Source organism: Tamandua tetradactyla, unplaced genomic scaffold (genome assembly GCF_023851605.1).
Source record: "Tamandua tetradactyla isolate mTamTet1 unplaced genomic scaffold, mTamTet1.pri scaffold_109_ctg1, whole genome shotgun sequence".
NCBI classification, from domain to species: Eukaryota; Metazoa; Chordata; class Mammalia; order Pilosa; family Myrmecophagidae; genus Tamandua; species Tamandua tetradactyla.
In genome coordinates, this window is record NW_027518262.1 from 309,639 (window position 1) to 381,727 (window position 72,089).

Below are 72,089 nucleotides of genomic sequence, written 5' to 3' on the forward strand. Positions count from 1 at the left end.
TCTTGTCTTAAAGCTGCATAATATTCCATCGTATGTATATACCACAGTTTGTTTAGCCACTCTTCTGTTGATGGAGATTTTGGCTGTTTCCATCTCTTTGCAATTGTAAATAATGCTGCTATAAACATTGGTGTGCAAATGTCCGTTTGTGTCTTTGCCCTTAAGTCGTTTGAGTAGATACCTAGCAATGGTATTGCTGGGTCGTATGGCAATTCTATATTCAGCTTTTTGAGGAACCGCCAAACTGCCTTCCACAGTGGTTGCACCCTTTGACATTCCCACCAACAGTGGATAAGTGTGCCTCTTTCTCCGCATCCTCTCCAGCACTTGTCATTTTCTGTTTTGTTGATAATGGCCATTCTGGTGGGTGTGAGATGATATCTCATTGTGGTTTTGATTTGCATTTCTCTAATGGCCAGGGACATTGAGCATCTCTTCATGTGCCTCTTGGCCATCCGTATTTCCTCTTCTGAGAGGTGTCTGTTCAAGTCTTTTTCCCATTTTGTAATTGGGTTGGCTGTCTTTTTGTTGTTGAGATGAACAATCTCTTTATAAATTCTGGATACTAGACCTTTATCTGATATATCATTTCCAAATATTGTCTCCCATTGTGAAGGCTGTCTTTCTACTTTCTTGATGAAGTTCTTTGATGCACAAAAGTGTTTAATTTTGAGGAGTTCCCATTTATTTAATTCCTTCTTCAGTGCTCTTGCTTTAGGTTTAAGGTCCATAAAACCGCCTCCAGTTGTAAGATCCATAAGATATCTCCCAACATTTTCCTCTAACTGTTTTATGGTCTTAGACCTAATGTTTAGATCTTTGATCCATTTTGAGTTAACTTTTGTATAGGGTGTGAGAGATGGGTCTTCTTTCATTCTTTTGCATATGGATATCCAGTTCTCTAGGCACCATTTATTGAAGAGACTGCTCTGTCCCAGGTGAGTTGGCTTGACTGCCTTATCAAAGATCAAATGTCCATAGATGAGAGGGTCTATATCTGAGCCCTCTATTCGATTCCATTGGTCGATATATCTATCTTTATGCCAATACCATGCTGTTTTGACCACTGTGGCTTCATAATATGCCTTAAAGTCAGGCAGCGCGAGACCTCCAGCTTCGTTTTTTTTTCCTCAAGATGTTTTTAGCAATTCGGGGCACCCTGCCCTTCCAGATAAATTTGCTTATTGGTTTTTCTATTTCTGAAAAATAAGTTGTTGGGATTTTGCTTGGTATTGCATTGAATCTGTAAATCAATTTAGGTAGGATTGACATCTTAACTATATTTAGTCTTCCAATCCATGAACACGGTATGCCCTTCCATCTATTTAGGTCTTCTGTGATTTCTTTTAGCAGTTTTTTGTAGTTTTCTTTATATAGGTTTTTTGTCTCTTTAGTTAAATTTATTCCTAGGTATTTTATTCTTTTAGTTGCAATTGTAAATGGGATTCGTTTCTTGATTTCCCCCTCAGCTTGTTCATTACTAGTGTATAGAAATGCTACAGATTTTTGAATGTTGATCTTGTAGCCTGCTACTTTGCTGTACTCATTTATTAGCTCTAGTAGTTTAGTTGTGGATTTTTCCGGGTTTTCGACGTATAGTATCATATCGTCTGCAAACAGTGATAGTTTTACTTCTTCCTTTCCAATTTTGATGCCTTGTATTTCTTTTTATTGTCTAATTGCTCTGGCTAGAACCTCCAACACAATGTTGAATAATAGTGGTGATAGTGGACATCCTTGTCTTGTTCCTGATCTTAGGGGGAAAGTTTTCAATTTTTCCCCATTGAGGATGATATTAGCTGTGGGTTTTTCATATATTCCCTCTATCATTTTAAGGAAGTTCCCTTGTATTCCTATCTTTTGAAGTGTTTTCAACAGGAAAGGATGTTGAATCTTGTCGAATGCCTTCTCTGCATCAATTGAGATGATCATGTGATTTTTCTGCTTTGATTTGTTGATATGGTGTATTACATTAATTGATTTTCTTATGTTGAACCATCCTTGCATACCTGGGATGAATCCTACTTGGTCATGATGTATAATTCTTTTAATGTGTTGTTGGATACGATTTGCTAGAATTTTATTGAGGATTTTTGCATCTGTATTCATTAGAGAGATTGGTCTGTAGTTTTCTTTTTTTGTAATATCTTTGCCTGGTTTTGGTATGAGGGTGATGTTGGCTTCATAGAATGAATTAAGTAGTTTTCCCTCCACTTCGATTTTTTTGAAGAGTTTGAAGAGAATTGGTACTAATTCTTTCTGGAACGTTTGGTAGAATTCACATGTGAAGCCATCTGGTCCTGGACTTTTCTTTTTAGGAAGCTTTTGAATGACTAATTCAATTTCTTTACTTGTGATTGGTTTGTTGAGGTCATCTATGTCTTCTTGAGTCAAAGTTGGTTGTTCATGTCTTTCCAGGAACCCGTCCATTTCCTCTAAATTGTTGTATTTATTAGCGTAAAGTTGTTCATAGTATCCTGTTATTACCTCCTTTATTTCTGTGAGGTCAGTCGTTATGTCTCCTCTTCCATTTCTGATCTTATTTATTTGCATCCTCTCTCTTCTTCTTTTTGTCAATCTTGCTAAGGGCCCATCAATCTTATTGATTTTCTCATAGAACCAACTTCTGGCCTTATTGATTTTCTCTATTGTTTTCATGTTTTCAATTTCATTTATTTCTGCTCTAATCTTTGTTATTTCTTTCCTTTTGCTTGCTTTGGGGTTAGCTTGCTGTTCTTTCTCCAGTTCTTCCAAATGGATAGTTAATTCCTGAATTTTTGCCTTTTCTTCTTTTCTGATATAGGCATTTAGAGCAATAAATTTCCCTCTTAGCACTGCCTTTGCTGCATCCCATAAGTTTTGATATGTTGTGTTTTCATTTTCATTCGCCTCGAGGTATTTGCTAATTTCTCTTGCAATTTCTTCTTTGACCCAGTCGTTGTTTAGGAGTGTGTTGTTGAGCCTCCACGTATTTGTGAATTTTCTGGCACTCTGCCTATTATTGATTTCCAACATCATTCCTTTATGGTCCGAGAAAGTGTTGTGTAAGATTTCAATCTTTTTAAATTTGTTAAGACTTGCTTTGTGACCCAGCATATGGTCTATCTTTGAGAATGATCCATGAGCACTTGAGAAAAATGTGTATCCTGCTGTTGTGGGATGTAATGTCCTATAAATGTCTATTAAGTCTAGTTCATTTATAGTAATATTCAGATTCTCTATTTCTTTGTTGATCCTCTGTCTAGATGTTCTGTCCCTTGATGAGAGTGGTGAGTTGAAGTCTCCAACTATTATGGTATATGAGTCTATTTCCCTTTTCAGTGTTTGCAGTATATTCCTCATGTATTTTGGGGCATTCTGATTCGGTGCGTAAATATTTATGATTGTTATGTCTTCTTGTTTAATTGTTCCTTTTATTAGTAGATAGTGTCCTTCTTTGTCTCTTTTAACTGTTTTACATTTGAAGTCTAATTTGTTGGATATTAGTATAGCCACTCCTGCTCTTTTCTGGTTGTTATTTGCATGAAATATCTTTTCCCAACCTTTCACTTTCAACCTATGTTTATCTTTGGGTCTAAGATGTGTTTCCTGTAGACAGCATATAGAAGGATCCTGTTTTTTAATCCATTCTGCCAATCTATGTCTTTTGATTGGGGAATTCAGTCCATTGACATTTAGTGTTATTACTGTTTGGATAATATTTTCCTCTAACATTTTGCCTTTTGTATTATATATATCATATCTGATTTTCCTTCTTTCTACACTCTTTTCCATATCTCTCTCTTCTGTCTTTTTGTATCTGACTCTAGTGCTCCCTTTAGTATTTCTTGCAGAGCTGGTCTCTTGGTCACAAATTCTTTCAGTGACTTTTTGTCTGAGAATGTTTTAATTTCTCCCTCATTTTTGAAGGATAATTTTGCTGGATATAGGAGTCTTGGTTGGCAGTTTTTCTCTTTTAGTATTTTAAATATATCATCCCACTGTCTTCTAGCTTCCATGGTTTCTGCTGAGAAATCTACACAAAGTCTTATTGGGTTTCCCTTGTATGTAATGGATTGTTTTTCTCTTGCTGCTTTCAAGATCTTCTCTTTCTCTTTCACCTCTGACATTCTAACTAGTAAGTGTCTTGGAGAACGCCTATTTGGGTCTAATCTCTTTGGGGTGCGCTGCACTTCTTAGATCTGTAATTTTAGGTCTTTCACAAGAGTTGCGAAATTTTCAGTGATAATTTCTTCCATTAGTTTTTCTCCTCCTTTTCCCTTCTCTTCTCCTTCTGGGACACCCACAACACGTATATTTGTGCGGTTCATATTGTCCTTGAGTTCCCTGATACCCTATTCAAATTTTTCCATTCTTTTCCCTATAGTTTCTGTTTCTTTTTGGAATTCAGATGTTCCATCCTCCAAATCACTAATTCTATCTTCTGTCTCTTTAAATCTATCATTGTAGCTATCCATTATTTTTTCTATGTTTGCTACTTTATCCTTCACTTCCATAAGTTCTGCGATTTGTTTTTTCAGTTTTTCTATTTCTTCTTTATGTTCAGCCCATGTCCTCTTCATGTCCTCCCTCAATTTATCGATTTCATTTTTGAAGAGGTTTTCCATTTCTGTTCGTATATTCAGCATTAGTTGTCTCAGCTCTTGTGTCTCCTTTGAGCTATTGGTTTGTTCCTTTGACTGAGCCATATTCTCAATCTTTTGAGCGTGGACAGTTATCTTCTGCTGCTGGCATCTGGGCATTTATTCAGATTTCTCTTGGTGTTGGACCCAGCAAGGTTGTAATATTTTTCTGTGAAATCTCTGGGTTCTGTTTTTCTTATCCTGCCCAGTAGGTGGCGCTCGTGGCACACGTTTGTCTGCGGGTCCCACCAGTAAAAGGTGCTGTGGGACCTTAAACTTTGGAAAACTCTTGCCGTCCTGGGGGTTCGCTAGCCGAAGCGGCTTGAGCCGGCCCGGGGTCCGAACCCAGGGAGGGTTGCTGGTCGCCGCAGCCAGGGAAAGAGCCCATCCGAATTTCCTAGTCGGCCCTGGGCAACATGTGTGGCAGGAGGGCGCCAGCGGCAGTGGCCCGCCCGAGAGAGTGCACGTTCCCCGGGAGTCACGGGGTCACCGTTCTCCGCGGCCTGGGGGTTTCCGATCCAATTCTCTCAGTTGGTCCGGGGGCTGCGCGTGGTGTGGGCGCCAGTCGCCTTGGTTTCAGGGGACCACCTCTCCAATTCTCCCAGCCGGCCCAGGAAGGGGGAAGGGAGTAACTCTGGCCGCTTGCCACCCCGCCCGGTAAGGCCCGCGCGCCTCGGCGATCTCACCCAAGCTGCTTCTCTCAGCCAGCCAGCCGTTCCAGGATGGGGTACGCTGTCTTTTTTATCTCTGTTGTGGCTTTGGGCGCTTTCTGTATCGTTTCTACTCCCCTAGTAGGTGTCCTGGAGAAGAAACTAAGATCCGCGCGTCTTACTAAGCCGCCATCTTCCAGCTCTTAAAAATTTTTTGACACTCTTTTCTTAAGATGTGCTAAGATTATCTCATCATAGTGTTCAAGTGAGTCACTCCTGACTACTCGATCACTTGCCTCCATGTCCAATTTATCAGTAAGAATGAGAATCCTTCCACTTATCTCTCTCTATGAGTACTTTTCCTAGATAACTATCACCTCCTGTTAGCATTTGGTAATGTCCAAATAGCTAATTTTCATGTTTCTAGTATTGCCCACACAGGAACCATTCACCTAGCAGGAATAAGAGTGACCCCACAAGGCAAATCAGATAAGGTCACTTTCTGCTTTCCTTACCTTCATTGGGTTTCCACAATATTTTAATAACAGGGGGTGGAGGAGATCTTCCCTGGCCTAACTATGAGGTCCTACATGATGGGCTCCAAGTCTCTTTCTTCAACAGCATTTGCTATGTTTCCTCCCTTGTTTATTTTGCTGCTGACTTTTTTTATTCTGTTCTGTTGTATTCTGATTGTTTATGGAATATGTTAAGCTTTTTCCCACTTGAGAGGAATTATACTTGCCATTCCTTCTGCCTATAACTCTTTATTTCCTTACTCTTTATAGAGCTTATTCCTTTTTTATTGTAAGTTCTAGCTCAAATGTTACTGCCAAAGTGTCCCTCCTAGACTGCTCGATTTAAAGTACTCCTCATCCTGCTAGCCCATACCTGCATCCACTCCTGCTCTTCTTCTCTTACTCTAATCAGTAATTAAAACTAATGTATGCTTTCTTTATGTTATAGATGGAGATATAAAGAGAGGGGGAGGGAATAGGAGGTGAGGGGGAGAAAGAAGAAGAAGAAGGTGGAAGAAGAGGAGGAGAGGAAGAGGAAGAGAAAGAACAATGGGGAGGAGGGAGAAGAGGAAAGAAGGAAGAAAGGAGGGAGGAAGAGAGCCTCCATCTTGAAGATAAGGATGTTTGGGAAAGGAGATATGACATGACTCTTCCATGGCAGACAAGATGAATAGTTTTTCTCCATTGCTGTCTCCTGAATACTTGAGGCAGGAAATCTTCAGATAGCATATCTGATTATAACATGCCTACTTCACTCACATAATAGGATGGGCACCTCTCTTTAACACTGGGATACACTTACAGAAACCTCTCTTTGCCCTTAAATTACTTCATGCCATAACATAACAAGTGGGAGAACTCAAGCCTACTCCAAAAACATATCCTTTCTCTTGGCATCTGTCTTTCCTTCTCGTGACATCTCCACCATCAGTGGAAGAAGTCAGTGCCAAAGTCTGTGTTGTAGGTTAAATTGTGTCCTCCAAAAAGACATGCTCAAGGTCTAACCCCTGGTACCTTGGAATGTGACCTTACTTGGGAATAGGGTCTTTGCAGATGTCATTAGTTAAGATGAGGGCATATTAAATCAGTGTGGGCCTAACCCAATATGACTGGTGTCCTTGTAAGAAGGCAGACATCTGGACATGAGGTACAGATATACAGATACAATGGGAAGATGGCCATGTGAAGAAGGATGCAGAGGTTGGAGAAGTGCTGCCAGGAGCCAGAGAACACTGGGTTGACCAGAAGCTGAACGAGACAAGAAAGGAATCTTCCCTGGAGGTGCCAAAGGAGAATGACACTGCCAACATCTTGAGTTTGGAGTTCTAGCTTCCATCCATGTGAGAAGACATTTCTGTTGTTTTCAGTCACTCTGTGTGGTACTTTGTTGTAATCCTAAGAAACTTGCCTCAGTGCCACTGTTCTCATCCAAGGTTCTACTTGTAAAACAACTTGCTTCTCCTCTTCCATCCACATTTCCTCCCATGAAATAATCTATTGCCTGATTTCCTTCTTTTCTAATTTTTGTCAGCATGAGGTAAAACCATGAACATAGCTCAGGCTGCATATGTGCCTATGATTAGCACATCATCCTAGCAGTTTTCTAGAAGCTGGGATATAAAGCCAAGGCAGCAGGATCTCTTCCCTCAGTATGTTCTCACTTTCTACCCTCACCTCCCAGGATGGAGACTGGGAATATCCTCTTTTTATAGAACACTGGACTTTCATTTTGAAAATGAATCCAAGTAAGCTGCTCACTGCCTTATGAAATTAGCTCTCTTAGCTATTAGTCTCACCATATGTCAAGCACAGGATTGTTTGTAAAGGATTGCTGTTGAGTTCACTGTCACTGGAATAAATCACTATTGACCTTTCCACTTTTAAGAGTTTAATCAGCACTGGAATGGAAATTATCCACAGCAATAACAACTGTAATCTTGGCTTCTGTAATCAAAACCCATCATCATTAGTGCTCACTGCTTGACATGCCAAGGTTCACGGCTATTAACACTAAAGAATCAGCCCAAGGTAGAAAAACTGGTGGCCAAATATCTAAATGTCCCCAGATTCAAAGTCAACCAAGAAATTCTAAATGAAAATTCCTTGTAGATAGGGCAGACAGACAGAATGCCAGCATTATAATGGGCTGGTGGGCAGTGAGTTAACACTTATTAAGCAACCACTGTTTTCAGTGGTTAGATTTGGAACTTAATGTATGTCTTAGTATCCAATGACTACTGTTACAAAGCATCATAAACTATGCTTAAAACAGCACAAATGAGTCACGCCACTGCTCAGGATTTTGAGATCAGTGTGTCAGCAGGTCATGCTCCTTCTGAAACTTGTAGTGGCCTCTTCCAGCTTCCAGAGTTTGCTGGCCATCATGGTCTTCCTTGTCTTGGAGATGCATCATGCCAGTCTCTGCCTCTGTTTTCAGATTGCTAAAACAAATGCCATCCAGTGGGTTGGCTTAAACAATGAGAATTTATTAGCTCAGGGTTTTGCACCTAGGGGAAGTCCAAATTCAGAGTACCAGCCAAGTCATGGTGTTCTGGAAACTGGCTGCAGGAGAGCCTTGGCTGTCGGCTTTTCCATCACAGGCCATGTGTGGAGGCATTTCTGCCTTTCTCTTCCTGGTTCTGTTGACTTCAGCTTCTAGGTGCTCCCAGTGGCTTCTCTGTCCATCTGACTTCACTGCTTACAGTGGAGTCCAGTGGTCCAGGGTAAAGCTGTTCCTGCTTCATTTGGGTCACACCTTGACTAATATCTTGAAGGGATCTAATTTACATCAGGTCCACACCCACCAGAAAGTCAGCAAGACCAAGAGCATGTTGAAACTCAGGTGCACAATTAAGTTTACCACAGATGGCAACATCAAGTGCTCAGAGTACATTGTTAACTGACCAAAGGGAAAGAAGTGGTAAGTAGAAGGTGGTCTCAATGTTGTGGAAAATGCATGTGCCTGTCTTCTAGAAGCAGATATACCAAAGTGTGAACTGTTTACTTCTCTGCACTGTAAACATTACATAAAAGAGGAGGAGACAACTGTAAGTGTTTTTGGTTCAGAAGAAAGGAATTTGGAGAAGGTAATAAAAGGTGTTCAATTCTAGTTGGGCTTGGAAGGTAAGCAGGACCAAAGACTGAGAAAACTGCTCCCACCTTCCAATATTGCATTCCAAAATGTTCAGTTGCCTTTAGATCACAGCCTTGGAATCAACCAAAACTAAGTTTTAATCCTAAATGTTGCCTTTAGTTACTGTGTAACTTGAACAAGTTATTTAAACTCTTTGACCCTTAAAATTAGAGGTGTGATATTTATCTCATAAATTTGGAGATCAAATGTCAGTGTATATAAAGAACCTCACACAGTTCCTGGCATCAAGGAGCTAGTTATTGAGCCATAGTAGTTGTTATTAGATTGCAGCAGACAGGAGAGCATGCTCTGGGTGCAGTTCCCAACCTCTCTGTGAAGGGCAAACTCACCAGCAATGAGGCAGGGACAAGTGAGTTCAGGCAAAGGTTTTATTTCAGGAAGAAACTGAACCACTCAAGCACTGTTTCAAGGGAGGAACAACTGCAGTGGAGATGGGCTTTATGATTTGGGGTAGGGATTTGGGAGCAGGAGTTAGGTAAGTTTCATTGACTGGTTTTTAGAAGCACGGGGCTAAGTTGGGCATTGGCAGCCTTCCATTGGTGAAGGTTAAAATGTAAATGCTGCCTTAGTTATGTAGGGTTGTAACTGGTGGAGGGCAGATATTGAGTAAGTGGAGTTTATCACAGGAGTGCAGCTGCCAAAGGGTAAAGGTTGAGTAATGGAAATTTATCACAACAAGGCAGCTGCTGGAGGTAGAAAAGGCTTGGGCTGGACTAGGGAAAACTGTTTGAAATGTTTGCCAGGAGTAAATCACATCACAAGGCCAGGGGTCCTGTCCTCTAGGCCTAACATTCTGGTCTCTTTGGTGATAAGAGGAAATAGGGATGATGGTCAGTTTTCTGTAACTGGTTTCCTGCTGAAATGAGGCATAGTTGTCTTGAGGGAAAAAAAAATAGGGGGGTGACCAGAGGTGCTGTGGGACAAAAGAAAAAGCTGTTTCTGCTTCTTCTCATGTTGGGAGACATTGTTCATGTAGTCTTGAGTTATCGACCTGATTACTCCATGTGTGAACTGGGAGAGGAGCTGTAAGAGACAAGGGCTAAAGGCAAGAACCAATAATAACAACAGTAGTGGTGTTATAAGGGATACAAGGAATGATTACAGAGGTGAGGTGAATGAAGTAGGGGGAAAATGAAGATGGTCATGACTGGGTCCCATGGCTAGCATCCCAGGCATTTTGAATGATTTCTGTGTTTTAAGATTTTAAGATTTTCTTCTACATGTCCAGTTTTGCTAACATAAAAACAACAGGTTTCAGTTATGATTGATTGCACAGGTGCTTCCTGTGACAGTGGTGAGAGCATCTAATGCTCTCCTATTTTGTATAACAACTAAAGTGAGGCTATTTATCTCCTGCTGTTGGTTATCAATGGCCTATGTGGTTGCATTCCAGGATATTGTAGTGTGAGGGAGATATTCAAAACTGACCATTTTAATAGTGGGATTCCTGCAAGCCAAAACAGGCTGTGAGAAGGGTATGTCTTATACCAGGTTTTTCCAGGATAGGATTGTAGTGTCTTTTTTTTTCCACTTGTAGAGTCCTAATTTGGTTGCATAAGGCCATGAGGATAGATGCTTAAAGATCTTTCTACAGGTTGAGAGTTTTCCATTTTGTCTACAGTTTTAATGTGAAGAAAAGGGAGAGAGTAAGATATAGATTGTTTGTTGTTAAGTGTTAATCAGTAAAGAAAAGAAAGAAGATGGAAAAAAAGAAGGAAAGGATGGTTTAGGTAGATAAAGCAGTAGAATAAGGACCAGATGTGTTGCCATGGCAAATCCTGGAAGGTGCCTTGGAGGAATTCATCTGGCAGGAATGGTAGGAGATGTCGCTTTAGGGGTTCTAGAAGGTGAGGAGGTAGCATGACGATTTCAGTGAGGAGCTGGAGGGGAGCTGGGAATGAAGGTCATTGCTGGTGGTTTGGCTCTTCTTCAGGAGATTGGTCCCATGGGGTAGATTGTTGGGCTGAATTAGGAGGTGATAAAGCTTTATTCTGCTTAGCTGTGCCAGGCTGTGGGCTTATTGGTATTAGGACTACTGTGTAGGGTCCTTTCCATGTAGATTGGAGGGACTTTGTTGGTTGCATAGTTTTGACAGGATGAGATCTCCAGGGCTGAATGTGGATGTGATGGTGGTATCAGGGCTTTGGAGGAGAGTGTCACATGGTTCTTGATTGGGAGAGCCTGGGAAATTGTTCCCCATGGAGATTTGGGTGGGGGGATATTACCTAAGAGGAAGGGGTATGAGTACATGAGATCGAGGGGCTGTGAAGGGAGGTTTGTTGGGGGGGTTGCTCTGAGATGAGTGAAAGCAAGGGGTACGAGTCATGTCCAAGAAGGGTGGAGTTCTGTTGCTAGTTGGGCAAGGTGTGTTTTTAACAGGTGATTAGCTTTTCCTACTTTTCCCTAAGACTGGGGGCAGGAGCAGGTCTGTGGATTTGGTGTGCTGGCCACTAGGCTGCTTCCTTCTGAGAGGGGAGTCGGAGTGATTGGTGGGCTTTGCCCTGGATGAAAACGACTTTGGAGAGGAGAAAGGCAGCTTCAAGCAGTTTTTTTTAAATTAGGGGTCCATTGTGATGGGTGTGCCATTAGCATTGAGAAATCCCCTTTTAACCCAGATGGCAGCCTGGTGGGGTACTATATGATCATATTTGAAGTTTGTGGAAGCGTTTGTGGATAGGAGTAGATGAAAGTAGAAGGAAATTTGCTTGGAGGATGGGAGAGCAAAGCAAATGGGAGAGAGAAGTTTGGGTAAAATGTCACAGCCTGGGAGTGGGTAGGGACAGGTAGGGGTTATGAGGAATTGCTGGGAGAATGTGAGACCTTCTACTGAGCATATTATTGGCTCAGTAATAAAGGGGAAGGGAGGATGTTGCCAGCACCTATGATAGAGATTGAGAAAGTGGGTGAAGACCCTGGATATTTTAGGAGAACCAAATATGTGCCCCTGTACTGATTTGAGGAGATCGGCTCACCTCCAGCCTTGGCTCTGACTTGCTGATGGACATCTTAGGGCCATTTCGAACCAGGACTGGTCAGGATCTGTCACCAGCCTGAGGAGGTCTGGGAAGGAAGATCCGGCTCTGGATCCATAGGGTGTGCTGGAGGAACTTCCCTGGAAACAGGGTTTTCAGGACGGCTTGGCTTTCAGTGACCCATACTGGGCACAATCCTGGTGGGGGCCCAGGATCCCTGTAAGGACAGTCTGATTTCCAATGACCATCATGATGACATGCTTGGCAAGGCCCCAGTGCAAGCTTAGAAGAGCAGAGGAGGGGCTAGGTATCTGAGGTCTGGACCTGAGGGCAGTTGCTAGAAGGGAGGCTTTGGCCTGATCTCGTTAGATTTTCTGATTTGGCTTCCTCCACTCTATTGTTAAAGATCTTAAAGGCTGTTTTAATTTAGTGTTTTTGAGGGGGTTGAGGGCCATCCTCTAGTTTCTGTGACTTTTTCCTGATATTGGGGTAAGATTGTGTGATGAAGTGAGTGAATGGGTGCACTCAGCTAGAGTCTGATTCAGGGCCCAAGTTAGTATTCGAGGAGAGGCCCCATCTATCTATTGATGAACACAGCTGGGTTTTCATCAGGTTTTTGTGATTGTTGCCTCCTGGCCAGAGGGACATCTGTGCCTGGGAATAAAGTAATTCCCCTATTTCCCCTATCAGTGAGAAGTTGCAGGCATTTATGGGGTTAATGTTGGGCAAGCTCTCTTACAAGCTCCGTTAAGAGCTCTTTTACAAGCTCTGTTGAGCAAACAGCTAACAGACAATTATTTACCCTCGGGCCGGGCCGAGGGAATGGAATTTCCTGGATCATTGCATGCAGAAGTTTCTGAAAACAATACCCCCTGTAAAGGAGGGGGTAGAGAAGAAGCGGGTGTGACCTGGGGGTGGTGACCCGCTAGATAAGGGAAGCTCTGAGGATACAAAAGGGAGGCAAGAAAACATAAGATGACTACTAAGATGGGGAACTACTAAGAAAGAAATAAAAAAGAGGACTCACTCCCAAGAAGCAGGGGGCCTGAGTGATGGAACCATACTTGTCTCCTGAGTGCTGATTTCTTAAATCAACCTCGACGCCCCTCTCCTGACTCGGCTTCAAGAGCCGGATGCGGCAGTGATCATAGCTGCCTTAAGGGCAGCTCTTTCTATGCCTTCTATTAGGCAGGATAAAGAGTGGGCCTCGTGGGTAAGGTCAAAGGAGGCAGGTTGGCAAGTCCAAGGGGGAAGTGTGGCTGGCCTGGTAGATGAGGTCGCAGGACTGGGCGAGGTGTTGGAATTCTTTCATGGGTGTGTAAAAGGGAATTTTACAAAGCTTAACAGTAGCTAATTTTTCCTGCTTAATTTAGCTATTTACATATATTTTAGCTTCTGAAATATCCAGCAAAAGCATTTGTGTCATTTTATATTCACGGCTATGCATTTAGTGTGAGTTAAGAATTATAAAGAAAAGAATTATGGGCCCCATCAGGCTGAAGATAAACAATCCTGGCGCCAAGGTTACTTGTTGTAAAACTGTTAAGAAATGCTTATTGTAAAACTGTTCTTATCTGCTTTTTTGCAAAACAGCACCTGTGACCCATGCTCAACCCCCACCCCCCTCATCTTACCCTTTAAAAAGCTTTTGCAAACTTAAGTTCGGGGCTCTCTGTTCCTGCGTGTTCAGGGAGCCCTACACATGTGTGGAAAATAAACCCCTTGCATGTTGCATGAGAGAACGTCTCTTGGAGTCCTCCTTTGCGTGGCAAAACTCTCGGATTCTCAAATTCTTACATTTGGAGGTCCCACCGAGATTGGCTCTTCCTAAGGGGAGGCTCCAACAGCTCTTTCTCTCCGGGTAAGTGAGGCCTTTTTGTCTGAAGTGCGATCGCTTAGTCTGTCAGACTGGCAGTGACTGTCAGTCGCGTGAGCACTCCCCAAACGCAACCGACAGACGTGTCCGGGGTTGCAGGTCACTCTCCCGAGGGACGCCTCGGGATTGGGGGACCTCTGGGGACGCCTGGAGGCTTCCTACAGGGCCGACTCTGATTCTGTTTCCCTTCTGACGGGGGAAACTTGATCACAGTCATCAGGCCAGTCTGAGCTGTGTCTCTGAAACTGTGTAAACGTGGTGTGCCGGCTCTGTGTGTGTCTGTCTGTATTTGTGTGTTGGGAATTGTTTTTGTTTTACCGAAGATGGGTCAGGGAATGCCGACTCCACTTTCTCTGACCTTAAGACACTGGTCTGAGGTCAGGGAAAGAGGTCAGAATCTATCTCTTATTATATATATATATATATATAAAAAAGGCAAATAGCAGACGTTCTGCTCGGCCGGGTGGCCCTCTTTTAACGTGGAATGGCCTTGTGAAGGAGCTTTTTATCTACCCTTGATTCAGGCCGTCAAGTCAGTCATCTTCCGCCCTGACCCGTATGGCCACCCGGACCAGCAGCCCTACATCATGGTTTGGCAGGACCTGTGTGAAAACCCACCTCCGTGGGTAAAGCCGTTTCTTACTCCTCTTGGTCAACATGACTCTCCCTCTGTACTTCCAATCAAGGAGCCGGGTCCTTCTCAAGCTCCGAAACTCTATCCTTCCTTATCTCCTGCAGTCCTACCGGAATCCCAATCGGATCTACTCCTCTTCAACGCAGGTCCTTCTTCCCCTCCTCTCTACCCTTCAGCTCCGGTACAGGACCCGCCTTCTCTCAGCTCACCTTCTCCCTCCTCTAGTTCTCTCTCCCCACAGGTTCACCAAGAGATGATCCCAGATGAACCAGGACCGGCACACAGTACACGAAGCAGACGAGCACTAAGCCCATCTGATGTGGCGGTCACTCTCCCCCTCAGACCGTACGAGCCTCCAGTGGATGATGGACATGGGGGAGAAATGCCCGCTCTACAATACTGGCCCTTTTCCTCCTCTGACTTATATAACTGAAAAAATAATAACCCTCCTTTTTCCGAGGCTCCCACTAGGCTGACTGGATTGGTGGAGTCCCTTATGTTCTCTCACCAGCCCACTTAAGATGATTGTCAACAACTCCTGGGGACTCTCTTCACCATGGAGGAGCGAGATCGAATCCTACTGGAAACGAGGAAGCAAGTTCCTGGACAAGACGGGAGACCCACCCAACTGCAGCATGTCATCGATGATCAGTTCCCGCTGCGCCACCCTAATTGGGACCCGAACACCTCTGAAGGTAAGGAGCATCTGTCCATCTATCGCCAGACTCTAGTAGCGGGTCTCCAAGCAGCCGCACACCGGCCCACCAATTTGGCCAAGGTAAGAGAGGTTATTCAGGGAGCGGACGAATCGCCCTCAGTCTTTTTAAAAAAAAAACTAATGAAAGCATACCGTAGGTATACTCCATTTGACCCTCAATCAGAGGATCAAAGAGCCTCAGTGGCCATGGCCTTTATCGGCCAATCAGCTCCAGACATTAGACGCAAGCTGCAGCGCTTAGACGGGTTGCAGGACCTAAAAGATTTAATCAAAGAAGCTGAAAAAATGTTTTATAAGAGAGAGAGGAAAAAGAGTTGGTAAGAGAGAAAAAGAGAACGAAAGAATTAACAAAGATCCTGGCCACAGTAGTTGAAAGAAACACTGAAGGTAGAGGACAAGCTAAAAAAAATCCCTCGGGTCGGCGTTATCATACCCCTCTTAGTCCAGACCAATGCGCCTACTGCAAAGAAACTGGGCACTGGGCCAAAAACTGTCTAAAAAACAAAAAAAAAACAAAAAAACGGAGGGGTACTAGGCCCCCAAATTGGCAACAACCGGCCACGTTGGCTCTAGAAAGTGAAGACAAGGGGAGTCAGGGCTTGGCACCCCTCCCCGAGCTCAGGGTAAAATTTAATGTGGAGGGGGTACCAATTAATTTTGGAGTCAACACGGGAGCAGTAATATCGGCCCTCCAAGAACCTATAGGCCCGCTCTCTACAAAAAGGTCCTTGGTGCGGGGAGCAAATGGCAGTCGCTACTGCGCCTGGACTACCAAAAGAACCATGGACCTGGGGAAGGGGAAAGTTCAACAACACTCCTTCCTAGTCATCCCTGAGTGCCCTGCCCCGCTTATGGGAAGAGACTTGTTAACTAAACTAAGGGCGAGAATCACCTTCAATCCTAAGAGGCCAAAAGTGGAATTTTTAAACCTGCTAATAAGCCAACCTGTAATAACTGCCCTCACCTTGCCAGTCGAAAAAATATATATATATCAGCTGTACGTAAAACCAGAACAGCTCCACAGTTCTATTCCTCAGGCCTGGCTTAAAAAATTCCCTAATTCCTGGGCAGAAGTTGCCGGGTTAAGGTTGGCGGTCAATCAGCCCCCAGTAGTAGTGACCCTAAAGCCCACCGCCTCTCCAATTCGGGTAAAACAGTACTACTTAAGCAAGGAAGCCCGGGAAGGAATCAAGCCCCATATAGAGAAATTCCTTGGCTTGGGAGTACTTAAGCCCTGTCAATCAGCCTGGAACACTCCCTTATTGCCGGTCAAAAAGCCAGAGACTAGAGACTACAGACCGGTGCAAGATTTACGGGAAATAAATAGCAGAGTGCAGGATATACATCCTACGGTGCCAAATCCCTATAACCTGCTCAGCACTCTCCTTCCTGAAAAGACTTAGTATACTGTGCTTAATCTAAAAGATGCTTTCTTCTGCCTGCCCTTGCATAAAGACAGCCAACCCTTGTTCGCTTTCAAGTAGATTGATCCAGAGATGGGATCCTCAAACCAACTGACTTGGACACGCTTGCCCCAGGGGTTCAAAAACTCCCCCACCATTTGTGACGAAGCTCTTCATAAAGACTTAAGCTCCTTCAGAATTCAGCATCCCAGAGTCACATTGCTACAATATGTGGACGACTTACTGTTGGCAGCAGACACTAAGGAAGACTGTGAGTATGGGACCCGAAAACTGTTAAGTGAGCTAGTCACACTGGGGTACCGAGCCTTGGCCAAAAAGGCCCAAATCTGTAAAAGGGAAGTAATCTTCCTGGAATATACTCTTAAGAATGAAAAGCGATGGCTCACCGAGGCTAGAAAGAAAACTGTAACACAAATACCCCCGCCCACGACCCGAAAGCAGCTACGAGAGTTCTTAAGGACAGCGGGATTCTGCCGGTTGTGAATCCCAGAGTTTGCAGCCCTTGCTGCCCCATTATACCCCTTGCTCAAAGGGAGCGCTGATTTCCAGTGGGGAATAGCACAGCAGGAAGCCTTCGACAGCATTAAGAAAGCGCTCCTGTCAGCTCCAGCTTTAACCCTCCCAGACGTGAATAAACATTTCACGCTCTACATAGAAGAAAGGAAAGGTGTGGCTAGAGGGGTCCTAACACAGGCTTTAGGCCCCTGGAAGAGACCAGTGGCCTATCTGTCCAAGCGATTAAATTCAGTTGCCAGCGGATGGCCACGCTGTCTCAAGGCCATCGCGGCAGCTGCCCTCCTGGCAAAAGACGCAGACAAACTCACTCTAGGACAGAAGCTGACCATAATAGCCCCTCATGCCCTGGAGAGCATAATCCGCCATCTTCCAGATAGATGGATGTCAAATGCCAGAATTACCCACTATCAGAGCATCCTCTTAGACAAAGACAGGGTGACTTTCGGGGCCCCGTCAGCTTTAAACCCTGCTACCCTGCTCCCGGACGAGACCGCGGGACCTGTGCAGCACACTTGCCAAGAGATATTAGCTGAAGAAACCGGAATCCGCAGAGACTTAAAAATCATTGCCTAACTTGGAGGTAACCTGGTTTTCGGATGGAAGCAGCTTTCTCCAACACGGTAAGAGGCGAACGTGAGCAGCGGTAGTCAGTGGGACAAAAGTTATTTGATCTTCTAGCCTCCCGGAGGGAACATCTGCCCAAAAGGCTGAACTAATTGCCCTCACAAAAGCTCTAAAATTAGCAAAAGAAAAGCGAGCAACTATCTATACAGATAGCCGTTCTGCCTTTGCTACTGCCCACGTACATGGGGCAATTTACCAACAAAGAAGGCTATTAACCTCAGCTGGTAAAAAAATCAAACACAAAAAAGCTCTGACCCAATAACCCTAGGTAATAAGCGAGCAGATGAAGAAGCAAAAGCGGCAGCATTAAGGGACCTTATAAACTTGGTCCTAGTAACCAAAGAAAACCAGCAACCCCCTGAAACACTATCTGAAGTTGCACCCCTAGGAGAATCGGAAGCCCTAGCTTACATACAGCAGGTCCACCAGCTCACTCACCTGGGGACAGGGAAACTACAGCAGCTCCTGCAAGACCAGAGGGAATTGTACCCTCTGACAGCCTCAAAAAGGAAAAAGCTGGCAGATCGCGTAGCTAGAAAATGTCAGGCCTGTCAAATTGTGAACGCCTACCCCACCAAAGCTCCTAACGGAAAAAGACTAAGGGGAACTCGACCTAGGCAGTTCTGGGAAGTCGACTTTACTGAAATTAAACCTGCAAAATATGGACTTAAATACTTACTAGTTTTTATAAACACCTTTTCAGGATGGGTTGAAGCCTACCCAACTAAGAAAAAAACAGCCCAGGTCATAATCAAGAAAATTATGGAAGAAATTTTTCCCCGGTTCGGTCTACCAAAGGTAATAGGGTCAGATAACGGACCCGCATTTGTAGCTCAGGTAAGTCAGGGTGTGGCCAGGATATTGGGGATTAATTGGAAATTGCATTGCATATACAGACCCCAAAGCTCAGGACAGGTAAAAAAAAAAAAAAAAAAAAAAAGAGAACAGGACAATTAAAGAGACCCTAACCAAATTAGCTATAGAGACTGGCTTGAAAAATTGGACCATGCTCCTGCCTTATGCCCTGTTCAGAGCCAGAAATACCCACTCTGCTCTCTTGTGTCATCTAACCCCTTATAAAATCTTATATGGAGCGCCAACTCCAGTCAAGGACATGTCCTCCATTCTAGAGATTAATAGTTCCCTTCATACCCCCTTGCTTGACAGGCTGCGAGCCTTGGAAAAAGCCCAGCGGTTCCTGTGGCGGCAGCTCTCCACCTCCTACCAGCCAGGAGACAACAGAATTCTGCATCAATATCAGGTGGGAGACTTCATCTACGTCCGCCGCCACCAGGTACAGACTCTTAAACCTCGCTGGAAAGGACCGTATCAGGTACTCTTGACCACCCCCACCGCAGTCAAGGTCGATGGCATCGCATCCTGGATCCATGCGTCTCATCTCAAACTTGTGCCTTCGCCCTCTGAGTCCCAATGAAAACTGGAAAAGACTGACAATCCTCTCAAGCTGCGGGTTTGTAGGGTTACTACTCCTTCTCCTTCTTCCCCCACGGGAACCCAATTCCAACCCGCATAAGCCTTGGAAATGGACAATATCCAGATGGGAAAATGGGAAGACTATAAAAACTTGGGAGGAAGCAGGGGAGCCTTTGTTCCTGGTACCCCCTTGTAATCTTACCACTCTGGGGGTAACTGTCGCTGCCGGTATAGGCAAAGGGACTGCTGCCATTGTACGTAGCAATCAACAAACCAGTCAATTACAAGCCGCGATAAATCAAAACTTAAAAAAAATAGAAAAATCTGTCTCAGCCCTTCAGAACTCTCTAACCTCCCTTTCAGAAGTAATTCTGCAGAATAAGCGGGAACTTGGCTTACTTTTCCTTAAAGAGGGGAAACTATGTGCAGCTTTAAAAGAACAGTGTTGTTTCTATGCGGATCACTCTGGTATTGTTAAAAAGTCCATGACAAAACTCAGAGAGCACCTTCGTAAAAGACAAAAAAAAAAGAGGCGCAACAGGGGTGGTTTAAATCTTGGTTTACTAAGTCCCCCTGGTTAACGACGCTATTATTTGCTCTCGTTGGGCCTTTAATTGTGTTACTTTTAATAATAACTATAGGACCATGTATTCTAAATAAAATTATATAGTTTTTACAGGGGCAGATTGAAAATGTCAAATTAATGCTCATCAAACAACAGTTCTCAGTGTTAAATAATCCAGAAAATCTCTAAGATTAGAGATGTATACGAAAAGGAGTGGGGAATGTAAAAGGGAATTTTACAAAGCTTAACAGTAGCTAATTTTTCCTGCTTAATTTAGCTATTTACATATATTTTAGCTTCTGAAATATCCAGCAAAAGCATTTGTGTCATTTTATATTCACGGCTATGCATTTAGTGTGAGTTAAGAATTATAAAGAAAAGAATTATGGGCCCCATCAGGCTGAAGATAAACAATCCTGGCGCCAAGGTTACTTGTAAAACTGTTAAAAAATGCTTATTGTAAAACTGTTCTTATCTGCTTTTTTGCAAAACAGCACCTGTGACCCATGCTCAACCCCCACCCCCCTCATCTTACCCTTTAAAAAGCTTTTGCAAACTTAAGTTCGGGGCTCTCTGTTCCTGCGTGTTCAGGGAGCCCTACACATGTGTGGAAAATAAACCCCTTGCATGTTGCATGAGAGAACGTCTCTTGGAGTCCTCCTTTGCATGGCAAAACTCTCGGATTCTCAAATTCTTACAGGTGAGGCAGGGTTTTCAGAGAATGACTCTAGTCTGTTTTCCATTTGACTAAAATCTGAGAGTGAAAAAGGAACATGGACTTAAACTATTCCTTCAGCTTCTTTTAGTCCCTGGAGGGGTAAGATGGGAGCCAAGCACTGTGCAGAGTCAAGCAGTGGGGGTTTAGGAGCTGCCTTTGAGTTGCCAGGGGTGATGATGAGAAGGGGAGGATGTGGTCCTTGTGAGTGGGTGAGAGGGGGTGAAAGGTGGGCAGAAAGTGGAGCTGAGGGTGGGGGGAGCAGGTGGGGTTGAAGGGACAGTTAGGACATGATGGCAGAGGTGCAGGGGAAGTGTTCTCCCAGGGATCCAAGTCTAAATTTTCAGAAGATTTAGGTGAGTGGAGAGAGGAATAAGAAGGTTTTGGGAGGGTAAGAGAAGAATTTGGTAAGAGGAACAGGATTGGCAAAGAGAGGGACGGTTATGAGGGGTGGTTATGAAGGTAAAAGAAAGCCTGGATGTGAGGAATTTCAGACCACCTGAGGGATGAGGTCCTCTAAGTTTGGCAGAGCTGAAGGATCCAAAGAGCCATTTTCTGGCCATTGACTTTCATTCTTTAACTTGCATTGTGACCACGCAGAGGTTGAGTAGAAAACGGGCTTTTCAGGTCTGATGTGTTCCTCTGGGTACAGGGTGTGACAGTTATGGAGGAGACAATGTAAAGGTCTGGTTTCTTTTTAGGGGCCTGAAATTGCATTTCCATTTTCAGTGGTGTGGGTGAGACCAGGGAATCTTAAGATGCAGGAGATTCTTAGTGAGACAGGCAGCCCTGAATCAGTCAGGAATCACCCATGAAATGGGAGATCATGCTTGGAACTGACTTTCCTGGAGCCAAGGGGTCTTTCCCAAGAGGATGCAGGTGTCCCACCCACTGTGGCCCTCAGGGGCAGTGAGGGGAAAGGAAAGCAGAGAAAGAGAGAGAGGAAGAGCAGTTTCCTCTAGCAGAAGAATCCTTTACTCACCCCACTGTGGACTGTGTCCAGGGTTGGATGGGTGGTCGGCAGTGGCTGGGGGGAGCTTTGGGGGGTTACAGCTATGAGGATGTGGTGGGCTGAGCAGGAAATGCAGAGAGAAGGATGAGAGTGGAGAGTGATGGAGGCCTGAACACAGGGAACGTCACCCCATTTTCTGGTACATTGTATGAAATTGTCAAGGTCTCGCAATATTTTGTAAAGATTCCATTTTCTGGCCATTGTGAGTTCTTGATTAGTGTATACTGTAGCCAGGTAGTATTAAAATAGAATATGAGATGCTTAGGTCAAATTTGATCTCAGTAATGTACGGTTTTGTATTGTTTAAGCACTGTTGAAGGGAGGAAGTGCCTCGCGCCCATGTTGCCAGCATGAGAAGAGAAAAGTTCTCTTAGAGCTAGGCATCCCCTAGCTCAGATGGAACCAGACAGATGAGAGTGTCCCTCAGAGAGAAGCCGGCATCACAGGTTCAATCTGGAGGCTCACTGAACCCTTGCCTGGAGGGATTGCTGGAGCTATGTCATAGCCTGGTGCTGTGGCTTTTGGGGACAGAGAAAAGTCTGATGCATGAGGTAGGACCTCAATGGTGGCAGGTAGGTGGGTGGACTTAACAGCGTTTGGTTCTGGTGGGCTGGGGTGGGTGAAGTTCCAGCTCCTTTACGGGTGGCACGGCTGTCATCAGAGGTGGAGTTTGCAGGGTGAGTCTGGAGGGGCACTTAGGGGTCGTGTTCTGACCTGGATAGGCAGGACCACGGAGTCAGCCTAGAACAGGCTGACAGTGCCTGCTGCTTCCCACTCCACAGCGGAGAGGGCTGAGGAGTCCCTTGCCTTGTGGGCTACCAGAAGAGACTCAGAGGAGACAGTACTCAGGACACTGACCAGGATCTGGGAGCAGGCCTGGATGAGCTGTGCTACCCGCTGCTTCTTAGGTCGCAAAGTAGGGGGTTGCGGGTCACCTCGCCTCAGTTCCGGGTTTTGACACCAACTGAAAGGCAAATTCAGCAGGAATGAGGCAGGAACAAAGGACTTCAGTCAAAGGGTTCACTTCAGGAAGAAACAGAACTGCCCAGGCCATGTTTCAAGAGAGAAAAGATTCCCCAAGTGGTGGGGGGCAGGGTTTTCATGGTTTGGGGGGGTTCAGGGCAGGGGTGAGGGAGGTTTTCATTGGTCATTTTTTAGAAGCAGGGAGATAAGTAGGTGTAGGAGACTTCTGTTGGTGAAGGATAAAATTCAAAGCTGCCTTAGTCGTCAGGGTTATAACTGTTGCGGTTGGGCATCGAGTTTGGAGAGTTTACTACATGAATGCAGCTGCCAGAGGGTGGAGATTGAGTAATGGAAGTTTATCACAAGAATGCAGCTGCTGGAGGGTAAAAAGGCCTGGGCTGGGTTGTGGAAGCTGTTTGAAATATTTCCAGTGGTAAGTCACATCATGGGGGAAGGGGTCGTGTCCTCCAGGCCTAGCATTCCTGTAACTGGTTCTCTGTCCATACAATGGAGATCCCAGAGAATATCTACCTCACTCACTTGTTTGAGGAATGACTGAGATGATGCATGCAGATATCCAGGCTCTGCCATTAGTGAGAGCTTCGCCAATGCTAGTTCTGATTATTATCACTAGAAGTTTCTGTTGCCTGAGACCAGAGGAGGACACTGATAAATTATTTTTAAGGAACTCCCAAGTGGCAGGGCTTGTGGAGTGCTAGACAACTTATATGGACAGATCCAAGAGAAGTCCTAATCTTGTGGATTAATTGGGGTCTGTCCTCTTTGCCAGTCCAAACATAACCCCTTCATTCATTTAGTAAACATTTACTAGACACCAACTAATTACTGATAGGCACAGAGCTAGAATTTCTCCAGGAGCTCAGAGTACTACACATTGTCTGTACAGCCAAGGTGACTTCAGCCTTTCTGGAGATGATCTCTTATTGGAAAACACATAGTCTGTGCACTGCAGTGATACAGGAAGACACTTTGGTAGCCCAGGGAAGGGGAGATGTGCGCACCTGCAGAGCTGGGGGTGGCCGGACACAGCCAACATCCAGAGTCTGCAGGTTCTGTGAACGTTGGGATGAGAATTGGATGAGACTTCAGGGGTTTCCATAGTCAGCAACTGCTGAGAGAGTGGGAGGGAGAGCCCTTGGCTGGGCCCCTGATGCAGCTTCCTTCTAGAGTCGGGTGGAATCTCTGGAGTGGAGTCCGACTCTCACGAGTTGGTTCCTTGCTTAGAAGGATAGCTCTGACTTCAGACATTTCTTCCTTATTTCCAGGCAAAATCTGCATCTAAAGAGGGAATAGGCTTGTTTTATTCCTCTGGAACAAGACTTCTCCCTTCACCACAGAATCATCCCTCACAAGCTTCCATCATTCCCCCAGCTACACAACATTTTTCCTTTAGGCTAAAAACCTTCACCTGCCTTTATTCACTGAGTACATTTCTGGTGAGCTCTGTAGAAAAGGCTGTTTAGTGGAGCAGGTGTGGGGTCAGTCAGCCTCATGTCCAGCCCTGGCTGTGGCCCATGTGAGCTGTCCTGACCCCAATCAGTGAAAAACTGGGCAATCCACATAAAATTTCTCAAGGGTCTCATGGCATGTGATATGGATAATGGAGAGCTGCTGTTCTCACCGAGCCCTGCACAGTTGAGTGCTGGGGATGTCCAGGCAAGTGTGACTCCTGTTTCCAATGCAGAAGTGCCCCCATGTAGGGGGTGTACATGAGGAGACATCTGTGGGAGCGAGAGGTAAGCACAGTGCTCTGGATGCTTCTGAGCACCCAGAATGGGCAGCAAGGTGCTCGTGGCCCTCCCGCCCCCAAAGGCCACACAAGATAGAGCTTTCCTCAACTACCTGGTCACTGTCTTATCCTGTCCACTTTCCATGTCATCACTGGTCTGGTAAGTTTTCCTTTTAAGTTTCCCTTCTAGCACCATGTTCACAATGACCAAAATGCTCAGAATAAAAAGGGAGAACAGGCGGGCCGCGGTGGCTCAGCGGGCAAGAGTGCTTGCCTGCCATGCCGGAGGACCCCGGTTCGATTCCCGGCCCCAGCCCATGTAACAAAACAAAACAAAACAAACAAAAAATAATAAAATAAAAAAAATACTTTAAAAAAAAAAAAAAGGGAGAACAGTGGGCTTTCAGAAGATAACTGGATAACAATGTTTAAGGATATCTACCACAAAATGCCCTGGAATGACACACTGTTACCCAACCTGTATGAAGTTGATTTGCACTGCTAAGGAGTCAGCTGTAAGACCACAGTAGGAGAAGACAGTGGGCAACACACTTCTGTGCTATGTGCACCTGACTTCATTCCAATGGGGGCGCATGCATCACAGTGCATGTCACTGGGCTGCCCTACCCTCCACGCACCACCTTTGGCAGGATGTGGAAATATGCTGTGCCTGCCCATGGATAGGGGGCCCAGGAGCCAAGAACATGCATTGCCCTTCTAAGGAGGCAATGGGGAGAGAACCCCGCCAGGAGACAGCTGCCAGCACAGTGCTCTTCCTGGGAGTTCTGCCTAGAGTGAACATGGTGGCCATAAGGCCAGGGATAGGGATTTTCCAGGGCCATGAAGTCACGTCTCTCCTCAGAAGCCCTGACCCAGCAGCTGCCAGTCCACCAGCTCCTCTGATGGCTCACAGCTCTTGCTAAGATGGTTCCTGATGGGAGGTGGCTTCCCAACCAGGTCATTGCCATGGAGCCGACCCCAACACTTTGGACCTGTGCACCTTGGTCAAGTTTCTGAATTTTTTCTCTGTCAGTTTTTACATTTACAATACAAAGGGAATGACAGTAGACTAGATCAGTCCTTCTCTCCCTATTAGATCCACGGCTGATGGGCTCAGCTGCCACCTGTTTTCACCAGTTAGAATCTGTCCCTCCTCCCCTCAACTCCCATTCAGGGCTCCTCACGATCAGGGGAAAAACATGTATATCTGGAGAGCAGGACCATTGTTCGGAATTGTGGGGCTGGCAAGTCTCATTCCAGAGGGCACATCATAGGCTGGAAATCTGAGCAGGAGCTGGTGTTGAAGTCCCGAGGTGGACATCTGCTCTCTGAAGCCCTGGGCTGGTGCCGAGACCTCCAACAGCAGGGTGGGCCCTGCACTCTAGAGGGGACACCTCGACTGAAGGTCACTGGTGGTAGACAGAAATCACGACTCCAGATCACCACTGCAGCGACAACCAGGCCAGTATTCACCCAGATAGCAGGACACCCCAACCTGGCCACACGGGCATGCACCCCTCATACATGCCACATGTCTGTGCAACTGTCCATACTGTTCCTTGTGTCTGCAGCTCCATTCCCTGTTTGTTTGCAAGGCATTCTGTAAGACACAGCACAAGTTATTTTATCCTAAATCCCAGGGAAAATTATGCTTAAAGCTCAAGGAGAACTTTATGAGTGAACTCCACTAAGACACTTATCTCAGTGAATTCTACTTTTTGGCCTCTTTCTAATATTGAAATTTCAATTTATTGATGGCAGATATTTATTTATATATCCTCAGCACTTTGCCTTGCACCTAATGTAGAGTATACATCTCTTTCCTTTGCTTTTATTTGACTGATAAAAATTAGATGATGCTTATATATATATATATATATATATACTTTTTTTTGCATGGGCAGGCACTGGGAATTGAACCCAGGTCTCTGGCATGGCAGCTGAGAATTCTGCCACTGAGCCACTGTCACACCACCCCTTTGCTGCTTATACTTGAGTGGGGAAAAAAATCTAAAAAAAGATTAAGTAGAAATACTCCACAATGATAATAATTATGGTTATATTAAAATCATGGGGTAGTGAATTTTAATTTTTGACATGTTTTTTAACAGTTAGTTTTCATAATAAGAAAATAATAAAAATATTCCATGAGAGAAACCTTGCTTGTGCAAAATTCTTTAACAATCCCAAGCATACTTATTTTTTATTTTAGTTTATTTATTCATTAACTGGGCAATGTTTTGCTGAATATCTGCTATGTTCTCTTATTTAGAGTCATGGACAGAGAAGGTAAGTAACTGAATGCCATCTCAGGACACTGTCAGCACACAGAAGGGGCCAGTGAACTTTATTGGATGAATGACAAATGAATTAATGATGGGTGACTCCTTTTTTATGACTCAAGTTATCTATGATGAAATGACAAACTCAACTTCTGATTAGCAGCAGAGCTGGGTGAGATCCATGCCTCTTAATACAATTTTCTTTGCACTCCATAGTGCTGCTTGCACATTCAAGTTTAACAACTGGAGACTATAAGTATTATTCAGCAGAGCTATGAAACAAAGGGGAGGCTTTCCTGGTAGATGGTGCATTGTGGTGCAGATATTTTCATTCAGCCATTGGTGGGTTGGAATCAGTGCTGCCCAGAGGAGCACATGGAAAATAAACATGTGAACATCAGGTGCCTAGTGCAACCTTTTCTTACTGTCCAGATACCACATGAAACCATCCTGTGTTGGCTCTGAGCTCTGAGGTGAGCTGGGCTGAGCTCACTCTCTCTTCTGACTCTTCCTTTTAAGCCTCCAGCTGATCAAATTAAAATGTCACACATTGTGGAAGCCACTCCCCTTAGCTGATGGCAGGTGGAATCAGACAGATGAATTTCTCATGTTGATAAGTCTACACCAACAGGAAACTTGGGCACCTTCACCTAGCCCAGTTGACACCTACATTTAACTATGGCAGTGGGTTTAGCTGAGAGGGGGAGGGTTCACTGGGTGGTACCTGGGGAACAGATTCAGATGCATTCAAATATTGGATCTACTACTTACTAATAATTGAATTGTGGGCAAGTCTCTTACCCTTCAGGAGTCTTAAACTTTTGCTTGTTCTTCATCTAGAAAATCTATTTGGACAAATTTATAGATGCTCCTTTCCTGGAGTTTAGGAGCATCTTAAATTAGATACAGTTCACTCAGTAACTGTTTATGGACTGGCAAATCCTGTGCTAGGCATGAGGTTAAAGAGTGGATTGCCCTGTCTGCAGGGGGTTTATGCTGTTAAGCAGCAGGTGTCACTGGGTTGTCCCTTTCTAGGTGCCCTGACTTTTCCCACAGAGCTCCTCAGTTTCTAGCATGACCCATTTGCATGCTCTCCATTTTACTCACCACTTAGCTCATGGTAGAGTTTCAGTAAATATCTGTTGAATGAGTAGTTAGACATTTATCTCCACCTCAACTCTGCCTCTCAGGCTATATAGATTTAGAGGAAGAACAGAATTTGGGGTAAGATGTCTGGCATCCTTCCTGTCCTATGTAGCTGTGTGATTGCACAAATATCCCTATGGCTTGAGGGTTGAAGGCTCTCTTCTGTGAGAGAAGTTGACCACACTGACCCGACTGGCATCATGACTGCATGTAATTGAGCCTCATGGAGACCAGTGAGGACCCATCAGGACACTGATGTGGGACCTTGATCCTGAATCTTTGTTCCTTTACTAAACCTTTCCAGGACTGGTCCCTTGTACAGCACCAGTGAAGTAAGTCTGGAGGGATTTACACTCCAGGCAGGGGTATGGCAAGAGTAAAGGTCCTGGGATCAAAGTAACATATTTATGTGACCAACTCCAAGATATTGGCACTAGTGTATCTGGAGTGTGAAATATAAGGCAGAGAGAGGTGAGAGTGAGCACAAGTGTGCCCAGATCAGAGACAGACATGTTGGTAAAGGGGCTTGAATTTATCCTGCAGGCAACTGGGCCTTTGAAGCTATTACATTTCATGCACCACCAGCAGACAGTTCACTTAATTACACATGGATCACATCTGGGGCTGGTGTAGTTGTGGGTACTTGCTACTCATAACTCTCCCAACATCTGACATCTACAATAACCTTTGCAGGTTATGAAGTACTTTGAGGGTAGTGGAACAGGTGTTTCCTTTTGGGCTTGATGAAACTCAGGCTCAAAGAGGTAATGGCACTGCCCATGGTTTAAATCACACCTCCTTTATCTGATTGGAACATTGTATTCAGAGTTCAAGACAGCTCAGCTGCAATGCAGTCTTTAAGTACATGTCTCAGATCCTTGGTTGACTCTACAGTCGCTGCCTAGGCTATCCAAGTTTCTTCTTCCACTGCTCCTTCTTATCACACTATGCTGATAAGAAATCAGGTCATCATATTGATCTGTTCACCCAATTGATTCCAAACTTTCTGCACAGTGATTGTTTTTTATCTATATTTTTTGTTAGAATATTTCTGGGTATATAGTAGCTCAATAAACTTTGGTTGACATAATTGGCTGAATGACAACAGGAACCAAGCTTTTGATCTGTAATCTAAAGCACTTTCTACTGTATCATTGCTTTCTATGTGTGATTCCCATCATTGCAGTTAATTTTACATTTATTTGGAAGAAGGACTGTGTCTTTTGTTCAGCCCTTTTCTGTTAACATACCCGGCCCCATCCTGAATGTGTGGGGTGTGGTGTCTGGTTGATTGATTATGGTTTTAGAGCTCTTTCAGGTCAATCACATCCCTCAGAAAATGACATCCAGTAAACACTGGATATCAGAGTTAACCAAGTTTGCAGAACCCCAACTTAAGGCCAGATTTGGGAAAAGGTTTGGGGACCAGTATGGAGGTCAGGGTAAAAAGATTCTGAGAGCTGAAGGTGGGATTCTCCTCAAGCAGGTGGTTTTAGGTGGAGACTCAGGCTTAGTCATGGGATAGCTAGACAGTCATGGACATGATATCTGCAGGACACCAAAAGCCACTCCTAGCCCAGTGTTGATACCACATCATGTCTTGAGTGTATTTTCTGCATAGTTTGTCCCCAATCAGAAGTTGGCCTCCTAAGTCCCCACCTACAGGAGAACCTCATTGCCTGTGGATTCCCAGTTGAGCAGCATGGAGAAGACCCAGTCACCTCAGCTGAATTTTCTGTGATTGGTTTTTCTTTTTTTCCATTCTCCCTCATCTCAAATCTGAGTCCACCTGACTTTGGCAGGCTTTACTACTCACACTCCATGGGCATACCTTTCTGGCTTCCTGCCAGGCAGATGGCTCATTTCATCAAACTCTGGGGTCCTTCATTTTTACCCAAGATGAGGATAACTTTCTGCTGCACATTAGTACTACAGTTTGATGTCCTGAAGCTCATGTTACAGAAGCTGGCTTATCCATCCTCTCTGTCACTGGTACCCTCTTCTCTTTGAGGCATGGATCTGATATTGCCACATCCTTTTCTCACAAACTTCCTTACAAATGGCCTGTAGTGATGAGTCCATGGTGTTTAGCTCAGCACCATTCAAGACTTTGCTCTATTATTTTTCTAGACTCATCTCTTTATATGCTATTCACAAATACCCTCTATTCTACCCACAGGGAGCCTTCCTTGGTCTTTCAGGGCAGCAGGCTCTTCTTCTGCCTGGGGTTTCACCCTGGCCCTATGATTGCAGGATTACCTCCCATTCTGTCAGAACCAGCTCTGGTGTCACTTCTCTGAAGCCTTCCCTAGTTCCCTGGCTTAGAGGGACCCCAGGAGAATACTGTTTCATGATTTAAATTAATTGAGTTTATTTATTAAATTAAATTACCTTGTTTTGTGATTTAATTGATAAAATTTTGCACATATGTGTGAAAAAGTGTGTGTGCACTTTTTTACAAAAGTGACATGTGGACACTTTCCTGTTATGAAATAACCAAGGAGTATGTATAATTAGAGAAAATGTGACAGTCCACTCCAACTCTACACAACCACATGCCCCTCCCAGAAATAGACCCTGTTTGCTCTTTGGTACTAGTCATATCTTTTTCTGTGTATTTCCATGAAAAATTTTCACTCGTGTTGTAACACATAACACATATTATTTAGAGGTTATTTTCATGTCAAAGGCAAATGACCCATTTTGTCCTTTGAAGTGGCCACAGAGTATATCATGCTTTAATTATGAAACTGTTCCCCTTTTGATGAAATTTAAGTTCTCACTAAATATTTACTCTTATGAAAAAGACTGAGTGAACATGCATATTCAGCAGTGGCCCAATGCATGGGTGAACCAGCAGTGCCCATGCCATCTGTATACCCACTGCCCCTTGTCCACATGTGGGTGATGGCCACATCCAGGGTGACCCCCCCACCAAAGCTGCTGTAGCTGCATAAACAATATACAATGGACCCCTTTGACTTGGTTTCCTGGGGTCTCTGTAGACTGTTCACTGAGTATTCTTTCTCTGTCTTCATTGAAAACTTAGGATGGACCCATGGCATTTCAGTGACTTTCTATATTACAGTTTGTGGTGGTTTCATCTATGTGTCCCTGAAAAACCTGGTTGTAAGTCTAATCCATTCCTGTGTGATGTGAATCATTAGTAAGTAGGACGTTTTGCTGAGGCTAGAACCACCTGACCGACCTCAATCAGGATGGTTTCATAACCATTGCTGGGGTGGGCCATGGGGTCTCAGTGGCAGGTTTCTCACCTGCCATGCTGGAGACCTGGTTTCAATTCCCGGTGCCTACCCATGCAAAAACAAACAAACTGTTGCTGGAGTTCTTTTTAAATGGAATGAATTCAGACATAAGATACAGAAAAGACATGGAGCAAGAAGCTGGAAGCAATGAAACCTGGAATAGAAGGGAGAGACCAGCTGATGCCATCGTGTTTTGTGCCATGGGTGAGGAGCCAAGGATAGCCAACTGCTGGTCCTTGGGAAGAAAGCATCACCTTGATGATTCCTTAATTTGAACATCTTCCCAGCCTCAGAACTGAGCAAATACATTTCCATTGTCTAACCTGACCCTTTTCGTGATTTTTGCTTTGAGAAGCCTCATCAATGAAAACATTGTTTTACACATGTTGTAAATGATTATTAGTTTTATTTCAGTAATTAGAAAGGTCACTCCGTGTGGTAGCTAAATCTCTTAACCTGAGTAAGCCCTAAGGGTTTTCCATGGCCCCAGCTTGGATGGGGGCTAGGTCTTGTCCTCTCTACCCTTTCTCTTCTTACTTCCACCACCTTGCAGGTACCATCTCACGGGAGGGAGGAGAAGTGCAGTAGTCGGAACTTCTGTTTTCCTGCTGACTTCGTGCCTGTTATCTGGGTTTGGGAGATGCCAAGCCTGACTCTTTCTTTAGTGAGTTCTTTCCCAGGCTCTCTGGAGGCTCTGCTGGGGCTCATGTCCTGCAGGTGGCCTTCTCCAGGAAGCTGGTCCTCAGTTTGGCCCCACTCAACTCCCTCAGCACAAGGCCATATACCCCAGCTCTTTTCTGCTCAAATCTCAGACTCCTCCAGGAGGGCCTTTGTGAAAGGACCCTGCTTTAGTTTCTTGGCTGCTAAAACAAATAAAATACAGTGTGTTGGCTTAAACGATTGGAATTTATTGGCACACAGATTGGAGGCTAGAAGTCTAAAATTGAGGTGTCAACAGGGAAATGGCTTTCTTCCCAAAGACTGCTGTTGTGCGGTTGGCTGCCCGCAGCCCTTGGTTTTTCTGCCTCTTGGCAATGCATATGGCAGCCTCTCCTGGCTTCTTTTTCTGTCTGCCTTCCCCTTTGTTTAAAAAGACTGTAGTGACCTGCATTAAAGCTCAGGCTGATTCAGTTGGGCTGCACCTTAACAAAGTGACACCTGAGAGAGATCTTATTTACAAGGGGCCCACATCCACCACAATGCATACCAAGACTAAGAACATGTCCAACTGGGCTACACAATTCAGTCTACCCCATTTTGTTCACTTGACTCACTTCAGTACCTGGAAAACCCTTTTCTTGTGTGCCTTTTCCTTCAAACCCTGATGGTACTCTCACCCACCCCAGCCCAGCAGTGCCACCCAGCCTCCTGTCCCACCAGTGTACTCTTTCCTTCAGCACCTGCAGGTCCAAATCAGCCACCAGCCATCTCTGGCACCCAAGTGCAAGGGGCATGAACCCCTTCCAAAAGCCTACAGTCAGGCCCTAGCACCTTTGTAGGAAGAGTTGAGTTTTCACATCACCAGGAAAGAGGCCCTAATTTCCTGAGAAAATTCCCTGCATATTCAGATCCCATGTTATTATCTCCAAATGGATGAGTGGGTTTAAGAGTCATGGAATACCTCATGACTATTTCCTTTCAAAATGTTCATCTCACACTCCTCTTGTAACTTTGAAACTTAACTCTTACAATTGACTTAATGGGCTCCCTTTCTAATACCTTGCAATATCAACTTCCCAAGAGTCCATTGAGTTTGACTGAAAGGCTATGACATAATTAATCATTATGTAAATGAGTAAAAAATTGAGGGTGCTCCTCTGAAAGTTGAGTAGAATGCTTTAGAATGATTTCATTGAAGAGAATCATGCACATTTAGAGTTGCTATTAAATTAGGTATGGATATAGAAGGTTGGGGAAACAATGGTAAAAATCTTAATAAAAAATCCATCCTCAAGTTGCTTCATTACTTCCAGGGTGTCTTTATGATCTTACTTCCTTATTAAAAACAATTGAATGTGGCAATTACAGATGCTTCATGACATGTGTGGTTTATGTAAGATTGCTCTGAACACACAGCAGATCCATTCTCAAAGAAAAGGCCTTAGTGCTTTATAAAAAGATTGACAAATTGTTGTGCATTTATGTTTTAAATTAAATTTTTTTAAAAATACGATTTATATCCATTTTTCTGGAATAATTGATGATCAGATGTAGGTTTTTATTGCACTAATGAAAAGGGATATTATCGAGTACAAAGCTCAGGTGTTCCACAGCATGAAGTCCTAGAACAAAATCTCAGGATCAAGGGATATAGGCTTCTTAATTTGATTACTGCTGAGATAGTTCATTGTTACCCTAAATAGTATTTCCATTAGACTGATCCTTCTGCAAGGAAAGAATCTCTCCTTCTCAGTCTTCCAGAGTCTAGAAAGAGTGAAGAAACTGGAAGGCACGAGTAGCAGAAGGCAGGAGAAGGGGAGGGGTTAAAGGATGGGCAAAAAGAGGGCAAAGGTCCTGGACACCTGGGTTCTCATCTCACCTCTGCCTCTGCCTCTGACATTCCAGAATGTATGGGGAAGGGACCAGGCCATCCTGGACCTCTGTTGTGCTATCCTAGGGCCTAGCATTCAGTTTGTGCTGACTGCTGGTAGCAGTTATTATTTTTATCACCTGTAAATAATAGAAAAGGACTGGCAGCCCTTTAAGCTATTTGTAAGAAAATACAATGTATAGAGTGGATGTAATCAGTTAAAAACTCATTAAGTTCCCCACTGTGCCAAGTATTTTGTGCATTCTCTTTTGGTAACTACTATGAACTAGGCAAAGGAATACCCCATAAATAATTGTTCAACTTAATTTTCATGAACATGCCTGTGGCCAACTATTCAACAGGTCCTCTAACCACTCTTTATAGGGTTATCTTCATGCTGCAAATATTGTCTTTTTTTTGCATGAGTGTGGTTCAGAGTGCTTCAACATTTAATTAATGCAATATTTAGTGAATAGCAGTGTTGGATTCAGATTCACATTTACTAAGTATCTCTCCACTTTCCCACACTTTTTGTCACTCACACAGATCCTGCAACTTGCACAAGATTTTATTTTGTAAACCCAGAGTTTCTGACTTTTTCCCTACAGGATATTGTACTTTACAAGTTTTTTAATCACTGATTCTTGGACATAGATGGGCTTTACAGGGAACCTTGATAAATTAAATTCAAAATGTGGATGTGTGTGCATGTCCCTGGGGAGTGAACAGGCCTGGGCTTTTTATGATGTTAAAGAACCCTGTGGTCATAAATATAAAGAGAATAGCCAAAGCCCTCCATTTAGAGGAAGGGGAATGACACCATTTATGAAAGGATGCAGTGAAGCCACTGACCATTAAGACTGGCTTCCTCCTGGGAAGACATCCTGAGGCTTACATGACAGTGAATCCTCAGCAGGCAATAAGGACCTTTCCTTTTTCCCTCTGAAACTATAGCCACACGCTTTCATCTTGAAGCCATCCAAGCAGAGACATCTGAGAATAAGTGAAGGGATCTGACTGGGGGTGAGAAGATGCTGCACCCAGGGGAGAGAGGAATGACAGTGGGGAAGCATGCAGAGCTATCCCTAGCTTCCTACTGTAGGCAGCTCTCAGGGAATTCAGGGCTTACTATGAAACTGAAAACATCTGCTATCACCCTTACAGCAGCAAATGCCCATCACATGCCCTACAGTAAGATTTCACTGTAGGGGTCCCAATAAATCAAGATCATTTGGGTAGTTCTTTCAGACACAAAACACACTTGAAAGCTCTTGTACTCTTTTAATAATTTCAGTTTTTTACATTCTTCATGGAGAAAAATCTTTGTTCACAGCTGATATTTTTAGACCCTTCATCTGTCAGCCCATCATTCCCTATGCTTTCAGTCGTTAATTTGTTCACTGTTTATTGAGTTCTGTATGAGACACACTTTATCTCTGATACTTTCTTTTATCTCTGGCATCATCAGGTACTAGTAAAAACCCATACACAACAGGACAAGAGCTGGGGCTTGTCAGCCTCAGAGAGCAAGAAACATGGAAATTGTCAGGCCACAGGACACACATTCAAAATTACAAAACTACAAATGCAGTTCTGCAGTTTCTTAATGCTGTCTCCGCCTGGAGAAACAGTGCTGGTATAAGATGTTTGTGCTGATTTGGATTCCAAATGAATGAGAAATCACATTTGCAATCACATTATCTTCCTCTCTTCTAGTAGACTAGATGGTTTATCTTTGAATATTTTGGATCTCATTTTGGAAATAAAGAAGGAACACAAACCTTGGATGGAAAATATGAGTTCTTTTCTAAATCATTTCTACTTATAATAGTCATTTAAACCCAGTCAGGCAATTGGAATCCCCAGAATAACCTCAAACTCCATTGTCTGCACTTGCCTAGGAGCTCCTCTAGACTGTAAGCTTGGTGAGGGAAGGTGCCATAGCTGCAAGGCTGCTGTGCCAAATACCTCACAGGAGTTGCCTGTAACAAATGGGAATATACTTTCTCACTGTTTCAGAGGCTAGAAGCAGCCCAAAATTAAGGCATTGGTGAGCTGTCTCCCCAAAGTCTGCTACACTCTGGGCCTGGCTTGTTGCAATCTTTGGGGTTCCTTGATTTGTGACACAGCCTCCCAACATGGCCACCTCTCTCCTGGGTCTGCTCTTCCAGGTGCCTGATTCTGGCTTTTTCTGTGACCTTTGCTGACTTCTGGCTTTTTTTGCCCACCTTGACTAAAAATCACAGCTTCCAAGAGTCCTATTTACATATGAGTCTACACCCACAGGAGCACGGGTTAAGATTATGAGCATGTATTTCACCAGGGAACACAACTCCACCTGCTGCAGAGGACACTGCCTCTGTCAGGCTCAGCACCAAGCTTCCAGGGCCTGCAAAACTGCCTGGCACACTGGGGCTGCTCAGATGCTGTCTGTGGGCTGAATGAGAGATGAGTCTTCTCCTCATTTCACACCTCATTGCATTGCACAGCTTTGTCCTTTACCTCTGGTTCTCCCTGGTCCCTGAAGCTTTAGGTAATGCCCCAGCTCAGCCGAACATAACTTCCCAGGCTCAGCCTTCCTTTCTGATCCCAGTTCTAATGCCCCAGGAGAACACCAAGATAATCATGCAACCTCTTAGGAGTCCTGGTACCTCCTTTGTCAAATACATTACTTTGGCCATCTGTTGAGTAACATGTAGGTATTTCATTTGAGAGAGTTTTACTGAGCTGGAGGCAGGAGTATGGGACTGAATAAGACCCCAAAACATAATTTCTGTGTATTTCCAGTACTTCTGGCTAAGTTTAAAAAGAGCAAATCATAACCAGTTTCCAAGAAACAGCAGGGCTGGTTGTCATCAATAACCTCACGTTTGAAACAAGGAACAGATATTCCCTGAGAGTTTTCAGATGTCGAGTGAGAAATGAACATGGCAGTTATGAATTTGGGGCTGCTTCTGAGAAATTAAAGACCAAAAATAGGAGTAAAGAGAAATGTCTTTTTCTTTTTCTCAATAACAGTAGCTGTATAGCTGGATTTTATACCAAGAAGAGGCTAATGAGGAAATGAGGGTTGCCTTTTCTCAACCATTACAGATGTATCAGGCCAAACTGTCCCCAATTCTTAATTCAAACTGTATAAAAGTGCCACCATTTTAGGCCCTACCCTACATACATATGTGTGCACGTCTGTCACATCTTGGGATTCTTGCCCAAGAGTTAAGGAAACTGAAGCTCAGCAACTAAAAGTGATCAGCCATTCTCTTTTCTCGAGTTAACACATGGCATGCTTTCTCAGCTGAGTAGAATAATGTCTTAAAAGAGACTCCTGAGAGCCCAGTGTAGTAGGCAAACCTAAGCTGTCTTTAGAGAATAAATGGGAATTATTTATCAGAATGCCATTTTTATCAATCCATAGTGTGGGGCTGGATGTGGTGAGGGGGATATGATGACAACAATTCAGAATAAAATCCTTGCATGTAATTGTAATAAGTTCATTTTTTGTGCAATGGATAGTTAAAAGAACTGGAGTAGAGTGGAAAGAAAATGTGATGTATTTTTCTGTTTTTCTCCTCCCCTCTCTCTGGTAAACCTGTAAGATTCCTGAAAACAAGGTTTCCCAGACATATAAGGGGAGCTGGAGGCAAAAATCCAAAATTTAGTGCAGCATTCAGGGTTCCTGCACCTGCCTCAGTCTTGGTGCTTCCCTTTTCAGCTTGGTGGCTCTGCTGTGGCTGTCCTTGGGTGCCCTGCTGCTTCCCACCACCACAGCTTTGCTCATGCCCTGGCCACCTGGCCTGCAAGGTTACTTGGTCCATTTTCACCAGGTTCAAATCTAAGCCCCCTTTTTGACTCAGGCTCATCCAGGCTCAGGGGCCTCCACTCTGCAAATGGGGTGGCCTCAGCTCTTGCAGACTGTTTTGTTTTCACATCATATTGTAATTACCACTAATGCCTCCAGCTGCTCCATGAACCAAGGCATTTTGTCTTCCTCATGTATTGAGCCCCAGCACCTGGGATGTAGAAAACATTAATTCAGCAAAGATGTCTCAAATGAATGAATTTCTTTCCATGGAATCTGATGCTTTGATCCCTCTAACAACATCTCTGCCAGATTTTCCTTCCATCTCTTGTGAACATCTTGCACCAATAGGGGACTTGCCACCAGCAGAAGCATCCCTCCCCACCTGTCCTTTGCTTTGGTCTTCTCCCTTCTGAGCCAGGCAGGGAGGTGTGATGTGCTCACATTGAAGACATCCACCTTGAGTCAGAAGACGTGAGGCTTCCCTCTGTGGGCCTTCAGCTGAATTCTCCAGGCTTGTGTGACTGATCTTCAGGCCTGCCATGACAGATACTGCTGCACTGGCCACTATGCAGTGTTCTTGTAAAGAATTAAATAAGAAGGCAAATTTTAAAGACCTACCTAATAAATAAACTGTAAATGTATTTTGCAGTTTTTAATGAATCATCATGATATAATTTTGTTCTCTGGAATTAGGTAGACAAAAAATGCCACTCTAGATTCCAATGTATAGTCTTTCAAATGTCTTAAATATTGCCACAGAAAAAGTTCAATGCATGCTTGGAGCTGCAGTCATTTTTGAATATGAGTAAATTAATTAATGTTATATAATTGGCCAAGAAAATACTGCTGTGATATCATCTTGCTTGTGCCTTGATAATAATGACAACATGGGCTCACATTTGTGAACTTCTAATTGGCACACAAAGCAGTTTTCAATTAATTTCAAAATTAACTACCACTTCTGAGTGTCTGCTAGTTCCAAATCCTGTGTCAGACTGTTTACGGGCAGCATCTTTGTCTTCACAAGTCCTCCAAGAGTGGCGCACGCATTAGCGCCCTCTGACAGAAGGAGATGAGGGTCAAAAAGGTCCGATACTTGGACACAAGTTTGTGGCCAGTGCCATATCACACTCTTCCTCTCACCTGAAGCACTCCTTCCCAAACTTAAATCATTCATCTGGTCGGACTACCCTGATGATCTTTCTCAAACTTCTCACATGTGGGGACATTGGGACCCAGAAAGACTAGGAAGCTTGTTGAAGCCAGAGCTAGGCAATGGAAGAATTTTAAAATGACATCAATCTTCTGTGTCTCCCAGAATGTTTCAGCTGGAGCTAATTAGGGCTCATAATTCAGCTGGAATGATCATCTTTGGGAGACAGTCTCTGTACAAGGCCACTGGCAGGGCTGGACTTATTATCTTTGTATCAGGGAAAATCCTTAGTCCTTGATCATTTCAAGCAACATACTTCATTATAATCTCAAAGAAACACAAGGCAAGGCCTGTGCTCATGAAATACCCATCACAGCTGCTTGTTTTCTGTGTCCCAGGCAGCTGACTTTCAAAAGGTGTTGCATGGGAGACTCAGAAATTTTGTCTGAAAAAAATCAATTCTAACCAGGGCTTTGACAATTGTTAGATGATTTGATGTCCCCCAAGGCAAAGATGTTCATCTGCAAACTGCAGGATATTTTTCAAGATATGATGACCTGCCTTTCAGGTGCAGCTTTTGCATTTGCCAGCCAGGTGAGCTCTAATCCCAGCTCCTGAGCTGGTGACATGAGATGTTCCCTTTCTCCTCAGGCTGCTGTGAGGCATCAGAGGATGTTAAGTCCTTGCACAAAAAGGTGAGTCTCTTTTTTTCTTTCTTTATTTCAAACCCACTTTAGTACTTTTCTTGTTGTTGTTACTGCTTTTGTTTTTGTTTTTGTTTTTGAGAGATCCTGAGTGCTTTTAACTTGGTTCACATATTTTTTGAATATTATTTCTTTTCAATCTGTTGGAAAAGAGGCCAGCAGAGAATGTGCACAGAGAAACTCAAGCCTGGAGTGCTGTGATCTGGCTGATCCTTCTACTCTTTGATCTGCTGCTGTCTCATGTACAGCATGTTTCAGGTGGAGGGAAGAGTGGTGTCAGGGTCACACTGTGGCTTGAAGTGACTGATGGCATGTCTCTGAGTTGGGACACAGAAGGAGGAATATGTTGGGGAGAGAGTTCTCAGTCCAGTGGCATGTCTGCCTTTGCTAAATGGCACAGCCCTTCAAGACCCACTGCCCATAGGCCTCTGATTGCCCCCTGCCCAGCCCCCCACTGCCCCATTCTGGGCCCCACCACCTGTCACCCTCTTGCAGGACATCAGGGGTTGCTTGTGTCCTGAAGATTCACAGACCAGGTCCTCTAGTGCCCAGCACCCACCAGAGTGCATGCCCCCTGGGGACACGGAAAATTTCATTGAAGGCAGGAAAGAAGCAATAAATCTGGCTCTGCCTTCAATACACGTGCTTTTCCCTTCTACCAGTGTTTACTTTTGACCGGCTCTCCTTCCATGATTAATCCATGTCCAGAAAGCAGTGCCCCTCCAGCTCTGGATTGGCAGGCCAGTGTGGGGAATCAGAGCCAAGGGTGTGGTGGAGCCGTGGGCTGTGCCACTCATGGGGTGCGGTGACCCATTCACTCAGGGTTGTGCAGACACCCGGCATTCCCTGCATCTCCAGGTCGGAGTCACGCTGAGAAGCTTGAGCTCTTGGCTGTATTCTTCTGGTTGTGTTATTCTGTCTATCTTTGAGGATTTTGACCTTTTGGGAAAAACAGAAAGAGCTATTTTTTTTCTTGCCCCACAGGGGGCTGAGTGGGTTCTGAAAGGTATGAAATCATTTTGCAGGAGTAGAGTATTTTGAGGATCCAACCATCTGTCTGCATTCAGAGGGATGGAGGGTTAAGCATTTCCTTTTCCTTCAGAGACGGTGTTCTTCAGCTTAATGGAGAAAGAAGAAAAAAAAACAGAAAACATCAGAAGCTGGGAGCCCATGGTCACTTCTGCCTCATTCCACCCTGGCACTTCTTGACAGAGGCTGTGGGTCTCAACAAGAATCCCCCAGCCTACTCCTGCTTCACTCCAACATGCCTCACTTTGCTTTCTTTTCATTGGCACACAGAAACTCCTTCCATCTCTCATCTGATCCTTTGAGGAACCCAGTGGAAGTTTTTGAGTATAACATTATCTCCAAAGTTAAGTTTGGAAACTGAGGCTGACAAAGATGCTCCTGAAGGCTTGGTCTTTGGGCTTGTGGCACATCGACTGTCCTGGACAGTAAGTGTCATGGGCCCGTTGCCACAGTGCTGACCATGTGAAATGGCAGGCAACATCTAATTCTAGGGATGTTCAGTCCTGATATGGAGGCACTTCTGAGTCATTCATTGGATTATCATTAAGAGAAAAAAATAGAATTAATTTTTCCTTGATTTAAAATTTTGCTATTTTTTAACATTACATTTTCTTCCCTAAATAAGGCAGAACACTTCATTCTTGATGAATATATGAGTAAGCTTCAAGATTCAGAATATCCAGTTGTCTCTCACTGAACCAAAGTACCCTGCATATGCCAAGTGTCTTTCCACCACTCAAATCCAGACAATTCTGCAAAATACTTTATGGAACACCACCTTATTTTACACAAGCATGTGAGTCTATAATATGATGCCTGATTATTGTGCTTCGATAGTGATAGTGTCAAAACTCGGGTACACTTCTTGTATGGACCACACACATGTGCCTTGTGGTCTCACTGTGACCCTGAGAAGTAGGTCGATAGTTTACCCATTTTACAGACTGGAAAACTGAGGCAAACCTGAGTGTAGAGAGGTCACATGGCACAGAAGTGGCAGAGCTCCTAGTCTGTATTCATTCCGTCAATCCACTTCCCCAGCATATACTTCCCTCAGAAGTTCCATCTGTAACTCAGATTCAAAAATTGAGAAAAAGTGCATTCTTGGGTTAGGAAGGACTAAATCTGAAGGTGGGGCATTGTGGGAAGAGAGAACACAGTTGGATTGAAGTATGTCTTGGATGGGAAACTGCCACTCCACAAACAAAGTCATAAAGTGCCGAGGGAGGTGGCGGGAAGAAGCCCACAAGGGGCAAGGTCAGATTAAGAAAAGGATGGGGTTCTCCTGAAAGCATGGGCAGCCACAGCAAGATTCTGCACGAGATAGTAAGGGATCACCTCATTTTGTTTCACATGGGCCAGGGAGAAACCTTAAGGCAGAGACCCTTAATGTGGAGTGAAGCAGGGACTGTGGGATGTGCTTGAGGCCAAGGGGATCGTTGTGGGTTTTAAGTGTGAATGGAATCTGCCTGCCTGACTGGACCAGTGGTGGGGGTGGCCAGATGGCCTGGGGAGCACAGCCAGTCCTCATTTGGCGATTCATATGAAAATTTGCTGTTCACTAAAATATATTTGTAATATTCAAGTAACTGCTCACACACTTCTTGGGGCTGCAACGAACAGAGGAAGATGAGCCACCCAATGTGCCATCCGTGAGGTAAAAGTGACCTGTCTTCCGTTTCGCTCTCATTCTGCTAAAGGGTGTCTGTCCATGCTGTGCTTAGTGGTATGCATTGTTTTCTGTGTGTTTGTTTGCATCTTTGTGGTGATTTTATTGTTTAAAATGGGCCCCATGCATAGTGCTGACATATGTCTAGTGGTCCTAAAAGGGGAAAACTATTATGAGCTTACGGAGAAAATACATGTGTTAAGTAGGCTTCATTCAGGCATGAGTCATAGGGCTGTTGGTCATGAGTTCAATGCTAATGAATTAACAATATATAGTAAGTAGTTGCTTTAAAGACAGACAGATGTGAAACAAGGTTAAGTGTGGATCAGTTGATGAAACTGTGACCCAAGGCTCTGGGAATTTAGCCCTGTATCTCCTTAGGAGAATTGACTTAGTGTTTGTTAATTCGGTGGTGAGGTGACTTTGTAGGATGTTACAATGAATGATGAGAGCCGACCATATGTAGGTTCAGGAGTAATGAAGATGCACAGTGGGCAGGAGGCCTGTCTGGCTGAGTACAGTGGTTGACCCCAACTCCCCTTTCCAGTTTCCACCTGGGTGAATGGAGACATCATTTGCCTGACTCTCTCTGCAAGGAAGAGTGGGGTGGGGAATGGGTGAGTGGGGAAGGGATGTTGTGAAGCCAAGTTAACAAAGCGGAAGTTGCTTCTCCTTGAAGATACAGAGGCTGCTGGGGTCCAGAGCTGCAATGATTGCAGGATGGGCAAGGTTCATAAGCCTAAAAATATTCCAACCTAATCATCAAATCATGACCAGTGTCTTGGGAGCTGAGTTTGAAGGCCATGTAACTTCTTAGGGTGAGTAGATATGGAAAGACTGCTGATGCTGAATAGATAGAACAAGAGGATGTTTCTTTTTCTCTTTCTCTTTTTAATGCTTTCTGTGGTGGAGGGTATGAGGTGTTTCAACATGGACTCCACCTTATTCGGAGGCTCCTCTGATGCCATCCACTACCTACTTTACCTCTCCTTCTGCAAAAGACCATGGTAGTTAACTTCTACCCCCACATTTGTTCATTCATTTACAAATGTAAATATTATTGAGTATTCATTGTATCTAAGCACTTTATATGGTTAGATATAGTAATAGAGGAATAAACACAATAGAAGGATACATCTCTTTGAAGTACATTATAATGGAGAAGGACAAATAATCAGAGAAGTATAATATATGTATTTAGGTGTTGCTATTTGGTAAAGAGAACAACAAAGCAAGAATGGGGAGAGGTGAGTGCAGGGTTGGGATGGTGCTCCCTCACAGCCTGATAGTCACATGGAGATTAGAGTCAGGGAATGAAGGGTTGCCCTGAGTCCTAGGACTCTTATGGCATTGGAGGTTAGTGTGATAAAGGCACAGTGAGGTTCATATGGTCCCAGGCTGATACAGGTGGTGAGGCTGAAGGCATTGGGAAAGTATGAAGAGTTGGAGATGCTCAGGAAAGGTGGTGATGGGGAAGTTGTGGAGAAGACTGGAGCACACTGAGCTGGGTTTCTCTGAGTCACTGGAAACAGGGAGTTGTGGTTTTACATTCTTCATCTTCCTTACTTTCATTAGCATTATTAAATGCTGATCAGCACTCCCTTTTTTTAGAATCCTTCTTCAAAATTAATTATAAGTACATTATGATGTATCTAATGACATTCATTTGGTACCTTGGGAACAGCAATTTCCTTTCAAAATAAGAATAAACTATGGAATATCTGTACCATGATTGTAATGAATACAAAGATATCTGCTACTTATCAATAGATTTTTACCAAAAATATCATTAAAGGGAGCAGGGAGTTCACACAGTCTTCAAAAAGCAGGTTTGATGGTTAAGTTCATGTGTGAACTTGGCTAGGTTATGGCATCAGTTGTTGCGTAAGAATGCACTGGCCTGACTGGTGAGAGTCTTTCCTGGATTTAAATCACATTAGTCAGTTGATGGCATCCATGGTGGATTGTGTCTACAGCAACAAAGGAGGGCCTTCAAAGAAAGGCGTCCATCCATCAGTGCAAGGACCTATGGAGAGAAATGATGATTGCAGCAGTCAGAGAGAGAGTTTCTAACACTACTTGAGCCACCAGCTTCTCTGGGACACCATTGAAACCTTCAATGAAGTTCCCAACTTGCCACCTTCCCTACAGGATTGGGACATCATGCCCCAGGGAAGTGTGAGCCAATTCCTATAACAACTCTCAGAGTCTTTTTTTTTTTTTTTACATGGTCAGGCACCAGGAACTGAACCTGGGTCTCTGGCATGGCAGGCGAGCATTCTTGGCTGAGCCACCATGGCCACCCTCTCAGAGTTTTATATACTTTAGGGAGAGGCTGAAGAGCAAGAATTTGTCATTGGGATTTACACCTTCAGTGGTTTAATACTCTGACCCATAACCTGGACAGTCTCTATAGAGAAGTGAATGTCCCAGCCTTCTGCCTCCATGAAACATCACTGAGTTCATCCAACTCTGTCCCTTGCTTGGAACTTGGGCTCCTTTCCAAACTATGTATGTTAAGAATATGGCTTCTGTGCAGACTGTTTGATAAGATAAGGCTAATTGAGCAACCTGTGTGAGTATACCATTGGGCCAGCTGGAATTTCATTTTTCAGCACAATCCTTCAATTGACATTTGATTCTTTCATCTTTTTATCTGCATTTTGTCACTATAGGTCAATCCTCTGGACATGCTCACCCTCTGTTGTCTCTCCCAATTGAGGTTGAATATCCAAAGAGCAAGGGAAAATCCCCAGATCAGTAGGATCCTACAACAATGGCTTTGAAAGGGGGGCAATTTTGTCTCTCAGGTGACATTTGTCATTTTCTGTGGCATTTTGGGTTGTCACAATTTGGGAAGGTGCCCCCGGCATCTAGTGGATGGAGTCCAGGGATGCTACAGAACATCCAACCATACACAAGTCATGCCTACAACAGAGAACTACCTGCCACAAGGTGGCAGCAGTGCTGAGACAGAGAAACTGAGTTAAAGAAATTCTGGTTTGGTCCTGGCCTGAGCCACACTGGGACACTTTCTCTGGATTCACTTTGAAACCTTAATACCCACGAGAACTTGTGGGTATTCCCATTCATCATTTCATTTATTTATTTATATTCTTATCTAAGAAAGCAAACAATACACTTAGACCCACCAAATGGATAGCTTAGTTAGCTTAACCATAGGCATATTTAAATAAAGTATCCATATAATCATTGTAAACAGGTGTTTGCACCGTAAGTTTCATAAACCAATTAAAAATTAAGGCTACAAGGAAAAAATCTACAAATTCAGATAGCAAAGTTCTTAAATTCCAAATACTGATGTAGATAACATTTGATCAGCTGTCAAAACTGTGAATGTTCTCAAAATATCAAGTGGAAGTTCTACAATAGCTGTATTGAGATAGTAATGACCTATGTTACCAAACATTTTCCTGATTTCAGGAAATATGAAGATACAAATGTTTTTACAATTAGCATATGAAAATCTTAACACTTAAAATGTATCTTAGCTTATCCATAGGATATTAAAAATCTAAGTATTCATATAAAGTTTTTGTACAATAATTTCATAAACCAATTTAAAATTAAAACAAGGAAGGAAATTAATCCATAGACATAGATATCAGAGATACTTGTATCCTAAATATTGAACACTATCTTAAATGCCATTTGATTAACTATCAAAACTGTGTGTGTTCTCAAAATATCAAGTAAAAAGTTATTATAAGTATCGACTTTGCTGTAGTGTGAGTTGTACTAAATATTTTCAGATTTTTGATTTCAGGGATTAAGTTACCTAATGTTATTATAGCTGCCTATAGTTTTTTTTTTTTACTGTTTTTTGGTTGTAAAATAGAATATATATGCAAATAAAAGAGTAAAAGCAATCATTTTCAAAGCACACTTCAACAAGCATCTACAGAACAGTTCCCAGAGTTTGTCATGGGCTATCATGCCCTCATCTCAGATTTCTCCTTCTAGCTGCTCCAGAACACTGGTGGCTTTATCAGAGTCATAATAATGGAATCATACAGTATCTGTCCTTTTGTGTCTGACTTATTTCACTCAGTATTATGTCCTCAAGGCTCATCTATGTTGTTGTATATTTCAGAACATCATTTTGTCTAAATGCTGCAAATATTCCATTGTATGTATACACTACATTTTGCTTATTCACTTGTCTGTTGATGGACACCTGCATTGTTTCCATCTCTTGGCAATTGTGAATAGTGCTGTTATGAACATAGGTGTGCAAATGTCTGTTCATGCCACTGCCCTAAACTCCTCTGGGTATATACCAAGTATTGGTATTGACGGGTCATGGAGCAACTCAATATTTAGTTTTCTGCGGAATTGCCAATCTGACTTCCACAGCAGCTGAAGATTTTACATTCTCACCAACAGTGAATAAGTGTTCCAATTTCTCTACATCCTTTCCAACATTTGTAGTTTTCCTGCTTGTTTAATAGTAACCCTTCTTATAGGTGTGAGGTGATATCTCATTGTCTTCTTTTTTTTTTTTAACAAACAAAAAACTATATTTCAGGTGCAGCTTCATTCAGTGTTCCAACATAGTTACATTACACTTAGGTATTATTGTGCTGTCCATTATTTTTTTTTAATTTTTTTATTCATCAAAAAAAAGAAAAGAAATTAACACAACATTTAGAAATCATTCCATTCTACAAATGCACTCAGTAATTCTTAGTATCATCACATAGATGTATGATCATCATTTTTAGTACATTTGCATCGATTTAGGCAAAGAACTAGCAAAACAGCAGAAAAAAATATAGATGTTAATATAGAGAAGAGAATTAAAATAATATACTAATAATATATATATATAAAAAGGAAAAGAAAAAAAAAAACAAAAACAAAAGATACAACACAAACAAACAACAAAAACCATATTTCAGGTGCAGCTTATTCAGTGTTCAAATGTTACATTACACTTAGGTATTATTGTGCTGTCCATTTTTGAGTTTTTGTATTAGTCCTGTTGCACAGTCTGTATCCCTTCAGCTCCAATTACCCATTATCTTACCCTGTTTCTAACTTGTGGTCTCTGTTACCAATGATATATTCCAAGTGATTCTCAAATGTCGGTTCACATCAGTGGGACCTTACAGTATTTGTCCTTAGTTTTGGGCTAGACTCAGCATAATGTCTCTAGGTCCATCATGTTATTACATGCTTCATAGTTTAGTCTGTCTTAAAGCTGCATAATATTCATCGTAAGTATATGCCACAGTTTGTTTAGCACTCGTCTGTTGATGAACATTTTGGCTGTTTCCATCTCTTTGCAATTGTAGATAATGTGCTATAAACACTGGTGTGCAATGTCGTCTGTGTCTTTGCCCTTAAGTCCTTGAGTAGATACCTAGCAGTGGTATTGTGGGTTGTAATCCATTTGCCATTTATGTCTTTTGATTGGGAATTCAGTTCATTAACTTTGTATTATTACTGTTTGGATATATTTTCCTTACCATTTTGGCTTTTGTATTATTATATCATATCTGATTTTCCTTCTTTCTACACTTTACTCCATACCTCTCTCTTCTGTCTTTCGTATCTGACTCTAGTGCTCCCTTTAGTATTCTTGCAGAGCTGGTCTCTTGGTCACAAATTCTCTCAGTGACTTTTTGTCTATAAATGTTTAATTTCTCCTTCATTTTGAAGGACAATTTTGCTGGATATAGGAGTCTTGGTTGGCAGTTTTCTCTTTTAGTAATTTAAATATATCATCCACTGTCTTCTAGCTTCATGGTTTCTGCTGAGAAATCTACACATAGTCTTATTGGGTTTCCCTTGTATGTGACGGATTGTTTTTCTCTTGCTGCTTTCAAGATCCTCTCTTTTCTTTGACCTCGACATTCTAACTAGTAAGTGTCTTGGAGAACGCTATTTGGGTTATTCTCTTTGGGGTGCGCTGCACTTTTGGATCTGTAAATTTAGGTCTTTCATAAGAGTTGGGAAATTTTCAGTGATAATTTCTTCCATTAGTTTTCCTCCCTTTTCCCTTTCTTCTCCTTCTGGGACACCCACAACACGTATATTTGTGCGCTTCATATTGTCATTCAGTTCTGATCCCCTGTCAAGTTTTTCCATTCTTTTCCCTTAGTTTCTGTTTTTTTTGGAATTCAGATGTTCATCCTCCAGTTCACTAATGGTAGCTTCTGCCTCTTTAGATCTACATTGTAGGTATCCATGTGTTTTCCATTTTTTCTTCTTTGTCTTCACCCATAAGTTCTGTGATTTGTTTTTTCAGATTTTCTATTTCTTCTTTTTGTTCAGCACATGTCTTCTTCATGTCCTCCCTCAATTTATTGATTTGGTTTTTGAAGAATTTTTCCATTTCTGTTCGTATATTCAGCATTAGTTGTCTCAGCTCCTGTATCTCATTTGAACTATTGGTTTGTTCCTTTGACTGGGCCATATCTTCAATTTTCCAAGCGTCATCCATTATTTTCTGCTGGTGTCTGGGCATTTGATCAGATTTCCCTGGGTGTGGGACCCACTGGTTGAAAGGTTTTTCTGTGAAATCTCTGGGCTCTGTTTTTCTTTTCCTGCCCAGTAGGTGGTGCTCGTGGCGCTCGTCTGTCTGCACCGCAGTCGGCCCGGGAAACCGCACGTGGAGGTGGGGGTTGCTGGCCGCCGCAGCTTGGGAGAGTGCCGGTCCTAATTGCCCAGCTGGCCTGAAACGCCAAGCGTGACGGGAGGGCCCCGCTATCCAACGTTCCCTGTCAGGCCGGGGAGCCACGTGCGTGGAGGGGACCCCAGTCGCCAGCAGCCCCGGCCGGGAAAACGCGCGCCCCTCGGGTAGCTCACCGCAGCAGATTCTCCCTGCCCGTTCAGTGTTAGATGGGGTACGCTGTCTTTTTGGTCTCTGTCGTGACTCCGGGAGCTGTTTCGTATTGTTTCTGTTTCTTTAGTTGCTTTTCTGGAGGAGGAACTAAGACCCGCGCGTCTTACTAAGCCGCCATCTTCTCCGGAAGTGTGCTGTCCATTTTTGAGTTTTTGTATCTAGTCCTGTTGCACAGTCTGTATCCCTTCAGCTCCAATTACCCATTATCTTACCCTGTTTCTAACTCCTGTGTTCTCTGTTACCATGATATATTCCAAGCTGATTCTCGAATGTTGGTTCACATCAGTGGGACCATACAGTTTGTCCTTTAGTTTTTGGCTAGACTCACTCAGCATAATGTTCTCTAGGTCCATCCATGTTATTACATGCTTCATAGTTTAGTCTGTCTTAAAGCTGCATACTATTCCATCGTAGGTATATGCCACAGTTTGTTTAGCACTCGTCTGTTGATGGACATTTTGGCTGTTTCCATCTCTTTGCAATTGTAGATAATGCTGCTATAAACACTGGTGTGCAAATGTCCGTCTGTGTCTTTGCCCTTAAGTTTTGAGTAGATACCTAGCAGTGGTATTGCTGGTTCATAATCCATTCTGCCATTCTATGTTTTTGATGGGAAATTCAGTCATTAACTTTTAGTGTTATTACTGTTTGGATAATATTTTCCTCTACCATTTTGGCTTTTGTATTATATATATCATATCTGATTTTCTTCTTTCTACTTTACTCCATACCTCTCTCTTCTGTCTTTTCGTATCTGATCTAGTGCTCCCTTTAGTTTCTTGCAGAGTGGTCTCTTGGTCACAAATTCTCTCAGTGACTTTTTGTCTATAAATGTTTTAATTTCTCCTTCATTTCTGAAGGACAATTTTGCGGATATAGGAGTCTTGGTTGGCAGTTTTTCTCTTTTAGTAATTTAAATATATCATCCCACTGTCTTCTAGCTTCCATGGTTTTGCTGAGAAATCTACACATAGTCTTATTGGGTTTCCCTTGTATGTGACAGATTGTTTTTCTCTTGCTGCTTTCAATATCCTCTTTCTCTTGACCTCTGACATTCTAACTGGTAAGTGTCTGGAGAACGCTATTTGGGTCTATTCTCTTTGGGGTGCGCTGCACTTCTTGGATCTGTAAATTTAGGTCTTTGTAAGAGTTGGGAAATTTTCAGTGATAATTTTTCCATTAGTTTTTCTCCTCCTTTTCCCTTTCTTTCCTTCTGGGACACCCACAGCACGTAATTTGTGCAGTTCATATTGTCATTCAGTTCCCTGATCCCTGCTCAAGTTTTTCCATTCTTTTCCTATAGTTTCTGTTTCTTTTTGGAATTCAGATGTTCCATCCTCCAGTTCACTAATTGTAGCTTCTGTCTCTTTAGATCTACCATTGTAGGTATCCATTGTTTTTCCATTTTTTCTTCTTTGTCCTTCACTCCCATAAGTTCTGTGATTTGTTTTTTCAGATTTCTATTTCTTCTTTTTGTTCAGCCATGTCTTCTTCATGTCCTCCCTCAATTTATTGATTTGGTTTTTGAAGAGTTTTCCATTTCTGTTCGTAATTCAGCATTAGTTGTCTCAGCTCCTGTATCTCATTTGAACTATTGGTTTGTTCCTTTGACTGGGCCATATCTTCAATTTTCCAAGCGTCATCCATTATTTTCTGCTGGTGTCTGGGCATTTGATCAGATTTCCCTGGGTTTGGGACCCGTGGTTGAAGGTTTTTCTGTGAAATCTTGGGCTCTGTTTTTCTTTCTGCCCAGTAGGTGGCGCTCGTGACACTCATCTGTCTGCGGGGCCCACCAGTAAAAGATGCTGTGGCTCCTTTACTTGCATCCAATCTCGCAGTCGGCCGGGAACGCACGTGGAGGGGGTCGCGGCGGCGCGGTTTGGGGGAGTGCCGGTCCAATTGTCCAGCTGGCCCGAGACGCCAAGCGTGGCAGGAGGGCCCCGCTATCCAACGTTCCCAGTCAGACCGGGGAGCCACGTGCATGGAGGGGACCCCAGTCGCCAGCCGCCCGGCCGGAAAACGCGCGCCCCTCGGGTATCTCACCGCAGCGGATTCTCCCTGCCTGTTCAGCCGTTCCAGAATGGGGTATGCTGTCTTTTTGGTCTCTGTCGTGGCTCCGGGAGCTGTTTCGTATTGTTTCTGTTTCTTTAGTTGCTTTTCTGGAGGAGGAACTAAGACCTGCGCGTCTTACTAAGCCACCATCTTCTCCGGAAGTCTCCTCTAAATCACTTCTTTCATGATTTTCAGCTTTACTACCAGAAGCTTCACTTAATTTGTTTTCATCTTTTTCTGAAGTATACATACTGAATCTTTCAAGGCTGTCTACAGTAATCCCTGTCTCATCTACATCTCTTGGGATGTACAGGCTTAAATCTATATCATTCATGCTTATAGAATCATCAACCTCATCGCCACCTGATCCCTGGATGTAACGGGTATCATCTGCTTCTTCATCATCATCATCAGCCAGTTCAGGACGGAATTCAAACACTTCATGACCACTGATCACTAATGCCTTCCCAGCTTTGAAATGTGCTTTCCTTCTTTCCATATCTTGCTCAAGTTTATCAATCTTTTCTTGTCTTTTCTTTTCTTCCACGGAAGAAAAGATTCTAGAGTGATTTTGGTAACATTTGGTCCTAGAGCAGGGCGCTCTCTTTCAATTAGATCTTCTAATTAAATTTCATCTTCTTTCTCTTCTTTCTTTTTATCTTTTTCAACACAAATCCAGGAGGAAGTGCATGACAATACATGCAAGTATCACCCCCTCCAGGGCATACCCAAAACCAGCCATACTTGTTGTTTTCAATAGCTTCAAGGAAATGCTTGCACACTATTTGAGTTTTTGGTTTTTTCTTTTCCTCCTCACTGTGCTTCTTGTTCACTACTTCTTCCAGCTTTTTCTCATCCCAATTATCCATGGTTTCTTTCTCAAGTTCTTCATCTCTTGCATCAATGTAAACACTTCGCTTTTCACATTTTCTCTCCAGAGTCAAGTCATGAGAGAACTTACATTTATCTCCTTTAGTACATTGTTCTTGCTTGAAGAATGCACATACTACAGATTTGGGATCTGCACCTTTACTTATTTTTTGAGCAGCAACTACAGGTTTGAACAGTTCATTTAGTTCCTGCAATTCTTTCTTCTCGTCATCTTTCTTTAATTTCTTTTCAGCTTCACTTTGTGCAACCTGACGTGGATTTTGTTGACCAAATTTAACCTGATGGGTGACAGCTTTGATAAATTTCTGTTGCTTTGCTCCTTTCTTATTTTTCAGACCAAAAGTTTTGTCTTCGATAATCTTCTCCTTCTTTTTCTGCTCTGCCTTTTTGCTGCCCCTGGCTTGAGCCTGTTTTTTGGGGGGCATTGTGGAGACAAGTGGCACCAGCCAGACTTAAACCCAGCAGGAAATCGGGGTCTCTGGCCCCGCAGCAGGAGGAGGAAAAGACCAGGGCCGCGTTTGCCGCCGCACAGCATGGAAGGCGAGTCCTCATTTTTGTTTTTAATACAGGCATAGGTCAATAAATTTCCCTCTCAGAACTGCCTTTGTTGCATCCTATAAATTTTGATATTTACTGATTTCTCTAGCAATTTCTTCCTTGACCCATGATTATTTAAGAGAGTATTGTTAATCTCCATATATTGTGAAAGCTCTTGTTTTTGGTGATTAATAATTTCCAATTTATTCCATTGTGATTAGAGAAAGTGCCTTGGATAATTTCAATCTTATTAAATTTAAAGACTCAGTTTGTATCCCAGAATATCATCTATCCTGGAGAATTTGTGAGTATGAAAAGAACGTATATCCTGGTGTTTTGGGATGTAATGATCTATATATGTCTATTAGATTAATTGATTTATCTTTTTGTTTTTGTGCTCTGTTCATTGTTGATCCTCTGTGTGGTTGTTCTATTTATAGTGAAGATTGGTAGTGAAGTGTCCACTATTACTTGTTATGTTTATAGCTCCCTCAGTCTTTCTGGTATGTGCCTCATACTTTGGAGCATTGATTGGGAGCATAAACATTTATGATTGCTATTTCTTCCTGTGAATTGACCCTTTTATTAATATGTAGTGTCTTTCTTTGTCTTTTATGACATCTTTGCATTTAAAATCTATTTTGTCTGATATTAGTACAGCTATTCCTGCTTTCTTTTGGATACAGCTTGCATAGAATATCTTTTTCCATTTTTTCACTTTCAATCTAACTGTGTCCTGACCAAAGATGCATCTCTTAAACAACATATAGATGGATTATGTTTTTTGACCCATTCTGTGTGTTCTTTTGATTAGTAAACTTAGTATTTACTTTCAAAGTAATATTTAAAAGTAGCTCTTCACTTACTCTTTGTCCTTTAGTTTTTTTTGTTATTATATATGATTTTCCTTCTTTCTCTGTTCCTTTAAATTACCTTTACTCAAACTCTTCAATTCTGTACCCTCCTCCAGACATCCCTCTCCTGTTTTTTCCATCAGCTGACAGATTTCCCTTTAGTATTTCTTGTCAGGCTGTTCTTTGTGACTAGTTCTTCAACTTTCTTTGTCTTTGAAGTTTTAACTTCTCCTCAATTTGAAGGATAACTTGGCTGGGTAAAGAATTCTTGGTTGAAAGCCTTTCTCATTCAGGATCTTAGATATATCATATCACTGCCATCTTACTTCCTGTGCTTGTGAGTAGTCTGAAGTCAGCTTATGTGTTTTTTTGTATGTAGTAGATTGCTTTTCTGATGTTGTTTTCAAGACTTTCTGTTTCTCTTCAACACCAGACAGCTGATTAGTATGTATCTTGGAGTAGGTCTGTTCAGATTTATCTATTGGAATTTGCTGGCCTCTTTGATTTGCATATTCATGTCTTTATAAATGTTAGGAAGTTTTCTCAATTATATCTTCAACTACTTTCCAAACCCTTTACTCTTCTCTTCTCCTTCTGGGATACCAATGTTCTTATATTTACATGTCTTATTGTACTATTTTTCTAAGATCCAGTTACATTTTGTCCATCTTCCTTGCCATTTGTTCTTTTGTGCACTCTAGTTCTATTACACTGTCTTCTAGCTCTTATTTTCCTTTTACTTCTTCAAATCAGCTACTGTGTGCTTCCAGTATATTTTTTAATATGACCTACTGTATCTTGCATTTCTTTGAGATCTGCCATTTTTTGTTTAATCTCCAAAATTCTTTATGCTCACCTAGTTTCCAGATATTCTTGATTTCATTATAAATATACTTGATGTTGTTCCATATTCTGTGACCCTCTGAAGTTTGATTTTGTCATTGGCTCGGCCATTTCTGCTTGGGTCCTCATGTGTTTTGTGATTTTTTGCTGTGTTTAGGGCATTTAATTATCTTGTGGATACAGTTATTTTGTAAGTTGGTTTCTTTCACTCTTTTAAAATTTTTTTTACCTGTTTTTGCTGAATGCTTTCTTTTGCACTTTGTCAATTTTTATTCTCTGCCAAATTGAGGTTGGATCTATGTAGGGGATAGAATTCAAGTTGAGGTTTATTAGAAGCTAGGCTGGGGTGCACGGTTTGCAGCAGAATGGCTGCTCAGCATGCAGGAGACCCAGGCTCAACTTCCAGCCTATGCAAAAAAAAAGAGAGTAATAATAATAAAGTAAGCAATAATAGTATAATAAAATATGAAACTCAAAAACATGAACACAGCAAAATACACCTCAACAATAGTGGGCCTTGGAATCTAAAGGAGACACCCTGTATATACTGGGAGTGAAGTCAGGTTGGTGCCCACCAGAGGGAGAGAAAATAATAATGATAATAAAAATAATAAATAGAATAATGAAGATAGTGTGTGAAATAAAACATAAACAATAAAATATAATAATATAAAATATCTATAAAATTTTTAAAATAACAAAAAGAACAATTACATTACTAGTGAAAATATATAGAAAGACTATGTTGTAAAATGAGGGGAAGAAAAAAAGGATATCAAGAAAAAGCTAAAATAAGAAAATAAAAATAGAGACCTAGGCGGTTGGGGCATTAACTTGCCCCCAGCGGCTGGGGGTTCTACAGGGGGCCTGGGGCGCCAACCAGCGCCGGGGGTTCCGCAGACCACAGTGGGCCTGCCAGGCATGGCACCTGGGGGGCTGTTCCTGCACCAGGCCGCCCTGCAGGGGATGATCAGCGGCCTCCGGGCTCTGCTGCCCACCGCAGCCCTGAGCATATTCCCCAGCAGCTGCACAGGCCAGAGCCGCGAGAGTCAGCTCCCGCCTGTCCCCCTCCTAATGCAGCCAATTCAGAGCACAGAGCTGCCCAGTGGGGGTCCCGTCACCCCCCCACTCCCCTCCCCAGACACTCCTGCAAACACAGAGCAGGTGGGAAACCTACACTCCACTGCCCACCCTCCCGAAAGCCCCATTGCTTCATCTCACCCCCGGTTCTGGGGTGTGGAGGGGCTCCCCTTCATCTCACCCTGGGTCTGGGTTATGCAGTGACTCATACCCCATGTCTCAGAAGCATGGGCCATGGGGGACTCTGACCACTTCTAGGGCGCTGTACGCTTGGTGGTTGTCCTGGGGTGGCACAGTGTTAGCGCCCTGGGTTCCGTGTCCTTTCCCCGCTCTGCAACTTTGACTATGGCCCCTTGGTGCTTTTGTCCCAGAGTTACCTCTGAAGGAGCCATCTGAAATGTGGTTTCAGCAGTGATTAAAAAGAATGCTGTCTGTGAAACGTGGTGCGTGTGTACTTTCGAAGCCATTACATCCCGAAGAACAGAACGGAAACAGTCTACTTTCTGTTTGAGGATCGGCTGTGCTTTATGTGTTCTGAAGTCCCATTTGCATATAATTTGATACTTAACTTGTGGTGCAAAAACGCTAGTCTCCTAGATCAGTAATGACACAGTGGAGGAATCCGAGCCATCTGCTGAAGAATTCCTTTGTCTTCTCCCTTTGACTCTTATTTATTTGGTGTGAGCAAGGCAACATGCCATGTGGTTGGAGGGTGAGTGCACACCTGGGACCGCACGAAGTACAAATCACAGGCAGGTGTGGGAAGCTCCTCTTCAGTGCCAACTGGGGATATCTTATCCAGCTCGGAAGCACAGAGATGGACTTCTCAGCCACAGCAACAGCTCCTCCTAATGCAGCCAATTGAGAGCTGACTTTTTAGAAGAGAAGAGCCAGCATTATGCATACAATAGCTGAGTCCTAGAAAGTGCCTCCTCGCCTCGGTCCTACAATTAATAATTGCCAGCGGCAGGAAGAGAACTTGCTTTCTGTCCACCAGATTCATAGGCCCATAGAACTTTAGAGATGGAAGGACATGATCTTTAGGAAACGGGAGACACTCTGACGATGATCCTGAATAGTGGTTGAATGAATGGGTGAATAGACACAGAGTAAAAGATTTGGGAAACCGATTTAGGAATGCAGGAAGGAATTAAAATCTGAAATTAATGTTCAGAAGAGGAGGCAGAATGTTGGCTTAGAACTGATGCTGGGGCAGGAGGAGTGGAAAGTCCAGTTGGGAAGAGCTTTGCGCCGTCATTGTGAGGGACATGGCAAGTGCATGAAGCGGCAGAATGTCAGCGAGGCAGGAGCTCAGGGTGCTGAGACAACAGCCTTGGTCTCAGAGGAAGTGCATGTGCTGCGGGCCTGCCACCTCTCAGCCCGTCCGAGCACTGGGTCCAGATACCAGAGCAGTTCCAAAGGTGATAACAAGCCAAACAAGTGGGAAAACTTTGCCATTTAACTATTGTGAGTTTGGTTCAATTCTTTAGCAATGGCAATAAGAACAGACACTTAAGCTAGTTTTTATTTATTATGGTTTTATAGTTAATAGTTTTCTTGGGATTAAAAATTGCCACTTGGGTACCAAAGAGTCATCTTAACTCTCTGCAATTTTAATAATGGCAGACAAATACAAACATAGGCAGAAAGGAGAAAATTGATTTTCATGTAATTATCAGAATCATAAAAATTGGAGTGTACATTTTTGGCTAATATGCCTAAGTTAACCAAAAAATGCTTTAGTAGTCCGAATTTGGGTTGTGGTCATGCCAGATTGTTCAATGGACCCGCATGCTGTGGCGGCACACTGACCCTGCTGACTTTGGCCTCCTGCCGGCCTCAGCACTCCCAGCTTCTCTCAGCCCCTCAGGGCAGCTGCCGTGTCTTCTGCAGCCCCTCCATTTTGTCCTAACTGCGTTTCCCATGTGTGGCCACAGCCACGTGCTCCTGCCTGGTTTTGAAGGTTAACCTTAGCTGTCACCTCCCCTGACAGAAGGTCAGACGTCTGGCTATGATGCAGGGTCACACAGCATTTGACCAACACTCAACCGCTCACTCCTGGAAAACAGAACACCCCACTGATTTCTTTCATGTTTATAGTCCTTTGGGCTTCTAGAGAGACATCTCCCTCCCACTCAATTTCCAGTAAGTGGACAGGTCCATTGACTTCATCCTCCAGACACTGTGGTCACAGCATGGTTGAATGCTTGAGAGGACTCAGGCAGATTTTCTAAGTATCATTTCCTTCTGGAAGGAGGCCATGCTGGGCCAATGTCCTCCTCTCTGAGCATGCAGCAGAGTGGCCATGGAGGGCTTGTTACCTCTTGGTCTCTGTTCCAACCCGAGACCTTCTGATTCAGTCAGTCGAGGCTGGGCTTGAGAGAAATTGCTTCTGGAATAAGTGGCCAGGTGATGCAACCTGCTGTTGCCACTCTGGGACCTTCATGTGAAGACCCCCCACTCTAAGGTCAGGGGTAAAGGCCTGAGCTCTGGAACCAGACCAGAAGTCCAGTTAGTACGTGACTCTGGAAAGTTGCTTAACACATCTGTGCTTCCATTTCCTCGTGTATAGAATTGTGGAGATAATAATTCCTATCAAGTAGAGTTATTATGAAAATAAATGAGGTGATAGTTACATAATGACTAGAACAATAATTAGAATTAGCCCTTACTAAGCACTATATTTGCTTTTGATGATGGCATAAATGCTGAAATTTTGTAACAAATAAAGTGCATGTTATTAGCCACCCAGAATATCGTGATCTTAAGCACAGCGATTATTTTTATAAAAACTAAATTGTTATCTAGTGATAACAGGAGATTTGGGACATAGAGGAAAAAATAAAGAATGTAATAAATTACACTCCAAATCCTTACACATTGGTGTAAGGATCTACAGCCACATAATTATAGGTCTCCATCTATGCCTGTGTGTATAAATACATCTATATCTCTGTCTTTAGTTATATCTATATATCTACATTCATCTATTTATCTATTTTTCTGTATATCTATAAATATATGTATTTATATCTCTAGATCCATATCTGTCTTCATCTATATCTTCATTTAAATCTATATCTGTACCTACATATCCACTTTCCATACCAGGTGGGTATACAGTTGAGTTTGTGTCATACCATATGCATGATTACAAAGTTTGTTCTCTGCTCTTTCAGTAACTGAATACTAATCTCCATTTATTTTTAATTTTTTTTTACTTTTTAAAAGAGCTTTTCAGGACACCTTTCATGTAAATGGACTCACTGAATCAACACAATAGGTTTGTAATTTCATTTCACATTTTCACTCAGGAAAAGTGGTTTTAAATGGCTAAAATGTCCCAGTCACCTTGTAAATCGGAGGATAACAGATGTGCTCTGCCCTCTGGGATCTGATTATGAGTGTCTGATGTGTGAGGCCATGTGCATGCTGCTGAGACAGAGTAGAGGGAACTGCCACATTACAGCGAGAGAAAGGAGACGTCACTTTCCAGCACATCACGACTCTTCTTTGCAGAGCTCAGTTCTGAGGATGAGTGGTCTTTGGCCAGGTGTGAAAGGAAAGGTGGACCATGTTGGCCAACAGAACCACTTGTGCAAAGTCCCTGGGGCCTGAAAGTGTTGGGAATGCTAAAAAAATGCTGAAAAAAGCTGTGAGGTGATGTTTCTGAGAAACAGGCCATCATACTTTTCATGGCTGTTTTTGCTTTTGTGTATTTTGATATCTATCTTCTCTCCCTAGAACGAGAGCTTCAAGGGAGCGAGGCCCAGTCTGCTTGTTCACTGCTGCTTCATCAATTCCCAGCAATTATGATATTTGAAAAGAAATAACCATATGCTGCAAAGAGCCTTATATGTTAAAGTTGGTTAAAGTGAGGATTAGGTAGAAGGGAGCTTAGACTAAACTGCGCTGCCGTAATAAATAACTATCACACTCAGTGGATTTCAGCAACAAAGATGACTGTTTTGTTTATGCTCTGTGTCCATCCTGGGTGCAGTCTGGTCGATCCTGGGCTGAAGGCTAAAGGAGTGGAGAGGAAAGAAAATGTGGTGGGGCCACAAAATGACTCAAAGAAAGTTTCTATATGCAAGGACACATGTATCACTTCTACTTGATTTTCATTGGCCACAGCAAAACCACATGGCTGAGTCTGACATCATAAAGGTGAGGTTCTGTGGTCACCCACAGAGAAGAGCAATCATTATTTTAAACATTATAGGGTTTATCACATTGTTGTTATGCAAATGAGGGAGCTGAGGCTCAGTGAGATGAATTAACTTGCTGGAGGTCACAAAATGGGCAAATCCTAGAGCTTGGATGTGAATCTCAGTCTCCTGACTTCTGTATAAGTGCTTTGTCCCACTACTCCCCACTGCCTGCACTCTACCTTCTGTCAGTCAACCTTCCTCCAAAGCAACAACAAACATTACATGGTGATGGTGATGATAATGCCAGCTTTGCTATATTAGATCAGACATTTCAGTGCAGGCACAAGAAATGTTTTGCCCCACCTGGGTTCAGAGTTGTCTGTGACATTGGTTTAGTAATATTCTGGAAAGGCCAGAATCATATGTAGGCCTTCAGCAGCTCTGCGCTAGGAGCTATGGCTTCCTGCCTGGTTCTGTGGGTCATCCCAAGGCCAGAGCCCAAGCATTTGGAGTCATAAATACAATGGAAAAGTTGGGTAACTAGGGGAGAGAGGCCTTTAAAACAGCAATCCCCTTTGTCATCTTTCACTCTGGTTCCTCTGGGCAGTTCTGCTGTCCCTCATGACATGGACACTGGGAGCTCCAGGCCTCTCATCCACAATGTCCCTCCCCATCCCCAGCATCTGCATGCCCCTGTGCCTACTGATTATGCATTTGAGAACATGTGAGGAGATGTTGACCTTGGTGAGGGTACTTGACCAGTCCATGCCTCAGCTCTTCTGTTAAATGGACATTAAATCCCCACATGCTTAGAGATGTTGCAAAGAGTAAATGAAGTAATGAATGTGAAATCCCAGGATATACTAGGCATTTAATGAATGTTGTATTTTCCATCTTTTTTTAACCTTAGAGATCCACTTGGCCAAGTGGAAAGGAAACTAAGCATAGTGAGAGAAAAATAAAGTGGATTGAGATGTAAGATCCTAATTCTTCATGTCATCTGGCCAAACATGAATTATTCTGGGCAGCGCACATACCTTCATTTCCAATTATCAATGTATTGCCTATCAGTGCCACATCCACCTTTCAGTATGTTCTCTGTGGTGATGGACAGAATTCCTTTAAGCATTTCTCCTTTCTAAGAGCATGATATTAAACTTTCTTGGGAAAGGGTGTTGGAGGGATGGTGAGGAGGAAGGGGCTTCTCTCGTTCTCTTGTAGTGTGAGTGTGGGGCACCTGGTGGATTTCTGCAGCTATGCAGGATGCTCACCTGGTCTGGCATTGGCCTCCCTGCAGCCTTCCTGGCCTGCTTCCCACACAGGTGCCCTCACTTCCTCAGTTCCCCCTCCCTTCCTGGGGGTTGTCTCCTGAGTCTCTCCTAGAGTGGACACCTGGTGCTCCAGGCCTATCATTGCCAGTGACTGCATGCCCCTGCACCTACCTGCTCCTTAACTCCATAGCTGTGGCTGCCACCCCTCCACTGAGGTCTGTGGTCCCACCCTTGGAGAGGCATCTCCACTTGCAAAGGCAGTTCTTCCTTTGGCCTCTTTGTCAGCCTGAGGACACCAAATAGAGTGACTTTAAATCATTTAATTACTCTTTGGTCATAATTTTATAATTATTTACATTCAATTTCCCTTGTTTAAATCATTGCATGGTTTCTTTCTTGATTGGACACAGACCGATGCCCCTTCTGAGCCTTGATGAGCTCATCTTGACTGTGAAGTGATGGCCTACCCGTCCATTATAAATCTTTTCTAATCTCACACTTCTCTGGCATTTTCATCATATTGAACACATGTGGGTAATTACCATTCAACCTGAAGACACACACAGTGTCTAAAGTTTGCATTTTGGTACTTATTTTTACCACCAAGCCAAAGCCTAACTTCTTTCCCTGGGAAAACCATAACACAATCATGCAATTTTTAAAAGAAATTGAGCTTTATTGAATATGTATATGTAATCATAAACCATATCTGTTTCCATCAGTAAACATGTTTTGTGTTGGGGATACTCTAGGAAAGGAACATCTGGTATTAATAACTTTTTAACATAGAAATGATGAACAAATTGCAACCCATTATATTGTCCAGATGGGTTCAGAAGAAAATACATATTGAATGAACACATATTTGACTCGAATAAGGTCGATCTTCTACTATATGTGTGCTGATGGAAATCAAACAGGGGCTAATACATTGTCTGTTAACAATAGATAGCTTTTGGAATCAGTCTTTTCATATTTAAATATATTCAGTAATGATCATTCATGTAAATAGACATTTTGTCTAAATTTAATCTTGGAATTGTTTGGACTGCTGATGCATATGGCCGTGCTGGAAATAAAGCTACTTAATTGGGTGTCCCCTGGGCCTTTCACCCTTCATAAATGAGGTAGCCCTGCCTTTGAGCCCAAATGTGGACCCGAGGTCCATGGTGCCTGGATGTCTGCAGACAGAGTGACCATGCAGGTGCTGCCTTAGAGAGTTTTTGCCTATTTTTGCTTTCAAGCATATGTTCACCCTTTCATTTATCTATCAACCCATTCATTCAGATATTAAAAACTTTGATGACTCACTTTTCATTTATTCATTCACCCATTATTCACTTAGTCTTTGTTATTAATCATTCTTTACTTCCTTCGTTCCTGAGACAGGCATTTCTACAGACACAGGCCTCAGACTGTGGGTGTTTTACTACACATCAGAAGCTGCACTTTTATCTGGTTTCCCCTTTTCTTCAGGGTGAGGCCAATGGGGGCTTGGCCTGGTCATACCAATATGGGATGGTCATACCCAACATGAGTTGGTCATACCAACATGGGCTGGTCATACCCAACATGGGCTGGTCATACCTACATGGGTTGGTCATACCCAACATGAGCTGGTCATACGCACTATGGGCTGGTCATACCCAACATGGGCTGGTCATACCAACATGGGCTGGTCATACCCAACATGGGCTGGTCATACCTACATGGGTTGGTCATACCCAACATGAGCTGGTCATATGCACTATGAGCTGGTCATACCCAACATGGGCTGGTCATACCCAACATGGGCTGGTCATACCAACATGGGCTGGTCATACCAACATGGGCTGGTCATATACAACATGGGCTGGTTACACCAACATAGGCTGCTCACACTAACCTGGGCTGGTCATACCAACATGGGCTGGTCATACCTACATGGGAGGGTCATATCTAATACACTAAGGAGGAAGGTTTCTGGTGGACAGGAGGAAGCTTCAATCTTCTAGGCTCCAGCAGTGAGCAGATGTGATTGGACCCCAAGCAGACACTTGATGTTAGCATGGAAACTAAGACAAGGCCACCAGGATGGACATAAGCCAGTGCATGTGAGAAGGCAGAACTAGAATGCCCAGTTATAAAACAATACGGAGTCCTAAGAACCGAGTGCATGAGGAAATTGAACCTTAGGGTTGGGACGAGCAGGAAACCATCCATGTATGGCAGGGACTGGGCTGAGAGCACCATGGATTCAGCATCCACAGATGCCTTGTGGGTTGAGGAGGATCAAGTGCCTCCAGGTCTGAGAGGTAATGGCTGGTGGGACATTGGGAAAAGGGAAGAACAGGATGTCACCGGGCACATACTTAGTTTTCTAGCTACTGGAATGAGTCACCACAAACTGGGTGGCTTAAAATAGTAGGAACTTATGATCTCACAATTAGGGAGGCCAGAAATTCAGAATCGCCATTTGGATGGGTGGTTTGCTCCTGGAGGCTCTGAGGGAAACCCATTCGGCCTCCTTCCATTTTTGTTGGGGCCCTTGGGATTCTTTGGCTTTGGAAGCTGAAGCTCCATCCCTTCATTGCCCAACCAGGGACTTCTAGGGGCACTCATGATCTGAATCAGGGCCCATCCTGATCCTGGTGACCACGACCTGAGATCTCCACCTCAGTCACACCTACAAAGACGCTGCCTTCAAATAAACTCACATTCCAAGGTTTTGATGAGCAAATTTGCAGGGGCCCCACCCCAACGGTACAGGATCGACCTGGTCTGAAAGCAAAAAGCATCAGAAATCCATCCAGAGGAGGTGGGCAGTCTGTGTGCGCATGTGCAAGTGACATGCACCCTGGGGGGTGGTTTTTACCATGGTTTTGGGGAGAGTAAGGCCAGGTCAGAGCATTAGGTCAGAGGCTAGTGTTCATGTGCAAACAAGCTCTTTGGCAGGAACCACTGATACGAGGCTGCAGGCCTGTCAGCATAGAGGACGGGCAGGAAGGGAGACCAAGAGCAGAGTCCTGAGGGGACCAGCACCTGGGAAGCTGGAGCTGTACTTGTGAAGACAGCAGGGGTCCAGCTGGGGCAGTTCTCAGGTCAGCTCTGCTGAGAGGCAAGGAAGATGGGTCCATGCCCCATCCCTCACCAGCTATTGCTTAAGGGCTGTTGGCTGAGAAGGAGGTGGGTGAATTCCCTGGCCCCAGGGCCTCACCATTCAGGTAAACGAAGTGGGCTCTGGCAACTAGAGAAGCCCCTCAGGCAAAGCAATGCAGATGCCATCATCTGGAGTCCAGGCAGCATGCCCCAAGGGGAGATGGTAAGGGTTCTGGGCAGGGCACCAGCCGCTTCTCACACACTAATTCATCATACCCTTGTAATCATGGTTAGTTCTTTTCTGTTCATTGTTAATAAAGTGCAGGGAATAAGGTTGTACAGGGAAAAAGGAGAAGACAAATGCATTTGCAAATTGAATAACATAGAGTAGTATGTTATTATTTATTTATTATAATATTTTATTAAATGTTATATTAATTTATTGTGATATTATTATGTTATTATTTGCCCAACAAATGTGTTTTCTTCTTCCACTCTTCACCTTACAATTTGCATTATAATGATTTGCTTGCACTCCAGCTTCCCCCACCGGCCTCTGACCCCTTGGGGATGCTGTGCAGATGCTCTCACAATGGTGTCCATCCTGTAGCAGGTGCTGACCACGTTTTAGTGCTTTCCTTTCTACCCTCCTGCACCTGCTTGACATAAAGTAACACGCAAAATGGTTACCAAAGAAGACCAGGCAATGACGACTGTGGGGATGGACCCCAGATGGCCTTCTTGCTAAACATGGGCACCTGCCTTGGAGGCTTTGGGGACAGCTACCCTCTATTCAAGCTTGGGTGAAGCTCCCAGGGTGGAGCCGGCCAACACCTCCCTCTTCATCAGCCCCACTCTGCATGTAAATACCGATAGCTGGCGTGTGGGATTCCGCAGGGAATTCCTTTTAGGGGATGAGCTGTATGGAGGGTGACACTCCTTTTAGTGTCATTAGGGTAAATGCGGTGGTAATGGAAGTGCAGACTACAGCAACTTCAATAATGCATTTTGCATTCTCCCATCAGGATGGCTTTCACAAACAGCCAGTGTCCTTAATTGAAATGGAAATGAATGATAAATTATGAAAAATGTATTATGAAAAGTGAAACATGGCCCAAATAAAAGATCAGAAATGAAAGGTTTTATGAAGTTGAGACGATGAGCCTGAAATGTTAATTGCTCGGCAGGGAGCTGCTAGGTGGAGTGAAGGGAGAAAAGTCATGTCCCCCCCCCCGCCTCCAGCCATGGGACACATCGGTGCCCTTCTGCTCTGGAAGAAGTGAGTGTGCATGCGTATGCACACAGATTGCCAACTTCCTTGGAATCAGATGGAAAGTGAAGGAAGGATTAAAGTGAAAGGACAATACTGGGGAGCTGGGGGGGGGGCACTGTTAAAGCTGCCAGGACATTGTTCTTTTTCTTCATGGTCCTTTGGGTGACCTATAATTAAAGCTAGACAGAGAGCAGATGCAGTGGCCAGTAAGGGTGCCACAGACCCTGCCTTGGTATCATAGCTGCTGGGCATGTCCTTGCCCCTGAGTCAGAAGGAAGAGACCATGAGATTTAAGAGATGAAATGACACGCAGTCTGCTGCCCATCATTCATCCATTCTAGCCGAGGTGCCCAGGAGAAGGGCCAAGTCCATCCTCTTAGGGAGCCGCTTTTCCTCTCAATCTCTCATTCCTGCCAATGTGAGGGGCAAAGGTGTGCTTTGTGGAGGGAGTGTGTGAGTTCCATTGCTGCTTAAGAAATGGCCACAGTCCCGTGCTGAAAGCTGCCATGTTTCTCATCCTCAAACATCCAGCAGGCAGGAGCCCCATGTCAGCGTCATGGGTGGGCACTGATGTCCCGGGGCATCTCCAGGGGACTGTGTCCTTCACCTTTCCACATCACAGATGCTCTGGAGGCATCCCTCTTGTGCCTTGCCACCACCGCCCTTCTCTGGGCCTGATCTCTACTCTTAGCGGGCCCTTGCAATGACATTATGTTGTGGGGACACCAAAAGAGGACACATAATTCAAATCTGCAAGCCAATTTGGAGTCTTTATTAGCTGGCTGGCAACTGTCTCAGAAACTTCCAAGAAGGAAGATTCAGAAAGCAGCCTCCAGAGGTTTTTAAGGTGAGCTTATAAAGGCTAAAATCATGTTGTGTTTTTGCAGTTGCTAGCAAGCAAGTGTATCATAGAAACGAAAAATGTCAGTAACTTTGAAAACACATCCTATTCTCTCAGCTTCCTAACACTGTTCAACTCTTGGGGACATTCTGCCCCAATGTTGTGGAGACTTTCCCTGCTTGGGCCTGATTGATTGCTCCTGGCCCTCCACAATCATGCTGCTAGATGATCATCTCTCCATCATGAATCCTTAATTAATCACATCTAAAAGTCCCTTGAAATGTGAATAAGAGTTTCACAGGTTCCAGAAACTATGATGTGGACAGCCTGGAGGCCATTATCTGATGACCGAGATTGCTTCATGTTATCTGTCACTGGGGCTGACTCCTAGGGTGATGCTGGCACACCTGCGATACCCAAAACATGCGTGAGGTTGATTAAAAGGAATGGGAAGGCGGTGGCACTATGCAGGACTCCTTAAGCTTCTTGTGAGACTGTCCAGAGTCTAAATTTTTGTTTGTCTAGTCATTTAACCTGATTATCAATATCAGACACAGCAATTTTGATCAGATATGTTAAAATCCAAAGGTCATTCATGTAGCCCTATCTTCAGAGCTTATAGTTAACTGGGGAGATAAAACCAAATAAATGCCCTCAGGGTTAATGAAAGATCTAACCATGTGAAGGGAAGGTGTAGGAAACAAGGGGCTGCTCAGCTGTATATCTGGACTGGAGGCTTGGGGCAGAGATTCAGGGAGAAAGGGTTGTGTTTACATATAAACTCTCACACTAAATGTGAGACACTAGTAAATGTAAGCCTGCAATGAAAGCTGTCTACACTACGACATTTGTAAACAGAAGACACACAGTGTTTTTACATCCTGCTTCACTAAGGAACTGGAGACATCTGGGGACAGTCATGGTCTGCACGATTGTTTGGTATATTAGATGCTGTTTGAATCATACATGGTCTGAGCAAGGACACCTACTTTTTTATAGTTCTTTATCCCTAAGGGCATAAAAGAATGCTTAAATTTCCAATCTATACATACTGAGGTAGATTGATTTATTTTTACTGAACTTGTCAGAAGTCAGGATGCTCAGAGTGATAAAAAATTGGGGAGGCAGACGATTTCTGTCTGTTTCTTTTGTTACTCACTGACCACACAATCTTGTGTAAACCACCTCACCTCCCAGAATCAGTGATTTCCTAGTCATGAAAGGCAATTACTTGGAGGGAAACATAACATTGTCAGTGGGAGCACTGATATTCACAGACTGTAAACTGTAAAGTGCTTAGATAATGTTGGTTAAATGTTGTTGTTACAGCAAGTACCTGCTTGTGAGAACTAAACAAAGTAAACAAATAAATAAAACAAAGAATAGGAGCAACATTAGAGGATGTCAGATTTCTGCCACTCTGTTTCTGTTGGGCTGAAGTACAACATCTTGAAACAGTGACTTTGGAGATGCCTGTTCTTGTGCAGATGGAGAGAGAGCCAAGGACCAGGGGACAGGCCAGAATCAAGGGAGAGAGAATTCTTCCAGAGAAAATGGCTATGGTGTTGTGTGTTTATGTGTGTGTGTGTATGTGTGTTGGGGGGGGAAAGCAGGTCAGGGCATAAGGTCTCACCCTGCATTTGAGAAGACCTTAGGACCTGAGGTCACTACCAGACTGGCCCTGTGTTGATCTCAGGCTGTGCATGGGCTGTTCACTAAGGATGTGGAGAGTCTTACATAAAATCCCCTGAAAATGGGCATAGAACATGGTTTGGTCAGAAACCAGATGGCTGGCCAAGCCACAAAGGTGCACGATCACATCAATATTTAGGGTCATGACAGTGAGTACAGATGAGAGAGAATGAAATATGTGCTGTCTCTCCAGCACCCCTCCCAGGAGGATGGGGTCAAAGCCATTGGAGAGGAGAGGGTTGCAGAGAAGGTCAAAGCACCATTCCACCTGTGAGCTTAGCTGTCATAAACCTGCTCTATCCCACAGCCAGCTGCAGATGTCCATCTCACATTTGTTCCCATGCAAAGGTCTGACAGCTGGAATCTAGCTAGAGTGCAATGATTAGTAGTTCAAACCCTTCTACCCTCCAATTGAATATCCAATGTGGAGTCTACTTCCAAAGTGAGGCTTTTGTCCCTAGCTAATCAGTTGATTATAGATAATTGGCATTTCTGGATCCCAATGAGAAATATACCCTCCTGCCTGATTCAGGTTGCATTTGGCCCTTCCCCAGATTCTCTGTCTTAGATGTCTCCCTGAGTATTACTTACTTCTCAGACCCTGTGGCTGAGCTTGTCATGTCAGTGGCTACTCAGCCCATATTTACTGAACATCTAGTTTATGCCTTGTGCTGCACTGAATGCTGGGTCTGTAGATATAAACATGGCTGATTCTCTTTGCTCCATTTATTGTAAGGACCATGAGGGGTACTTCTAGTGAGGAAAGAGTACTGTGATTTCCTGTCAGTGAGAAAGATGTTGTAGCACAGGTTTGCATTAGAGTACTTCAATCCTTCCTTTTCTCAGGGAATTCTCCATGACACAGGGTCTCCTGAAGGAGCTGAAAACAAATACACTTGCTTTGCATTGATGTGGGGACATTCTACTTCCCATCCCACTCACAACATTTCCAGGCACTGGCAGAGCAAGTCTGAAATGGATTTGCTTTGTAGCCTTACCACACACTGCAAAAAGTACCTCTTCATCTGACAGGTGATTGGATGCTGGCAAGGGGAGAGCAGAGAACTGGGGAAAAGGAGGACTGATCTTGTTTCGGTTCCTTTAACTGAGACCTATAAATTCTGTCTTACCCAAGTCAGGCAATCCTTTGAAACAATCTGTGCATTATAGAAGAGAAATGGCATTCTCCGTGGAAAACTGTTACATGCTATTGCAAATATTTCATCGACTACATTTTAAAGTATTTTCTGTTGCTTTGGTTGGCAGTGAGACATCCTTACTCAATTTAGCCTTATTGAACTTTTACATTCCTCTCCCCTCCCCACTCCCAGGTCTTTACATAGCTCCTTTACTTTATTTTAAATGCATCAGAAAAGGGAAGTTTTCACAATGTGTTGAAAGATAAATAAATCAACCAACAAACCTACTCTTGTTCTTGGGGCCATCGTTACAGTAGGTGGGCATCACGCCAGTCTGAGTGAACTCCTGCCATCTAGAGTGTGAGAGGACTGGCCCGAACTCCTTATGCCATGCGGAAGGAACTCTGTTATCTGTACCCCACTGGCTTTTTCCAGACACATCTGGGCACGTGTTGGCTTATCCATACTATCCCTGGATGGCCCATAAATATTTTGTGTGAGAAATTCTTGATTTTCCTGCTCGTTCTTTACAATACTGAATTAAATTCCATTGAGGCCATTTTAAATGTAGATAAATAGATATAATTCATATATCACAAATTTACCCTTTTAAAGCATACAATTCAGTGGATTTTAGTATATTTGCCATCATCACCATCTATTTTCAAAACATTTTCATCACTACAAAACGAAACTGTTTACCATTTAGCAGTGACTTCTCAACTCCTCTGACAATTTTTAACCTGGTTCAGACTCTATGGAGTTACACTTTATGGCTTTTTGTTTCTGTTTTTTTTCACTTAGCACAATGTTTTCAATGTTCATGCATGTTGCAGCATGTATCAGCACTTAATTTCTGTTTTGGATGTATAATATTGCATTGCATAGATATAGCACATTTTGCTCACCCATTCAATTGATGGATATTTGGGGTTACTTTCAGTTGGCAATTATGAATTATGCTTGATGCTGCTATGACCTTTCATGTCCATGTTTTTGCAGATATGTGCATTTGTGATTCTCTTGGGTATATACCTAGAAGTGCAATTTGATAATATGGGTCATATGGTGTTTCAGTTTGCTGACACTGCCAGAATGCAATATACCAGAACTGGAACAGCTTTTATAAAGGGGATTTATTAAGTTACAAGTTTACAGTTCTAAGGCCCTAGAAATATCCAAACTGAGGCACCTTGACTCCAAAGAAAGGCCAAAGGGAGCCTGGAATTTCTCAGTCACATGGGAAGGCACTGGATAGTCTCTAAGGTCCCTGCTCCCAGTCTGTTGCTTCATGCCTGAGTCCAGTGGCTTTATCCCTGAGCATCTGTGGCCCCCACTTAGCTTCTCTCAAGCAGAACCCTGGGTTTGGCTTGCTTAATCTCTCATGGGGGGGCACCTGGTGACATCTGCTCGACTACTCTCCGGCCTCTGGTTTCAAATGGCTCTCAAAGATCCTGTGGGTCCTCAGGCATTTTCCTCTGCATCTCCAAATGTCTGCATCTGTCTTTCTCCAAAATGTTTCCCCCTTTCAAGGACTCCAGTAAATTCATCAAGACCCACCTTGAATGGAGGGTGTCACATCGCCATCCATTCAAAAGTTCACACCCACAGTTGGGAGTATCACATCTCCATGGCAACAACCTAATGAAGAGGTCCCACCCTACACGGTTGGATTAGGATGAAAAGAACATGGCTTTTCTGGGGTCCATAACAGCTTCAAACTAGCATATATGGTAGCTCTATGTTTAACTTTTTGAACAATATAAACTATTTTGAAGAGCCACTCAAGCTCAGCTTAGCTCATGAATCAGGTTGACAAATGGTTTTTGTGGATGCTCCATTTGGGGGAACCGGTCTCTGAATATAGATCGTCAGTGGAGAGTCCATCCCTGGGGCCCTTTGGGGCCCTTGGGCACAAGAACCAGAGATTTTGAGCATTTGCAGAGAATGAGGACAGATCCAGGGGAGTAATTCTGATGCCTTTTCCATAGGTAAGACACAGAGCAATATTCCTCAAACTTAGGTCATGAAACCATTTGGGGATTACAGAAATATTTCTCATGGATCCCTAAGTCCTATGAAAAGGTTTAAAAATTTCCTTATTCTCATTTTCATGATAATCTTAATATAATGACATTATGGACTATTGGGATAACTACCTTTGATCCAAGGACTGTCATGCTATTTCAGAATTTTTGTGTTTGTGACAGCGATGTAACTTAACTAGTAGTGTCTTAATTGCCATTACCTACTGAGATAAAGATATAGGAAGCTTAATGGGATCATGATACATTGTAGGAACAGGCTGTTAAAGTGGTGGGGAAACTCATTTATTCCACAGAATATAGCCAGGGCAGACTCAGAAGTGTTTTTCTGCTGCATATACCTGGATATATCCACCTAGTGAATGGTAGGGTTGCTTCAACAAAGTGTCACTTGTCCTTTTAATTTGATGTTGTTCCTTTGAGTTACATTAGCTTATATTTTGGTTTGTATTTGATTGGTAAATCTATTTTGGCTGTGGAGCTACAAATAAGCTAGAACTATAAAGACATATTTACATGTTTTGTTTTAAAATAAATAACATTTAAAATTTCAGGAGGTCATGATATTTCTTTAAAAAGAACCTATAAATTCTTAAGCTTGAATATCTATAACAGAGATTATTTCTAAATAATATTTATTTCTGTTAAAACTAATCATTTATTTTGAGGAAAACAAAGGAAGCTTAGATTGTTACTTTCATATTCAGCAGCTACTAGAAGGAATAAATACTCATGGGATGGAAAGAAATAATTCACTTTTTGAATATATCAGGGTTGTCCATTTATGTCATAGGTCATATAAATGAATGAAGTGGGGTAGATACGTTTCTCTGATATTGAAACATAAAGAGAAGAATGGAGCAGTTAATTTTCAGAATAGCTCTAGGAAGTAAGTATTATAATGTATTCTTGTTTTAATGATGAAGAAACTGAGGCACAAATAAATCAAGTTTTTTCCCCAAAGTCACACGTCCTGTAAGTGGTAAAGCTAAGCTTTGACTGCAGGTCATGCGACCCAGGAGTCACTTTTTAACCATGTTTTAAGGATCCAGGAGAGAGCTGGGGAGTGTGGCAGGGTGTGGGGTCAGTCACAGCATTTATATAAGGGGGAGGGAAGGGGAAGTGGATGGAGAGAGGGCTGGTAAGAATGAACCTGGTTAGAGAATGACGGATCATGAATGTCACATGGCCTCATCCTACAGCCATCAATTTATTTAAGCAGGAAAAAGAGATGGGTGATTTTTCACAGTGGTGGTTTTTTGTCATCTGTATGTATTTTCCATTCTGTCTCATTCTCTGGACACCACAGTTAACAGTATTTTTTGAAACATCCTTTAGCATTAGAAGTTGAATAGAATGGGGACATGTTGTAATTACACTATTAACCCTAGTCCATAGTTTACCTTACAATTTACTCTTTGTGTTGTACAATTCTGTTTACTTCAAAGTTATTATTACTTTTTTTCTGATAATACATATGCAACCTAAAACTCATCTTTATACCTTTGCATTCTCATGGTATTCTACATTGATAGAGTGAGGTTACTTAAAGTCACTGTTTTTGCTACAGTAAATATCATAAGATCCTGTTGAAAGCCTGTTCATGCCTTTCTTACTTTATCTCATTAACAAATCAGCTTTCTCTTTTCTTTGGCTAAATTTTTTTCAAATCAGAAATTTAAAATTTAGAAAATTTAGCACATAAAAATGTCATATGTCATTGAGTTGTAAATAACCTCGAAATCC

General features: G+C 43.2%; 1 long non-coding RNA gene and 1 pseudogene across 2 annotated transcripts; one reads left to right on the forward strand and one right to left on the reverse strand.

Moving 5' to 3' along the window:
- The first annotated feature begins 13,848 nt into the window (after positions 1 to 13,848).
- Positions 13,849 to 20,339, forward strand: LOC143673076 (uncharacterized). 2 transcript variants are annotated; one of them, XR_013170167.1, is made up of 3 exons: positions 13,849 to 15,118; positions 16,626 to 17,701; positions 18,873 to 20,339. It is a non-coding gene; the product is annotated as an uncharacterized LOC143673076 (long non-coding RNA). The 2 variants fall into 2 exon arrangements; XR_013170166.1 differs by lacking the exon at positions 18,873 to 20,339 and adding an exon at positions 18,409 to 18,650.
- A 1,833-nt stretch (positions 20,340 to 22,172) lies between these two features.
- Positions 22,173 to 52,005, reverse strand: LOC143673073 (zinc finger CCCH domain-containing protein 15 pseudogene; annotated as a pseudogene).
- Positions 52,006 to 72,089: the final 20,084 nt, after the last annotated feature.